Source organism: Diplotaxodon limnothrissa, linkage group LG4 (genome assembly GCF_057381915.1).
Source record: "Diplotaxodon limnothrissa isolate DT_005_m linkage group LG4, D_limnothrissa_male_GT1.1, whole genome shotgun sequence".
Taxonomy (NCBI): Eukaryota; Metazoa; Chordata; class Actinopteri; order Cichliformes; family Cichlidae; genus Diplotaxodon; species Diplotaxodon limnothrissa.
Genome location: NC_140599.1, coordinates 8,735,414 through 8,806,591, shown reverse-complemented (window position 1 = coordinate 8,806,591; position 71,178 = coordinate 8,735,414). Strand labels below are relative to the sequence as shown.

General features: G+C 41.5%; 3 protein-coding genes across 3 annotated transcripts; all 3 read right to left on the bottom strand.

The window, feature by feature from the left end:
• Positions 1-814: 814 nt before the first annotated feature.
• Positions 815-16,089, bottom strand: smarca4a (SWI/SNF related BAF chromatin remodeling complex subunit ATPase 4a). Its single transcript, XM_085351410.1, has 34 exons — positions 15,994-16,089; positions 14,100-14,362; positions 13,715-13,847; positions 12,631-13,080; positions 10,261-10,359; positions 9,914-10,169; positions 9,353-9,479; positions 9,038-9,211; positions 8,737-8,910; positions 8,426-8,599; positions 8,290-8,340; positions 8,051-8,181; positions 7,844-7,907; positions 7,654-7,766; positions 7,402-7,549; positions 7,106-7,269; positions 6,927-6,993; positions 6,695-6,805; positions 6,354-6,596; positions 6,161-6,274; positions 5,940-6,047; positions 5,763-5,849; positions 5,581-5,627; positions 5,331-5,497; positions 5,086-5,249; positions 4,752-4,979; positions 4,063-4,140; positions 3,750-3,968; positions 3,120-3,382; positions 2,916-3,021; positions 2,687-2,788; positions 2,422-2,554; positions 2,187-2,326; positions 815-1,489 (listed from the first exon to the last, which is right to left on the bottom strand). The coding sequence occupies exons 2-34, from the start codon at positions 14,319-14,321 to the stop codon at positions 1,457-1,459; spliced, it is 4,890 nt and encodes a 1,629-aa protein (XP_085207536.1). The 5' UTR covers positions 14,322-14,362; positions 15,994-16,089; the 3' UTR covers positions 815-1,456.
• Positions 16,090-18,214: 2,125 nt separating this feature from the next.
• LOC146633219 (cysteine protease atg4da-like) lies at positions 18,215-25,988 on the bottom strand. Its single transcript, XM_085351397.1, has 11 exons — positions 25,887-25,988; positions 23,906-24,156; positions 23,717-23,800; positions 23,429-23,602; positions 21,729-22,017; positions 21,579-21,646; positions 21,231-21,358; positions 20,974-21,052; positions 20,807-20,880; positions 19,003-19,122; positions 18,215-18,803 (listed from the first exon to the last, which is right to left on the bottom strand). The coding sequence occupies exons 2-11, from the start codon at positions 24,096-24,098 to the stop codon at positions 18,633-18,635; spliced, it is 1,380 nt and encodes a 459-aa protein (XP_085207523.1). The 5' UTR covers positions 24,099-24,156; positions 25,887-25,988; the 3' UTR covers positions 18,215-18,632.
• A 3,119-nt stretch (positions 25,989-29,107) lies between these two features.
• LOC146633218 (microtubule-associated serine/threonine-protein kinase 1-like) lies at positions 29,108-63,585 on the bottom strand. Its single transcript, XM_085352917.1, has 26 exons — positions 63,572-63,585; positions 56,640-56,734; positions 54,612-54,687; positions 51,898-51,970; positions 48,834-48,994; positions 47,682-47,757; positions 46,776-46,985; positions 43,496-43,597; positions 41,514-41,646; positions 40,981-41,048; positions 40,523-40,599; positions 40,193-40,401; positions 37,738-37,876; positions 37,487-37,619; positions 36,542-36,707; positions 36,309-36,410; positions 34,034-34,156; positions 33,736-33,845; positions 33,469-33,629; positions 33,088-33,347; positions 32,759-32,980; positions 32,444-32,673; positions 32,111-32,233; positions 31,877-32,010; positions 31,600-31,787; positions 29,108-30,708 (listed from the first exon to the last, which is right to left on the bottom strand). The coding sequence occupies exons 1-26, from the start codon at positions 63,583-63,585 to the stop codon at positions 29,108-29,110; spliced, it is 4,986 nt and encodes a 1,661-aa protein (XP_085209043.1).
• Positions 63,586-71,178: the final 7,593 nt, after the last annotated feature.

Here is a 71,178-nt window from a genome sequence, read left to right as displayed (position 1 = left end):
TTGCGTTTATATTTTTGTTGAGTGTACATAGAAAGATTCACACCTATGGCTGATTTAGAGTTTGGACAGTGAGATGAAACCACAGTACCAGGCACAAAGAGAACATGCAAAGTCCACACAGAAAAGCCCCCTAGTGGAATCTGAACCAGGAAACCTTTTACTGTGAAGTGACAGAGTGCACGACTTAATACTATTCCACTATTCCTATCCATCCACCCCTTGCTTTAACATCATAATTTAATATTTCTATCTGAATTTCTATAACACCGCCCAAAAGTCTTGAGTCTCCTGTCACTTTCAAATATTTTGCTTCCAAGGAGCCAAATCTGTTGAGAAAAGTTCTCCAGCTTTCTGAAGCTCTTTCAAAGTTCTTTGGACATTGGCTGCTTTTTCACTCGTTTTCAGTCCCGTCCTCGTACCCGATCATTTCAAAGGAACACCTTTGTTGTTTAAACCACTTCAAGCATTAAATATGAACTCAAAAAAACAAAAAACAAACACATTTTAAATGGTATGTCTGGGCACTTTGTTGATAGCAACCTGTTTGTACCAATAGGATGATACCAAAAATCTATTACTGAATAGATTATAAATAGACGCATAGTGAAGCTATTGATGAAAAAATATCTACAACACATGAACTGTATCTGAAAGTCATGCTTTTAAGAAATGGGAACTAATAAATGTGTTTGATTTTGTGGTTAACCGTCCCAGTGTATAAATACACTCAGACAGCCAGGCTTGATAACACTTGGTTGTAGGCTAAGCGTGTATTTGAAACAGTCGACAACAATGAATAATTATGAGATGCCTTTATTGTACTTTTTTTGGAATCCAGTGCCACAGACACGAGAAAAATGGTCCAATCCCTCCCTCCCCCAATACAAACAGCCTGACAGGAAGGGTCTGCAGGGCGGGGGGGGTGTACCGTGATCCCGCTTGTAGTCTTAAATTAAACACAGATAATAATGAAGACACATCCAGGTGCATTTCAACAGACACGCACGACATGCATTCAAAAAGGGCTTTTAAAGAACGCAGCGAGTCCTGGTTCACACGTACGCTCTTGTCCCAAAAAGTAAAAGACGACAAAATTAATACCACTTAAAAAACAGTTTGCTGTCTTTATGGCCGTCAGTCTATAATAATTCAGGCTCTGTCATTTTTCCCACTTACAGAAAAGAGAAAAACAAGGGCAAAGAGACACACTACTATTCATAATGGGAAAATGGTTTAAATATGGAAGTGGAGGGTTCATAGCTTTCATATTTTAGTTTTTTTTATTATGTTTTTTAATTAATGGTATGCTTTAATGAGAATACAAGTTGTCTCACTAAAAATCAGCTCATCTAGGTAAAACTAGGCCTGTCCACTCAATCTGCAGTATCTAAGTAAAATATATAAAGTCCAGTCAAGGGCTCAGTGGGTCGTTGGTCCAATCAGGAGGCGGATCACTTCAGTCTTCCTCGCTGCCACTGGCTGAACGCTCCTGAAGGAAACGGAAACAAAGATTTACTTTCACTATTCAACAAGACCTTGAGACTACACAAGCACAGAGTGCCCATCAAAAGTACCGCAAACACCACAAAACACGAGTGGCGTGGAAATGATCCCAGCTCAGACCTAGAATAGAATGACTGGGTTGTTGTGAACTGTCTGAAGGGAATCTCCATTACCAGCACACCAGACTAAAGATGTGGCAATCATCATGATGATCAATGTATTTGATTTTGGTATTTTAAGTTTGTAAAATGAACAAGAAAACATTATTTACCATCACAAAATGTATGATTATGAGAAGTTGTTAGAGAATAGCTGCTCAATAGTATCAAGAATTTGAATCATGGTCAGTTTGGCTGCGTTTTATAATCCAGATTATATCTTTAAAAACAAATCTTGTGTAACTGAAATTCAAATGTAAAATATATTCATTAAAACAAAGCCCCTGTGTCAAATACTTGTGTGTCACAAAAGGATTTGTTTTAATGATTTAAAACAGGAAAACATCTGAGAGAGTGAATGCAGAACCGTTCTTCTGCTCATTCTTTCCAACAGGTTCTAAAAGGGAACTCAAAGCTCTGTCGTTGTGACGGGAAAATCTGTCATTTAAATACATTAACATGAATGCAGAAGATTCAAGCTTTGGTGTGTGTGTGTGTGTGTTCGTTCTCCTGTTCTGCTCTCACCTCTTCCTGTTCCTCCTCGCTGTCGTCGTCGCTTACCACGGGTTTAGCCCGGGCTCCGCGGCCCCGCCGCCGTTGTCCTTTCCCTCCTCTCTCCCCCTTCTCTTTCCGGCCCAGTTTAATCTTGACCTTCACTGAACGACCTGATGAGGGATCAAAGATTGCAAACAAAATAATGCTGAGTGAGCCTCACCGCCCGCTGATGCTATAAAAGCTACCGTGCCCCTCCGATACTCACATTCAGACTCCGAGCCTTCATCCACCTCCTCCTCTTCCTCCTCGCTTTCTTCTCCCTCGCTTTCATCCTCCTTCTCGATCTTCTGTCTCACGCTGGTGAAGACGGACTGGAGCACAATGGAGTCCTCGTAGATCTAAAAAAAACAAATAAATAAATAAATGGTTAAAGAGAGAAACAAAGTTAGCTTCCAAAATAGGAAAACTTGTAAGTTAAATGAGTTGAATATATCAAACACTGGTGAGCGTGTGCTGCTAGCATCACTCACCAAAGAGCCCTCCAGGTTGAAAGTCTGGGCGTTCTGACACAGCAGCATCACATCCTTCTCCAGGTCGTTCAGGCTGCGGTATTTGTGGCTGCGGATCCGCTCCTGATGCACGGAGAGAGAAACAACAGGCAGCAGTCAGATATGCAGGATTTAATAAGTTGGAATCTAAAAAAGAAATACATATATATATTTAAAAAAAACCATTGATGAGGTAATTTTTGATCCTCACCTTGATCTTTCTGAAGTCCACTGGTTTGCGGATGAGCTCATAATACTCGGGAAGCTCTTTGCGAGATGGGAGCTGGATGAAGACTTCGCTCAGTTGTCGGCCATTTCTGCAAAGACGAGGAGACAAGTTAGTTAAAAACGCAATCAAACTAAATTTTCACCCCTTCTGCTAATCCTGCGCTCTTCAGAAGAGCGGTCTCCTCACCCGTCCTTGTATTTGATGACAGCGTCAACAATCTTCCTCATTTTCTTAGTGAGAGATGGAGGGTTAGGAGAGAGCTTCTCAGCAGGTGGGCGACCCCGTTTCTTTGCTTTCTTTCCATCGTCGTCCTTGTCCCGCCCGCGGCCGCTGCTGGAGCTGGGTGTGGCCGGGCCACCGTCGTGATCACGGTCTCTCTTGCGCTTTCTGGTCGTCTTCTTGTGACGCACTTCCTCTTCAATGTCCTCTAGATTGCCTTCTTCTATGGCCTGTTCAAAGAGGAATACAGTTGAAAACTCATTTAATAGAAACACGTGAGTTGTAGGTCCACGAGATGTAAGAGCGACTCTTTTACGAAAGCCAGAACTGGCATTTTTAAAACCCGGCAACGAGAGAAATGGCTACACAAAAACCAACAATAAGCCATAGACTGTAGCCTCAATGTGCTCTATTGATGTGTACTGTTTGTGTCGCATACAAATGACATCACAGACTTTCAGAGGCATTGCTATAGCAACCCTACGCACATTAGGTGGAACTCTACTGTAATGAAAAATGACCGAAACCGAGTAGAGGCTGAACTAGTGAAAAAGACCTAATATCGATTCAGCTGTCAGTATTTGGGACTCATCCCACCTTGAGCCACTGCTTCTCTGTGAGCGAGTCGCTGTAGTCCACCTCCTTGCGCTGGCGCGACCCTCTGCCAAACATCTTCTCCTCCTCCTCCTCGCAGGTTAGCCTCTCAACCTCAGCGTCGTCTTTCAAAATCCAGCCGGGCAGGTCGTCCTCCTCCATCAGACGGGGTTTCCTCTTAGGGTTACGGGCCTCCTCGCGGCGTCTGTCTAGATCCATACGCTGAAATGAAAAACAAAACAAAAAAACAGTGCGATTAGAGTCAGATTCAAAAAATGTTAAAGTGTCTAATAACTGACATGAAACCAAGACAAACCATGAACTGTTCAAACTCCTCTTCGCTCCTCGCGATCATCTGATTGACGGTCTCATCATCAGGCACTTCGTCTTCCTCCTGCAGATAAATGAGACGGGCTGAATGAGCGATGGCTGACTGCAGATTTGTGGCACCTCAGACCCAAGTCTCTGAACTAATGACTCTCAAGCACAAATGGAAAGCCAAGCAGCAATATGAATTACTAGCAATTCATTGAACATTACTATGCTTTACGTAGACACTCTAAATATCACTTGCAGTTACAGGATGCACTAGATGACTAACGCTGTGCAAATGAAACTGATACTAAAAGTAAAGGTAAACAAATCCTTAACTTTGCATGAAAGAGTTTAAAGCCATAAAGAGGGGAAAAGGAAAGAAAATATAAAACGGGAAAAGCTTTTATGTTAGAGTGAAGGATAAAGTATCATATTAACCATCAAAGGTTTGTGCAGAAGCAGAAATACATAGGGGAGAAAGGGAGAAGTCTGGATTGATGAAAGCTCACAAATCCTGAGAAAAGAGGGGAAAATAAGGAAAAGAGACAGAAAGAGGAGAAGGGGGGAAAGGGAGAGAATGAAGAGGTGGGGCAGCGCACAGGCGGACGTGGGCGGGTGGGCGATGTGGGAACAGGTTTAGATCACACCCACCCACGCCCCCCTAGTGCGGCAGCCTCCTCGAGCCCCGACCTCGTCCTGCTCCTCGTGCTCCAGAATAGCCTGTAAGAAGGCCCGACGTTCATAGCCTGAAGACTTCTGGTCGAACATGCCGGCCTGGATGACCTTCTGGTCCACGTTCAGCTTGTACTTGGCTGCTGCCAGGATCTTTTCCTCCACGCTGTTGACGGTGCAGAGGCGCAGCACGCGCACCTCGTTTTGCTGACCGATACGGTGCGCTCTATCCTGGGCCTGCAAGTCCTGTAGGGAGCGCGCACAGACAGTTTAGGTGGAATCGCTGTGCAGAAAGCAAACATGTTCACAACAAACAGGCCATTTCCTGAACTTCTTTGTGCACATAAAGTACCTGATGCGGGTTCCAGTCACTGTCAAAAATGATGACAGTATCAGCAGATTGCAGGTTCAGGCCCAGACCTCCAGCCCTGGTGCTGAGCAAGAACACAAAGTACTCAGAGGCGGGGTCGTTGAACGTCTTCAGCAGCATGCCACGATCCTCTGCTTTGGTGGTACCTAAGAAAACATCACGCTTTGTTAGTGACTCCCAGTAGTTCAATATGACTCTCTTATAGTTAACAGCCAAAAGGTTCTCACCATCCAGACGCAGGTACTTGAAATTGCGGTACGCAAAATAGTCCTCCATGATGGTCATGAGTGAGGTCATTTGACAGAAGAGCAGCACTTTGTGGTTGGTGGCCCTCAGCTTGGGCAGGATACGATCCAGCAGCTCAAACTTTCCAGAGGCACGATACAGGTCAGGGCTGGACAGGGAAAAGGAGAATATGAGTGACACTGACCGAGCACCTAACATTTATCCACAGACACAGTTTTTAGCTTTACGTACCCTGTGATGATTCCACCAGAATAACCGAGATGCTCCGAGAAGGACTCCTGTAAAAGCAAACAAGTAAAAATGATTAATATCATATGTTGTTTTTGTATTTCAGCTTTAAAACATCTGTTCTACTGTCTTTTAAAAAGATTTACTGGTATCATGATTTAAATGGTGGTGTTTGTGTCTGGTACCTCAATGTGCTGGAACATGAAGGGGTGATTGCATATCTTCCTCAGCTGCATGATAGTGTTCATCAGGGTCTTCGTGCCACCTTTACCCTGTAAAATGAGGAGGATACATTAGGCGTCTATTATTTCAAATTTTCTTTAAATGACCACAAAAGAACCGAGTTTGAGACATCAGCTCACCTTCTTGTCTTTTTCTGAACCGTCTGTGAGCAAGACTCCCTTGGCCTGCATGTGTCTGTACAGAACCCTCTGCAGAGCTGACATGTCGCACTTTATGACATACTCCACCTGTAGAACAACAACAAGGGGAAATCTCAGCAGGGCAACTAAATTTTTTGACCTGTTCTGAGCAGAAATATTTCAGTGTTGAATATGTTTTGGCAGAAGCTGTGCACACTGACCTTCTCTGGCAGCTGCGCCTCGACTTCTTTCTTGAGTCGCCGCAGCAAGAAAGGTCGGAGCACCTTGTGTAAACGTCGAATGATCAGGATGGTCTCTTCTTCATTTAGGTCAACCTTGAAACATGAGAGAAGAACGCTGATAAGAAAGTCTCCACAACTATTTCCAACAATCCCGACCAGACTGTAAACGCACCTTCTCTCCAGTCATGGCGAACGGGGCGTTGAACCACTGTTCGAAGGTGCTGCAGCTCTTGAAGATCGTGGGCAAGAGGAAATTGAGCAGGGCCCAGAGCTCGGGGAGCTTGTTCTGCAGCGGAGTTCCTGTGAGCAGCAAACGTCGTGGCGCCAAGTAGTGTGTGTTCAAGACTTGGGTCAGCTTACAGTGATGGTTCTTCATACGATGGCCTTCATCCACAATCATGTACTTCCAGCGGATCTTTGTGAAGAAGATATGGCATTTATTCAGCGTGCTTTTGACTACCATTTAAAAGGCAAGCTTTAGATCTGGAAGAAGACGTGACAGGACTGTCTTACCTTTGCTAACACCTGCTTATCCTTAATAATGTACTCATATGTGGTCAGCAGCACGTTGAACTTTCCGCTACGTAAAATTGGAACGAATGAACGTCGAGCAGCTGGAGACCCCTGAAAGATAAACAGATATTAAGTAAACCGAATAACTGAATTAAAAATGGTCTTTGGTATAAAGTGTTTTCGTCATGTTGCGAGCAAAGCGTGACTGAAGTACTAATGCAACATCACTGACCTTGTAGGAAACCTTCACAACAGACGGTGCCCACTTATCAAACTCATACACCCAGTTTGATAAAGTTCTGTAAACAAAAGAACAGCTCTGATTGAGGAAAAGCAGCCTTTTCTACGTGCATTTGTCATTTTTAAGCCGATGCTTTCAACAGGGAACCGAGGAGACACGTTCACACTTACGAGAGAGGTACGATGATGAGGAAGGGCCCATTGATGCGCTTGTACTCCATGAGGTAAGTGATGAGGGCGATAGTCTGGATCGTTTTGCCTAGACCCATCTCATCAGCCAGGATGCCATTCAAGTTGTTGTTGTAAAGTGACACCAGCCACTCCAGACCTTTGATCTGAACAGTAAATGGTTCAAATAAGATTCAGTTTACTCAGATTATCCAACATTTATTTATATAATCCACCATTAAAATCTAATCCAACAATGCTAATGTTATGCTGCTCTTTTCTGTGTCCTGATGGGCTACCTGGTATTGCTTGAGCTGCCCATTGACCAGCAGTGAGGACTGTTTATCCACTTTCTCAGTGACAGCGTGAGCCACTGCATAGTAGGACTGCAGGCCGCGGTTGAAACTTGCACTGCCGTACTCGTCGTCTACATCCTGCTTGGCGTGTCTGATGGAAGCAGAAAAGACATGATTCATGTAAATTTCATAATATTATAATTACCCAACCAGTTATAAACAGAGGATAATTATAAAGTACAACAACTGTCTTACTCAATGATGTGCAGGACATCCACTTCTGATACATCTTCACTGTCGGGGTCGGGGATCTTCTTCTTCTCTTCTGTTGGAGCTGAAGACGTCTGAGGCTGGTCGTCCTCTTCCTCCTGACGATACAAAACAAAACGGGATGTCAGAAAGCTGCTCCACCACCACAAACACAATCTGAAGCTGCATTACATACCTCCTCCTCATCTTCCTCTTCTGAACCGCTGCCTTCACTGTCGGAGCGTGGCGCTACTTCGTATCTGAAAAGGAACATAAGGATAGAAAAAGAGATAAGCGAGTGCCTTGTTGTTTTGCTGGAGGATGAAACACGGCTTTTGCACAGATATTCCAGACACTGAATTTAAATCATTTCTACAGAAATCAAGACAGACTTGACGCTTACCCTGGGTTCATTTCAAGCCAGGCTTCCAGCTGCCCGGCCTTGGGTGCTTCCACACCCGTCAGGATCTTTCCACTGTCTACATGGATGACCTTGACTGGCAGGTCACTCATTTGACTAGTCTCATCTAAAGGCTGGGAGAGGAAAGGAGGGAAACCAAAACAACAAAAGATACACATTAAAAATGGGCGTGATCTCTATGGTAGAGTTCCCTTAAAGTGATTTTACTGTTTGACACTCACCTCTCCGTCAGGTCCCAGAGCAGGAGCAGCTCCCTCTGGAGCCTCGGGCTTCTGAAAGCATCAAATAATTTTAGTTTTTTTTTTCTCTTTACGTGGATGAAATTTTACATCACTCTTCTATATTTAATTCATGTACCTTCTTTTTCTTCTTCTTCTTCTTTTTCTTCTCTTTGAGTGCTTGTGCAGCCTTGTGCGCGCGCACCAACTCAGTGAGGTTGGCCACGTACTCGTCTGTCTGCTGTAGCAGGTACGCCAGGCGCTTGTCTTTCTTCTGGTCGATAAGTTTACGATAACCTTCTTCATCTTCAGCCTGGGAGGAGATTCGCACAGAGGTCAGATCAGTTTGTGACACAAATAAACTTCAAATATAATTCCTATCATTCATTTCAGAGACTGTGCTCCTTCTGGCAGATACAGACTCATTTTGACAGACTGAGAAAGTCTCACCATCAGCCTTCGCATCCTCTCTTTTTCAATGCGTTCATTCTCTTTCTTCTGCTCGCGCTCAGTGTTGGCATGATAGGTGGCGACAGCTTTGGTGGCCTTCTGGATCTTTGCTGTGATGGAGCGGTGATACTCCTTAAAGTCCTTGGCATGCTGCAGGATGCTGTTGAGGTATTCCTTTGAAAAACAAATGATTAAATTAGACTCTTTACATTAACTACACCTCATCATATTTGTTTTAACAAATATCACAATATAAAACATCCAATTAGACGCCTTAAGATCTTTTAGAAATCGTCTGTACCTGGTGTTTCTGGCGCCGTTTGCGCTCTTGTTCAATCTTCTGCTGTTTCTCCAGCTTCTCAGTGATACGAGCCTCACGTAGAGACTGCCGTTTGCTGCGTTTATAGGCCTTAGCATTAAGGGCAGTTTCCAAAGCAGTGTCACGACGCATGCAAACAACAACCTCCTGGCGCAACTACAAGCACAGAAAAGGAAGACAATATAAGTTTTTCACTGGGAAAAGTAAAGAAGAGAAGAGAAAGCTGATTAAATATGCAGAGTTCAGTTGTCTGGATTATAAACACATTTGCAGGTAGCAGCAGATACGTTTATCTACCTGTCTCTGGAAGTTAAGCAGCCTAAGGGCCTTAAGCTCGATGGTGGCTTTGGTGCGTAGATCACCAGCTAGAGAGCCAGGCAGGTTCTCAAGCTCCTGTATACGGTGAGAAATACGAGCCTGAAGCCTGAAAATTTTAAAAATAGAAATATTACAAAGATTAAAGTTGAAACCATTATTTTTCTCCCTCCATACAAAAGTAGAAGAACCCTCAAAGTGATGGATGGCTGTGTGTCATCAGTTCAGGGATTTAATTTCCTATTCAAACTGGAAACATCTAGTTTCTCAGATTTTTTTAATCTTACTATAATGCCAATACTTTTATGCTGTCCACTACACCCCGAGCAGTACAGGACTTTTTAAGGCCGACGCCAATATTTAGTGATATTTCGATATCTAGGCCGATATTCTTTTTCCTTCACACTCACCAAACATAAATTGTCATATTAGAGGGAGCAAGAAATGGGCTCCTGACAATTTTCATCATTCGTGTTCAAGGACAAAATATTTGCTGTGTAGCTCAGTATTGTTTGCCATTCCACGTCGTTTCCCTTTCCTCACCTGTACTCTCTCTCCTGGAGGATCTCCACTGGATCAAGCCCACGAGGTTTTTGGATGGGGGTTATGCGATTCTGCTTCTGGTGTAGCATCATGGGAGGGGGCTGTGCAGGCTGTCCTGGCGACTGTGTCTGAGGGGGCATAACAGGGGAGGCTGCTGGAGGCACTGAGGGAGGAGCAGGAGAAGGTCGGCCTGTGGGCTGGGGTGGAATTAACTTCTGGGGAGGGTTGGAAGGGGCAGCAGCGTTCACCATTGGTCCTAAAAAAAGAGAAATTTAGGAAAGATTATTTTTAATTGTAGGTATGAACAAAATACACATGTGTGAAGTTGGTGCTTAACCTGGGTTTACCTTCAGGCCATGATTTGGGAGGTCCATTCGTAGGCTGGCCTTGCATACCTGGAGGAACTCCTGCAGGTCCAGGAGGAGCTATATTGGGACCTACCATACCTAAAACAAAAACAGAATAATATTAATCTGTTTTTTGACATAATTTGTAAATGCTGAACATTGTGCAATCTCTCCTGCCATTTAGATAGATGCATTATTATTATCATGGGATCAAGAGCAGGGTTATTATAGTTTTGTATTTTTTTTTTTTATTAGTTATTATTAGGTTTGATTTTTACTTCGTTTCAACTTTGTTTTTAATCCAGTTTAGTTTCAGTTAGTTTCTAGAGCGAATTTGCTCATTTCAGTTTAGTTTTTATTGTTTGAAAATATTTAGTTTTTATTTACTTTCAGTGCTAATTTTAATGTTTGATAATTATTTATGGCATATGTCAGGAGCAAGATTTGGGAAAATTAGTACAGATAGTAAAATATAACCAGAGCTTTTTGAAAGCAGTTGATTCACAGTAGTGATGGGATTTCTGGCTCTTTTTAGAGAACCGGCTCTTTCGGCTCGGCTCACTAAAAAGAGCTGGCTCTTTCGGCTCCCAACCGGCTGTTCAGGTTGGTTTTTTTGCTTTAATTAATTAATTATCAACAACAATATAAAATTATGCACAAAAGGAATTAGTAATGTAAAAAAAAACGTGGTTTTCTTTATGTATGTTTATATATAAATATTTATGGTGGCCCCTAGAGACGAAACATGTACAAACTCCAAAGCACAGTTCTAGCGTTAACTGAACTTCCAAAACAGAGCTACCTAGATCACTTAAATTACACTGCTTTTTACCAGTTTGAACCTGTGTCTCTTCCCCAGTTGAAGAAAATTGTCACTCAGATCAAACCAGCATCTTGCCCCACTAATGTGCTCTGGGAGACTATTGGTCCAAATGTCCAATCTATCATTAACAGCAGACTCACTTCTGGTGTTGTACCCACTTGTTTTAGACATCTGTGGTTCATCCATTGATTAAAAAAAGCAAACATGGATGCCTCTCTCTAACTTTAGACTGATTTCAAAATTGCCTTTTATGGCTAAACGTTTTAGCAAAAACTGTATTTTTACAGTTGCAGTTTTTCATAGACTCTCAGAGGATTCTGGAAACTTCCTGGTCTCATGTTCACAGCACCGAATCTGCACTTTGAAGATTTCTTAATGATCTTTTACTGCTGCTGCTTTTGATGCACTTAAAAACTAAGAATGATATGGTTATGTAATTTAAAAAAAACAAGCAAGAGAACACCATGTGGGAATCAAAGGTAGAGCTGTAGAGTGGTTCAGGTAGGTTCAGGCCCTTCATCTACCAAACACATAACCTTGGCCAGTCATTTTTTCTCTCTACCTTCTTCCCATGAGCCTGATTTAAAAAAAAAAAAAAAACATGGCCTTGGCTACTGTTTTTATGCAGATGACACCCAATTTTACATGCCTATAAAAAGAAATGTCAGCTCTCCTAAACCACAACTGGAGAGTCTGAAAGATATCAAGGGATGGCTCAATGTTCAGTTTAGGATCCATTTAAAGATTTTATTCTATATTTTGACATACAATACTTGGCTTCTAACTCCATATATTCCCTCAAGTTTGCTAAGGTCCATGGACCAGTTTCCCCTGGCTGTCCCTAAAACCCGGCTGAAAACCAGGGGCGACCGAGCCTTTTACGCCCCAACTCCCGGCCCATGTTAGCATGGCTCCTTCATTACCTGTTTTTAAAACACATCTTACAACTAGGGCTGCCACGACTAGTCGACTAGTCACGATTACATCGACTATCAAAATCGTTGACGACTGATTTAATAGTCGACGCGTCATTTGAAGCTTTGTAAGATCACAAAAGACGCAGGAATAAGTAGTAGGATTTAAGAGTGTAATAACAGACTGAAACAGAAGATGGCAGCACTGCATGTACAAGGATGCCAGCTGCCGTTAAACCCCGAAGAAGAAGAAGTAGCTCTGTCCCAGAATTCATAGCGCAGCCCAGCTCAGTTTCCAAAAATAATCGGTGACTAGTCGACTATCAAAATAATCGTTTGTGGCAGCCCTACTTACAACTCATCTTTATTATTTGGCTCTTATCATAGAACGAGAGTGGCATGTTCTAACCTTCTATTTATTATTATTACTACTACTATTGTTGTTGCTGCTGATTTGTGTGTAATTTTTTGCTGCTTTGTCTTTAAAAAGTGCTTTATAAATAATTTGGATTGGATAGTTTAGTTTTAGTTAACTATAATAACCTTGATCATGATCAAAGGTTCAGATTTTCCTTTAACTTCCCTTAACTTGTGTACAATAAATTAACGTAAAAAAAACCCCCTCTAACTCACCATGTTGTCTATTGTAATTTGCTGGAGCTGGTCCCGGCCCAGCACCCGGGCCACCTCCGGGCCCTGTAGAAGGTGGCATATTAGGCATTGGCTGTTGCTGCATCCCTGGCATGGGCCTCTTTCCCTGCACAGCCATCTGCAGGTGCTCTGGTAGAGGCTGACTGCGTGCCAGCATCTTGTAGGCCATAATCTGTGCCCTGAGTTGGTGTAGCTGGTTCTGGTTGAAGGGAGTGGGTCCACCTGCACCACCTGCTGCAACAGGGGGGCCCCCTGGCCCTTGGGGACCACCACGATTCGGTTGACCCATACCCTGATTTGAGTCTCCACTTCCCTCCATAGGGCCTGCTCCCGGGCCAGATGGGCCTCCAGGCATCATGGGACCAGAAGGAGGGCCGTTGGCTGGGACGGGACTAGGTGCGTGCTCCGAGCCTCCTAATGGAGAGGGGTAACCTGCAAACAGAACAGAGGCACAATGGGTATGGCAAAAAGTTATCTCTGAAGTGTTAAAGAAGGTTTTTTGTAATTAAAAACAAACAAACAAACAAACAAACAAACAAGAAAAATATGTTGAATAAGGATAATAAGAGAACCAGGTGGCTGTATCTCCATGTACTATAGATAAACTCGAACACTGCTGTGGTGTCTTCTATATTCCTCCCTCTGAACAACCTCTGTTGCTTGCTGACTGGTTTTGTAGATGCAGCTGCTTTTGTTGTTGTCTGAAAGGGGAAGCCCCTAAACCCCGCCCCTCCTGTCACCCTGCCCAGCGCTGTCTGCTACTGCTGCTACATGAACAGCAACACAAGAGGAGAAACCGGCTGGATGGGTTTCCACACGCACATTGTATACCAGCACAACTGCATTACTGGTTTCTTTTGCAAAGAGCATTTCAGGGCCAGAACTAAGTTCCGTGAGTTCAAATTTTCTTCACTCAGTGTGCATTAACTCAAGTTAGAAGAGGACTGAAGATGCAGACTTTACCACAAACGTATCAACATGACACTATGGTGTTAGTTTAGGTTTCACCTTTCTCTAGTCCTGACACACATTACCATGAAGCACTTTTCTGTGTGACACAACATACCTTGGGAATGTTGATCCATCGGGCTCGGAGGGGGTCCCATCCCACTGTGTCCCCCTGGTCTCATGCCCATGCCCTTCATCTGGCCATAGCGAGGGTCATCGGGGACTCCCTTCTCATGCATGGCTTCCATTGGCTGCATAAATGAAACCGAATAATCATAAATGAAACAAACACTGAAGTTTGTGCAGTGTGACACTGGAACACACTGCACAAAACAATTAACAGGAAAGACACGTAAAGTATGTAAAGTACAGAAATGATTCCACAACCACTCACTTTATCTAATGATAAATATTACTGTGTTTAAGCTATTCAAAATAATCACATGCATGTTTTAACAACAAGAAGATTGCATTATTTGACAAAATGTCGTTTTTTGTTTTACTTTATGCATCTGGTGCATGTTGTCCTGAGGATATCCTGAGGGTCCCTGTGGAGGATGGGGGTGTCCAGATCCTGGAGGTCCTGGGCTAGGCCCCATCATGCTGTGGGCCGAGCCTGGTGAGGGACCTGGACTTGGCCCCATCATGCCTCCTGGAGATGGCCCTGGGCCTGGGGAGGGACCAGGGCGAGGTGTCCCTCCCATAGGGGGGTCAGGAGTGGACATCTCTAAGGGGGAACTGGGAATGTGTGGCTGCAGGAAGTACCCTTAAAAGAGACATTACAACAAGAATTAAGAAAACACATGTATGCATGTTACTCTAGTTACTTAAAAGGAAAGGTGTTTCAAATAAATTCTAGACACTAGTAAAAAATACAACAAACTTTCTGTGTTTAAAATTAAATGAAATAATAGAAAAATTTAAATGGAAATCTTTCAGTGCTTTTTTGAAAAAAAGAAAAAAGGAAGAAGATGAAGAAACTCTATAACATTTTTAAAAGTTAAAAATTTCCCCTGTTATGGCCTGAAATCAAATGTCAAAATGTTTTACAAATGCTTATTTCATCTGACCAATAATCCAAACTGAATATTTTAAACCAGCACTGGTGAGACAAGAATAAATGAGCACATTATTTCATTGTGCCTGCTGACTTAAATGAATAACTGGTTATCTGAATTGTTACATCTTTACATCTGATCACAGTCTCACATGTTTCACGTTGCTCTGTGTTAAGACAATAGTATATTTATAAAGCCGTTCAATATTGGATGCTTCATTGCAGATGTGAAATGACTTAAAATAAAAGTGATACCGTCACTGTTTCCCCCCCCCCAAATGTGCCACTTGGTGTAATACACAAGTCGTAGTGCTTAGTACCATTAAACATGAACTACAGACAGCTGACTGATGTTTTTATGCCGTTATAGCATTTAAATGTCCACTCCTGGATGTTCTGCTGAAGTGTACAGATGGGCAGCTGCTGACAGGAACTAGATAATTCATATACTTTTTGCTGAATATCTGACTTTTAAAGGTCAAGTGTGTCACACAAGGGATTTAACTTTGTCTGGATTTTTTTTTTTTTTTTTTTAAAGCACAATTAGTTAACTTGAACATCACTTCGTGGAAGAAAACTGTTACGAGACACCTCTAGAAGAGGCCCTATTATGACACAAATTAAACCCTTTGGTTAAAACAAAAAAACAAAAAACAGAGCCTCTCTTAAATCAACGGGAGAACAGCATAATAATAAAAACTTTGCCAAAGTCCAGTTGTCTAATGTTTACATTTATAAGCCAATAACAGTTAGGCTAGCTATTGTTGGCTAACGTTAGCCAGGCCTAGCAGAATTTAAAGTTTACGTTACATTATATATGTTAACTTTAACTCTCTCCAATTCGTAATGCAACACAATTGTAGTGGTATTCACCGGGTTGCTGGTTCCGTCTGAAAATAACACTAAAACAATAGTATTTCTACAAGGAACACAACCCGGATTTAAGACTTGTCGGCTGGCTCGTTAGCGAGCTAGTTCAGTTAGCCTAGCCGGCCATGCTCTCCGAGGCCAATTAGGGCAAAAAAGACGTGTTGTTTTGCGAGATAGTGGCCGAGATGCGGCGACATGTGAAAGGTTAGAGCATCCCTTCATCTACCAAGCTGATTGATCCAACGCGCCTCCCGTACCCCTGGCTCAGCGCTCTGCTCTTAGCACATTTCCAAAAACAATTTTCATTCATTACACACTGTCGCGCCACAGCAGCGGCAAGGTAATGTCGGTCTCCTTTTCTGTAACGAAGAGGGAAAAAAACCCCACGAAAGCTCAACAATCCTCTAACAGCAGCGTGAAACGTACACAAAACTCCCTTACTGCCCAAAGAAAAATTAAAGCGAACTTACACAAGTGGTGGAAGTTGATGTTTGAAGTGTCGCCGGCTGCAAAGTCTCTTCGTTTTCCTCCTAACCAGAAACAAAGAGCGACCTACCCAGTTGGTTTTTTTCCTTCACCCCCCCCTCTCAGCAGATTGTATCGCGGAGACCGGCCTGTGCGGCTCTACAGCGCCGCCTCTGCGCAGGCTCCTCGCTCACTTCCCGCATGCTCAGTGCAGCCTCTGAGATACAAGCAGGCACGAAAGCCCTAGAAGCCGGCATGGGGGATGGGTGAACGAGGCAAACACTGTATTATGGACGAGTATATTGAAATATGATTTAACCCAACACGTATCAACGTGAAAGTACGCAAATGCTCTTAGTACGCTTGAGAAACCACAATTAAATAAAATGTGGCACGAAAACGGTGTCGAGTGCACTTTTCTTTCATGTCATTATTGCTTTGTTTGTATTTAATAATAATATATCTTTCTAACCTTGTGGCCAATGCTTGTTGTTGATCAGCATTTAAGACACATTATTAATGATTGGTTTGCCGTTTACGCTACGAAAGGAAATACTTAAAAAAGATACATGTAAAGACACACTGTAACCCTACTATAATATGAAACAAAGAAAACAAAGGCATGTGAACCTCTAAAATGCTGTAAAGACAATTGTATTGGGTCAAACTATATATTAAGATGAATAAAATAGTTGTACTCTAAATAATTTGAATATACCATACATTATTTAGATAAAGCACGACCATGCTCTTCTGCTTTATGTAGGGACCATCTACTTTTAATTTACCTTAATATTATTTGTTGTCATTATTCTAAATCATACTTATGAGCTTAAAAATATTTCAACTGCTCATCAATCTTTTTAGCATAATCAAGAAGAATATTTACTGTCACATGGTGGAACCTAGCTGACATGTGACTGAGGAACTTAAGGAACATGAGGTCATGACTGTGTCCTTAAGCTGGATTGGACACAATCCCATGCTAAGGTGCTCGGTATGGTAGTAAAAGGGAAACACCCAAAGTAAGAGTCAGGTTGGACTTCTGAGGGATGAGTCTCACTGGTTGGCCAAAAAGACTAGAGCTAACCACGTGGTAGGTTTTACAGGGATCTTGAGGTTACCGCTCTGTTTTAACTCCCCCACTTTGGTGTAGTTTCACTCTTTGCAGCTGTACAAACTATACCCAAATATAACTTGTCTTTTTGTCAAACATCCATGCAGTCACTGTAAAGGAAGAGAAGACTGCATCAGAATCCATAAATATCCATTATTTCAACTATAACATAATCAATACAAAAGTGTTTTATTTTATTTTAAGCCTCATGCACTCATTGGGGTGCAGTTGAAGCTGAACCAAGAAATGGCCTACGTTCACATCAACACATGCTCCTTTTTACTGAAGGACAGAATCAATGTGTTGGCTAGGTTTTTCTCCAAGTTCTTGGAGAAGGCAGCACAGGTATGCTCTGCTCTCCTGAGACCTTCCAGGACAGACTGAAATGGAAATTTGTGGCTAGTAAAGGTGCCACCTGAGGGAACCGGAAGACTGATGACCTGGGTTATCACATACAGGGGAAGCAAACTGAAAAACAGCAAGGATTCTGAGCAACCATTACTACCTGAACTTTAGTACCGTTTGTATTGTATTACATGCAAGGGACTGAGTCAACATTGTCACGATGGCTGCTTAGAAAAGATGAGGGGGACAAAAACGCATTAATCAGATACATCCTGACATGCAGACATTTTTTCCTCCTTTTGACCAAAACACTCTCTTCCCCCTGACCAAACATGGTTGTTTCAGATGGCTGCCCCAAGATGATCCTGGTTCTGTGGGAAGCTTCTTCCTGTTAAAGGGGAGTTTTACCTCCGTACCATCACTAACCAGTTGCTTATCAAGGATGGTCATATCATTGTAGGTCTCTCTTATTGTGGGGTAATATATTACATTTTAAAGCTCCATGAGTTGACCATCGTTGTGAACTGAACTATATAATCATCACTGAGACTGAAAACAATTATTCTTTCATGGCAATCTTTTTTTTTTTGTTCTCGCTCCTCTTCTCAATCAAGCCTGATGTTTTCATAAGGTCAGTACCAACAGGAAATGCAGTAGTTAAAGTAAGAGTGCACTACAGTGAATACTTATTTCTTTTTCATAAATTAATTTTGTCATTCCTAATCTGTTTATTTAGACAGCAAAAAACCAGCCAACCTGTAACATTTTCAGTAAATCGTCATTTTCCAGTGAGAGTAACTTTTTAAAACCCATTCAAGAAAAAATTAATCTATTCACTTGTGCGAAATCAATCACAGTCGACTTGAAGTGTAGCACACAGGGCCATGACCTCATGGATATTTGGCCAATCTCAAGTCAATTAGAATGACGAGAGTTGATGAAATTATTAAAGCATTTACCTCTAAAACATAAAAAAAATAAATACAAACTGCAATAAAATATAAAATTCTCAGTACTGATGCATAAACACTTCCCATGAAACTACTTAGGAGTCCATCTACCTCACTGTGTGTGAATGATGAGGACAATGTTCTTATGCTCAGTAATTTCCAAAAGGTGCAAAATGCTATGTTGAAAATTCAGTGAAGGACCTCCATCAGGGCAGAGATGATCTTTTTATGTTTACAATAGAACAAACTCATCCATGCTGTTGTTTGTATCGACTCTTCCCAGTTGGGTCTTCCTCTGTAGGAAGGTGACGCTGTGCGTGGGCGTGTTTGCTCTCGCTTCCTCCCGTGTTTTTCCTTCTTCAAATATAAACATGGGATATGTCTCTGCAGATGCTGACACAGCCTGTGGGAGACAGAAGGTGAACTAGAACTAATAACAATAAGCAGTGGAGAGTAGAATAATTCCTTCAAATTAACTTGATCATTTTTTTGTTTTGTAAAAAAAAAAAGGACAAAACAAATTTAGATCAGGTCTAACACAAATTATATTTCATGTAATAAAAGGCTCCTGGAACAGAAGCCCAAATGATCCATGCACATACCTCATTAACACTTGCGCACAACGACTCAAACTCCATTTGTCCTTTTGCATAAAATCCGATGGTGCAGCTGGGGTCCATGCGAGAGAAAGGCATTTTCCTGGGATTCTTACAGTGAAACGACTGCAAGCAGTGGGGACAGAAATGGGATCACACAAAAATCTCATTAGGCTCAGAGGAGAAACCTCAAAACGTCTCACACTGACGATTCAACAAACACGTGGATATTTGTACACCATGTGGTGCTACTGCAGCTGCCAGGTTTTAACAGAAGTCATTACTTCATAGACAAAATGGGCATCCAGTCCATATACCGAGAGTGCATGAAAACATGCTAGCAAGGATGTAAGTAGAGACGTTAACTAAAAGGAGAAGATAAACGGTTAAGCGCCAACCCAGCATGGCCCAAGATATGGAAGAAAGTTAAAAGAATTCAACCGATTCTGATTGTGTCAGAATCGAGGCCACTGACTGAAAGATATCCGACTCTAACAAGTTAATAATAAACTTTTTGTCAACAAAGTACAACCCGGGTAAACTGAAAAGCAAATATGATCTATATAGCGAGTGTGATGCAAAAAATACAATAAAATTACATTTTTTTAATTTTTAAAAAGGGTATAGATATATCAGTCTTATCCAGTGTTATGAAGACAGAAATTGTGGAACATGTTTTCTTCTTTCAATGTAAAACATGAATATGAATTTTGGAATGATTTTTAAAACTGGCTTCACTCGGAATAATACGTTTGCTCACTATGAGTATGTGAGTGAAAACTGGGGTAACTGGACTGGTAATTAATCTGATTTATGCAAGCACAATATTTTTTGCATAAATCAAAACACGCAAAGTTCAAGTGGACGGAAGAAAGTTCTCAAAATATTTTCGAGATTTCTTTGAAGGACTCACATGTGCTTCTGTTTTATTATCATTTATTTAGTCGTCCATTTCTTGTCTCAACACCAGGGTATGGCTCTTCTTCTCTTCAAGAGCCCTGAAGTGTTTGTATATTGCATTAATTAAAAGAAAAAGAATATTTAACATCACTGCGTCGTTATAACCCCAAGGTGGCATGCCTTTCAGTCTGCGAACACCGACTTGAACCCAACCTCATCCCTGTTGTCCATCTTCGTGCTTTTATTTTTACTCAGTTTTAGTCCTTGCTCACTAAAAGCTCAGCATCTAAGTGCTATTTTTAAATTCGCCCTTGTCACAATGGGTCGCTACAGCAAGTAGCGCCACATGTTGGGTTTTTACCTGACAAATCCCTGAAGGTATTTGTGTCTCTGACTGGAATTAAAAGTGCAATATTTTGCTTGCCAGGTAAACATATGAACAACTATACTATGGAAAAACCTCTAAAAAGTCATAATTGAATGGTTTTTATTCAAAGACATATAAATTTTAAAAATATTTCATACAGTGTTCCGGGTTAAAATTAATTCAAATGACCTATAAGGAACACGCAGTGATACTGATGAAGGAGTAATTTGAGGGTTCATCTTACACCTGGTGTTCTGCAAAGTTGCTGAGCCAGTTCTACTTGTTACCCTTTTAAAAACCAGCCTAGATTTTGAAAAGTTCCACAGGCAAACAATACATAGCAAAGTAATCTGAAACACAACTTTTATTTATTTTTCAACAGAAATGTTTCGAATCCATTTGACTTTGGCACAAGCAGAGGCCTGAGTCAGTGGAAAAGAGGTACTGTAGAGCTGTGGTGGCATGTCTCACCTTACTTAAAAGTGATCACAAGAGGAAACAAAACAGAAAGCCAGAAAGAAGAAGAGAAATGGTTGCTCATACCTCCAAGGGAAAGTTATTTGTTACATCCACTGTGGGCTGACAGTAGTGAGGGTCCAAGTACAGCAGATGGTCATCTTTTGTACAAACGTGCCAGAGGAAGAAAGAAAATGTAAGGACGGACATGAAATGGCTCAACACAATCATAACACACAATTTACTCGGCTTACCCTGGAAGCCAACAAAGAACAAAGAGTGCTTTGGTTTGCCGCCAATGATCCCGATGCAGCACTCCAACATCAAGAGTTTCTGTTGAAAGACAAAAGGAATGGCTTAATTTTTCCATTCAGAGATCCAGTTTTCCTTAAAAAAAACAAAAAACAAACCCCCCCTCCCTGAAAATATTCACAAACAAAAGCCTTAGAGACATATCTCTAAGTTCAGTAAGGCACCCAGATTACATTACGTAAAAATACTGGTTCTGTACTTTGACACTGGTGATGTAGGACAGATTGAGATCTTGCCCGCCAAGACGCACAGGAACCAGGATGAGGACAGATTTCCAGTGCTGAGGGAGAGGCCGTTCGCACAACTTCCTCACATCCTGCAGGTAGACTGAACAAAGAAGGAAAGAGACATCTAAAGTCCATTTGACTCATTGAATCTTTTCAACACCAATTTAAGCTCTTAAAAAACAAACAACAAAAACCCACATTTTCTTTAAAAAAAAAAAAAAAAAAAAGAATCAACTTTTTTTAAAAGAGTTTATCCACAATCTCCTCTTCTTAAAAAATAAAATATGTTGTGTTGCAAACACTATAAAGATAACACTCACTGGTGCAATCTTGTGCTACATACACAACTAGATTGGGAAGGTCCACTACTGCAGCTTCCACAGCTTTCCTGAAACAGAATGACCTTCACTGTTAGAGACGATAAACTTTTTAGTTCGGCTGCTCTCTTGCATCATCAATTTAAGTCTCACCGGAGGATATGTGCCGCAATGGACGGACCATACCAGTCCCCAGCCTTCTTCCCTGAGCTTTTGCCCAGTTCTACAAGCCGATGTATGCCAAAGGGAGCTGTGGGGTTGTCTGCAAACCAGCGTAAAATCCTTCTGTGTGTACTCTCCACGGGTCTATCCAGGATGGACCCCCAGCTCAAATGTCGACTTCTCTTGCTTTCCCTTTCACTCGAACTAAATCCATCGTTCACAGAGTGCATCAGGTCCATGTCATCTTTGACAACACGTTGGTTCCCAGACCAGGTGCAACCTTAAAAAAAAAAAAAAAAAAAAAGACAGTCGTTATTGAAGAGTTTGTATATTTGTTTCACTGAGAAGTAAAATGCAGTTTTCCACTGTTCTCATCTGTGGCAAAATGATTTTTTTTCAGATGAGTTTTTTTCTTAAGATATTTGTTTTGCCATACTGTAAAATGTTATTGAGCTATATACCATTCTACCTACTGTATGTTCATTATTTGTTGTGTTTAATTTGATGCGATTTAAAATTCTGTAACAACTTCTAAAGATGGGGCAAATGAAAAATAGCTCGTTGTGTACACAGACAACTTTGTTTAATTTCCTATAGCTCACTATAGTAGAACAGAGTTAAACTGTGAAATAAGCGTATAGCATTTATTTCAGAGGAATTGCCGTCACTTTTATGCACCGTTTCCCATTTGCAGGTGCTCAAATGTAACTGGACAATTAAATCTAAGGCTGCGTCATGGTGCTTTACCAGTTTAGTAGATTAATGTCAGCAGGTGATTCCCATCATGGCATGAAAGCTGCTAAAACTGTGAACCCCAACATACTAAACAGTCAAAGGAGATTCCAGTGCAAGTTAAGCAAACAGTCCATCCAAAAACAAATGAACCAGAAAGACCGCACAAATAGTATGAATCAAATCAACATTTACATCGTGACGAAATACATAAGTACAACTTTCCTAGCATTAAAAAAGAAGCAAAAATGATGGAGCATCATTTCAGGACAAAGCAAAACTTCTTTAGGCCACACAGCCAAGTAAAGAACTTTCTGCAGGAGGCAGCATGAATGAACTGATTCTTCATGTTTTGGAGAAATGAGACTAAAATTAGACTCGTAATCCGAATCACACAACATCCTTTTGTAAACCACAGAGCAGTCAGCATGATGTTTTGCATGCTTGGCTTCCACTGATGCTGGATCACTAGTGTTTATGGGTGATCACGGAAGACAGATGCATCTGGATGAAATCTGAAGTGCATAGAGCTAAACTTTCTTCCCAGATTCAGCCAACTGCAGCAAAGCTGACTGGACAGTGTTTCTAAATAGCACAGATGGACAATGACCTAAAACACACTGTTAAAAATACTTTAGAAACGTTTAAAGGCAAAGACATAAAATACTCAACAATGGCTGAGTCGATCATCTGAGCAACTCAAAACAATCGAGCTGAATTTTACCTGCCAAAGACAGAAGTGAAGGCACAAAGACCCCAGATTGAGGAACAACTGAAAACAGCAATAAAAGGCCTAAAAAGGAGGAACCCACTGTTTAGTGTACCTGACTTTAGATTTCAGAGAAATATTGACTGCAAGTAAAGCCAGTCTGTTTGAATGAAAATGAAAATAATCTCTGGATGTCTTTTCACTTGTTGATCAGACTATGTGATACTGTAGCAGGACAGTGTGTAATCACCTGGTGACATCAGATGCAGTAGCAGGCCCTGTGCCAGCAGCATCTGGCTGGAGCGTAGAACACAACCCCAACCACTGTCGGTGGTCAGAGAGGAGCCGGGGAGCGGACGGAAACCTCGTCTGTATGTAAACCACAGGAGCGATGCAAAGCACCAACGGAAATGCTGTTGATCTACTGCAACAATTACAGAGGCGCAATTACAATTTTCTCCTTTGCTTTTACAGTCACATGACAGATCGTTTCAGGGTTTACGCGGGACAAATGCTCTACTCCTACAAAATGCCTCACCTTCATCTTTGAGCTCATAGGATTTCCCCAGCATGAACACAGGAGAGCGCTTGCTAAATTTAGATTTTTGCTTCAAGGTCCAGCCTGAAAGGGAAAAACGGTAACTGTTTACTTTCAAAAAATAAAGAGGACAAGCAGGTCTGCTCACCACATCACTTATTTTCAGTCTCTGACAGAAAAAGAACTGACCATATTTGACGCTGTTCCATGCTGAGACCAACTTGTCTTTGAATCTGCCTTTGTCCTCTGCCTCCTGGTCATCCCTGCTGTCTTCTAGGCCCTGGGAAACAGCTGATTCAGTAGAGAAAAAGACCCAATCATCCATGAGGTCATCAGCAGTAGACTGACCCACAAACTGAGCAGAGGAGGTGCTAGGCTTCATAACATGTAGAGATGACCACGATGGAGCAAGAAGAATTGCTCATTATCATCACAGCAGCCTACACACAAAGAAAAAAAAAAAAATAGCCCAGTTACATACATATGACGCAATCAGCCATGGATGATGCACCCATGTGCAATAATTATAGGATGCATTCTTGCGACACACAAACTCTACTAGCAGATCTCAGAAGCTAATGTTACACTCAGCAAAGCCATTAATGATCCATGTCAGTAAGGAAAAAGAAAGCACGAAGCACGTGACGGCACCCTGTGACTCAAGGAATTTCAGATATGCCTATTTAACTGCAGCAGGAGACTTGCTGGTTTCTTATTTTAACTAACATTTGGCCACTAACTCTGAAATTTTAGAAAACGGATTTTTGGCAAAGTGCTGCATTTACATGTTCATGCAATTTGTGCGGCTAGATGAGTAAACAGTGTAAAAGTCCCAAGACAACAGTGTAAAAATCTGCACAACAAGCAAAATGAAGTAAATTATCAGAAACAAATGTGCTTGTACTGTTCACAAATTGACACAGTGACTGATATATTTTCATGTTCTGAATCATGGGTCAGTTTTCCAGCCTAGCCTTACACTAAAAGCTTATTTTTCCCCCCTCAGTGGAGATCATCCTTGATTTTTCTTTTACTCTGGGAGTAGGCTTAATCTATGTCCGTGGAACTGGCTGTATGAGTTTGTTAATACTAATGTTAATTTGTTAATCAATGAGTTGATGAGACCGAGTTGCTGCTGTTAGCAGAACTTCATAAACAGATCAGTAGCTTAGTTTTGTGCCTCTCCAGTTCAGGCTAAGGGCCTCCTTAGATGGGGAACAAGATAAAACTTGAGATAAAAATGATGTAGGAAAGGAAACAACACAATGCTCAACTGAAAAAAGGGTAATTATTTTGACCTCTTAACCTTCTATATTTCAGTTGAATGTGTGTATTTCACAGTTAGTTTCAAACGGAACCATTTAAAAAAGGGACATCAAACATAAGGCCCAGGGGCCAGAATCAACCCACAAGAGGCTCCAGTCCAGGTAACTGGACACCTTTGAACAATGTGAAAAAGTGCATGGATTTTGGACTTTTAATTGTATTTTCATGAGTTTTACGTTTGATATTACTGACAAAAGACACCCCGCTCCCCCACAATGCCTTTCATGCTATACCAAAGTAGTTAAGCAAACAATTAAATAAGAGAAAATATACCGTTTTTCAGTATCTACTATAGATGTCTTGTTTTTTTGTGTTTTGTATTTTCTGTAAATGAACAAAACAACTGAGACATACATCCTGTTAAATTGCACCTTTTTTTCTTAAATCATGGGCATCTCGGGGATTAAATGTCTAGTTAAATGTCTTTGCACTCAGAGAAAGGGAAGTTTCACTGGTCTGGCCCACTTAAGGTCAAAGTGAGCTGTATTTGGCCCGCATGATGTAAAAGTTTAACCATGATCTACGAGTTTTAGTTAGTAGTCTCTCTCTTCGGTCGTTCAGTTCAAACGTCTCACAATTGAAATATTTCAGAAGTCCGGTAAAGCTTGGGAAACTGGTTTAATACTGAACAGCTTATTATGATGTGCTCACGTGTTTTGTTTTTTAATTTTAAAGAAGCATTAAGTCTTTAAGTTCGAATACTTAAATTGTAACGTTACCTTCCATAGGCGAGTGGCACGGAATCAAACTAGTTTACAGTAAACTACAGCGCTGTGTGAATACACCAGTGACACCTCTGTCAAACAAAATTAAGCGAATTAACATATAAAAAAATAAATTTTACCATCATTTCGGTAGTGTCATTCTACCTCCGGTGATAAGAATGAGTCCGTGAACAAATGTGAATGAAGTGTGCCGGTCTGTTTTCGTTTTGTTGGGCTCAGTTTTGCTCGGTCTTCGAACAGCAGCAGTCAAGTGAAGTTGCGCTCACTTCCTGTTTATACAGGTCACGTGTTGTCACTCCTGTGATTGGCCAACGGAGGACCAATAACAGTGAGACCCGACTCTCAGGGCGGACGTTCATGTTAGACTCAAAAAGTGAGACAAAGGAAGTATTTTTTGCATTTTATTCTGCACTATAGGCTTTTTTATTTTATTTTTAGTTTGTTTGTTTTTGCATTGTTTTTTTTACGACAGTGGCTATTAGGTATGTAACAATGTAATGGACAACAATAGTCTGAGAAAGCAAAGTTCTCATAAACACGCCTAACACTTGGACAAAAATAGATGTGACAGCAACATCACAGCTTCCGACTTAACAGAAAGACTAGTCAAAACTGCACAGGATGGGCTAGCCACATAGATTTGGTAAATTTCTCATTCTAAACGTAATCAGCGTCAGAACATGAACTAATATTAGTAGTAAATCAGAATTTGAAATAAATACAAAGTTACTAAATACAACAAATAGAAAAAAATATAAGAAAAAATAAAAAGTTTGACACAACATAAAGTGCATTTTTTTCCTCACATCACACATAAACCACCACTGTTTAATGTCTAAACATCTAAACGTCATATAAATCTGATTCAAAGATGTTCATCATTAATCAATCAGAACTATAATGTGTGGGTTAGAAAGATCCACAGGCAGAAGATAGACTGCTCATTAAATGTTCACTAGTTTTTTTGTGTACCTCAGGTCCTCTGGTGTCAAGTTAGTTCATCCACAAGGTGGCAGTCTAAACCAGGTCTTGGACCTGGAGTCCAGAATCTATCAAGATCACTTGAACACACAACAATAAACATCACCTTAACACTAAAATCCTCTTGACAGATCTACTCCTGTGTACAACCTACTACGGTTTCACTGACGAGGATGCTCAGTTTTATGGAACTGGGCACTTTTGGATTGCATATTGTTACACATTTAAGTACAAAAACCAACAAAAACATCACATTATCCCTAAATGAAAACACTGGCACTTTCCTTCACACCTATTACACTATAAACTGTACTTCTGCATAAATAACAAAGAGCGAGTGAAACCGCAAAATCTCCTCTAAGTTGTACTTTCATTACGCTTCTGTCTCCACTTTATCTCCATACCACACTCTGAGCACACTTATATATTCACTTAATAGGTTAAAATATGTAATTGCACATTTCACTATGACTAGCAGAGACAGCTATTTAAACCAAATGCTTGACTTATTGCAACCCTTTCCCCTTATTTTTTCTCATCTAGAGCACAATGTAAATGTAATATTGAGGACACACACAGAGAAAAACTCACATCATTAACACATTGCATAGCGTCCCAGTGCAAGATCACCTCACCAGTGTCTCAAAATCCAGCCCTTAAACACATCTGGAACAAACAAGCTGATCCCCATTCCAGTATCTTGGTCCAGAGTTCAGGATTGTTTGACCCCCCAGTGCACGACATATGAAAAACCTTTCTGTGTCTGATCCCTTTTAGTAACTAAAGACTAAAGAAAATACAGTTCGTGTCATACTGAACTAAATGATATAGCCGATGTAATGTAATGCCCATTTAAATGAGGCATGTGTGCCAAAATTATGTTCACATGCTCACTGCTTATGTCTGCTTAACATGTCAAGTTATGTTTGAAACAGTCCAGGGCAGAAATACAAAACGTAGAAACCAGCATACAGTTAGCTCCATAAGCTTTTGGGACATTTTCAAACACAAGTGAAGTGAATGATTGCAGATTTCTTTTCTAGGAACCCTTTTGTGAAGGTTGTCAAAGCCTACAAATATGAAATACAGAAGGATCAGAATAATCAATAAAGGAAAATAAGGAGAAAAAGAGAAACAGCTTCTGATCTGAAGCACACCGCATCATCCGTCAAACATGGTGGAGGCAGTGTTATGGCATGGACATGTTTAGCTGTCAGTGGAACTGAGGCACTAGTGTTTATTGATGATGTGACCGTTGAAAGAAGCAGCAGGATGCATTTAGTGAAGTGTACAGGAACATGCTTTCTGCTCGGTTTCAGACAAACACTGCAAAACTGATCAGACAGCTCTTCACGGTGCAGCTGGATAATGACCTAAAGCAAACTGCAAAATAAACCCAAGAGTTTCTAAAAGCAAAGAAATAGGAGATGTTTAAAAACTGTTTAAATATTAAAAGAAAAGCATAAACGAAAGGCAAAATTAATTTAAAATAAATAAATAAATAACATGAAATGTAAACCCAAGTGTAAAAAATAAATTGATCAAAATTCACAAATAGAAACAAACAGCAACCGAGTAAACAAGCAGTAAGAAATTTTTCACAGGAGACTTGACAAAAACTATGTAACGCCTCAAATTTGACTAAAAGCAAACACAATTTGTTGGGTCTCTAAAAGTTATTTAAAATTATCAGCTGTTTGGAAGGACCTTACACAGATTGTTCCAGAGCCCGAGATCCATAACAGAAAGTAATCTTCAACATATTGTGGAGCTGACTCACAATAAAAATGCTATTACATAAGAGCATTTAAAAAATCAATTCTGTCTTTCACAGTTTTTTCTTTCTGCTACGAGTTAAGTCTTTGAAACGACATAAAAAATATTTAGTCACATGTCAAATCGACACACACGGCAAACACGTGAACATAATTTTGGCACTACTGGACCCCCATACAAGGATAACAGACTCCGACCTGTCTGCGCATGTGGCTGTGTTCAGTTGAAAAGTTGTTCACAGTGTTCTCTACCTTAAGGTCTGCTGTATAATTTTAATTTTTTTAAATATTCTTTCATTTCCCATGTACAGTGTTAGACATGCATTCAGACATATGCATTTGTTTGTACTATATACAACATAATGTGATGAACATACAGTACATACACAGGTCTACATTAGGACACCATGTGCACATGTTTTCCAGCAGGAGTCAGCTGATGCAACTTTGTTCTGTCATCTTTTTTGGTCTTTTTTTCAGCATGTCTCTCCATTTACATTTCGTGTAAATTCATGATATGTTAGTTTGATGCTACAGTTAAAAAGGCATTGCATGGGACAATCGCACTCCCTCTGAAGCTCTTATCACGAGTGATGCTTAGAGCTGCGAATGTTTCCTTTATCAGATTGGATAGTGCTGGCTGCTGTCTGAGCCCCCCGGCGGAGACTGCCAGACGAAGCTTCTCCTTTTCCTGCAGCGCTTCCCCGCTTCTCCTCGCCAGACTTGGATATGTCTTTTACCTTGCCTCCCTCTTGTGATCCCCCCTTCATAGGCCCGAGGACTGTTTTGGCCACGCTTGTGAGCTGGGTAACGAAGCTGGCTTTATCCCCTGGAGACATGGGCCGTGACTTGCTCGAGGCGGGTGAGGCTGCATTCGAGGGAGGCGACATGGGGTTCTCCTCCAGGACCTCCAGGTGTTGCCTCTCCTCCTTGACTCCTCTGTTTGTTGGCTTCTCCTCTTTGCATCTGGCTGCAGCGTGGGCTTGACCCTGGTTTGGAATTACAGGTGTAGGTCCTTTGAGCTTGGTGGTATCACTAGCTTTATAGCTTGCTCCTTTCTCTATCGTGTCTGTACCTTTACGCTGCTTGAGCTGCTCTGTAGGTGCTTTCTGAAAGGTCCCTTTGTGTGCAGCTAAAGGGCCTTTTGCCTTCTCCTCAGTCTTCTCCTGAGCTTTTGTTGCAGGTCCACTATCTGTTTGTGCACTTTGCTGCTTGGAGTCTTGCTTTAGCAGGCCCTTTGATGTGCCTGAAGGAGACATTTTTTCGCTGGGTTTACTCTTAAAAGTTGCTGCCTCAGAACCGGAAAGGCTTGAACTTGGAGCTTTGATCCCAGAACCAGGCTTAACCTCTGAAGATGAAGCACTGGACTTGATTTCAACTGCAGTTCCACATCCATGACTCTTTGCAACCTCAGCAGGAAGTAACGTTTTACATGTGTCAACGACGCTCATCTTAGACTCTGCTTTAGAAGCTGCACTCTCAGTTTGTGACCCAGCAAGCTCAGACTCTGTGGTTTGGACTTCTTTCTCTCTTGCTGTTAAGAGTGTGTCACGGCTGAGTGGCGATTCCTGCCTTCCCAGACGTCTCACAGGCTTTAGGCCTCCAACCTCCCGTCCCATAGGAGGAGAGGGGGAGGATGATGATGAAGGAGATGGGGGAGCGGGTCCGTTCTCTCCTTCCATCTCTAGCAGACTTTGTAGACTGTGCTCACAGTGGAAGGACTCTCTCCTGTAGTCCCCGTGTGTCACCTCCAGGCTATGCTTGCGTAATGACACCCCCCCTGTCAGAGGAGAGGGCGATGATGATGATGAAGAAGGCAAAATCTGTGCTCCTAGCTTCTCTGCAGACTGCACCCGCTGCAGCAAAGGGGACCTGGGTGGCTCCGCACTCTTGGGACGTGGGCGGGCAACAGGAGGTGAGGAGTGCAGCTTGGCAGGAAACATCTGCGTGGTATTGGAGCTCCCTACCGTGTGCCCAGTGAGAGGTGGAGGAGAGGAGGTGGTCGGGGACGGGGTGTGAGCCAGGGGAGACAATGGGATGTTGCCAGCAGATTTGCAGCGAGCCGAGCGGTACTGCCGGTGAAGTTTGGGAGACAGCCCATGTAGGGAGCTGGGTCTCATGTGGTGAGTGGTTGCAGGTGAGTTAGGGGTGCTGGAGGCCGGGGAGCTGCTCTGGGATGATGTACCTGAGGAAAAAGAAGAATATTGGAATATTTTTTTCCCAACACAATAAAATGAATATGTGTGTATTTCTACTCATGTGTCTTGAGTTGTAGGCTAAATTATATAAAGTATAAGTGTGATGAAACACATGAAACATACTTGCAATGTTAAACGCAGCTCTTTCACCTTATTTTTTTCTCAAAACAAAGTTTCTTTTGAACATTATATATGCTTCTCTTAGGCAATATTACTAGAAAACACTCCATACATTTTAATTTCTATACCCAGTTTTATCTATTCATTAAGCCAGATGATATAAATCGTTTAGTTAAAGTACAGGCATGTCTTAAAGACCTGCACAACCTCTAATTTCCTGCTTCTAAATTCAAATAAAATGACATTATTGTACTCAGCCCTAATCTTAGAAACATTATGTCTTACCAGATGCTTTTATGGCATTACCCTGCCCTCCAGTAACACTGTGATTATATATCACAGTGAATATTGGAGTCATTTTTGACCAGATATGTCCTTCAGTGCGTATTTTAAGCCTTTAGTCATTTGTGCGGTATTTCTAAAATTAGAAACATCCTGTTTCAGAATGATGCTTAAAGGCTAGTTAATGAATTCATTACTTCTAACTTGACCACTGTAATTCATTATTATTAGGAAACTGCTTTAGTGAACTAGCACAAAAAATGAATTAAACTAAATATAGTGTCAGTAACAAAAAACACTCAAAGTATTTCCTTCCCCAATAACTAATAGAGAAATGATTAATGTTTAGTCTTCCCCACTGGACTCCACAGGCAAGACATTACACGCATCTTCCTCCATCGCATTACTCCCCAATTGTTTTTTGCTTTTAAACGAGATTATAACAGGCACACGTGCTGGTCGCCTTAAATACTAACCCAGGTGCGGGGATTCAAGAGCGCCACGATAACTCTGAGTGGGCGAGCGGGCAGAGAGGCTGTGGGTGGGGGAGCCCGGGAGACTGTCTCCAGACGACAGGGAGCGATTTAAAGACGAGAGGCTCCGGCTGGTGTGGAGCAGGTTGGACTGCTTGGTAATTTTCCTGAACAGGGAGCTGCGCTTCTTACTGAAAGATGAACAAAAAGCCGAATGACTAGAGTGAAATCATCTAAATGACAGAGGGATACGTTTTCTTGGAATGCTGCAGTGACGCACTCTTGTCCGTCCTTGGCTCCGGTCCTCTTGATGCGTCGTGCCATCTTGCATTTATAGCTGGACTTGCGGGCAGGACCCACTTTGATGGAGGTGTTTTCAAAAGGAGTTGTTGTAATAGTCACCTTGTTCCCACTCTGCAGTTGATGCACAATTATATGATTTATATTAGTACATAAATATATAGATAGATGTTTTTTAAATTGTTTTTATTTTAGATGGATAGATCTCTCCTACCTTCAGGATCAGCTCCACTACCTCTGTATGGACCAAACCGTGGACTGACTCTCCATTTACATGAGTGATGAGGTCACCAGCACTAAGTCCAGCCTCCTGAGCCGGACCTCCATCTTCCACATGCTGTGATTGGAACAAAAAAACATCACAGATTTGACTACTAAGTATATTAGCCCAGTTACCTTCAGATACTGTATGGTACTCTGCATGGGCTGTTCTGCAGAATCACATTAAAGGCGCTATGCGAATAAATAGTAATAATCACATTTGTTTCTGCATTGCTTTAAAGGGAGAAATCAAGATTTCTGCATCCTGTTTGCTTTGCTCTCTCACCCAGACCATGTGATGCACGCTGTAAACATCGCTGTCTCCCATGTAGACTCTGATAGCTCGGAGGGTGAAGCCGTACTTCTTCCCAGAGCGGTGGATGGTAATGGGAGAATGCAGGATGTTGACCATCGGGGAGTAGCCTCGGCTGGGGGATGAGTCACGAGAGGAAGGGTTGGACGAGAGGGAGCGGGGCGACATGGGGCTCGCCAGAGGGGATGCACCGTGTTGTTCCACTGAGGAGAGAAAGCACAAAAGATTCATTTCTAAACACTATTTTTTAAAATGTCTTTGTTAATGCAGTAAAAGAAATGCCTTTACCTGCTGGAATGATGACAGACAGAGCAGTGGCAGAGGCAGATTTGATAACTTTAGTTCCTGGTCTTGAGCTGCGTTTTTCTCCTTCCGAGAGCTGCTGGTGGCGAACTCTTCGCAGCACCAGGTCTGTGGTGGCCCCACAAGTCCCCTGTGGGTCTGGGAGCCCCAGAATGGTAGCACTGCTTGGCAGGGGCAGTGATGCATCAGCAGGTCTCAACAGTTTGTCTGTAATAAGGCAGAGACATGAAAGGTGATAGGAAATATATGTTTTCATGTTTTGGGGTGACAAATGAAATTGTTCAAGTCATGAGATGGTTCCTCATTTTTCTTACCGGCAGCTGCAAAGCCATTACTTTCTTTAAGGAATGCCCTCAGGTCGCCTTGAGAAGAGATGGTACTCATGGCTCCTTCCAGAGACGTTCCCCTGGCCTTCACTGGAGGTTGTCTGCCCGGGACAGGCAGCTCAGAGTCCAACTCCAGAGGGGAGGCCAATCGGTAAGAATCCATAAGAGCAGAGAAGCGCCTCCGTGCCCCAGACGGAGGGCTGGAATCACTCTCAGTGAAGGAGGACTCTGAGCAGGATAAACGCTTCCTGAAAACCAAAGACAATTATATTCTGAAATAAACTTTCAATGCCAATGAACCCAGGTAGAAGATCAAAAACAAACGGAAACACAGATAGCACTTTTTTTATTAACTGTGCTTTTACTCACATCTCCGGTGAGCCAGTCCTCCAGCTCTTATCTCGAAGGGTGACACTTCCCAGGCTTTCTCTCTTGGCTAAGCGATCCTCCCTGGGGACCTTGTGCTCCCGTAGAGTCACGCCATGGGGTTTATGCTCCAGCTGAGACAGATGCTCCATACTGCTGTATACCTTCACATCGGTGCAGCATAACAGTAAATATTTGGGTTCTTTTGATTGATTTGAATGTAGACTGATGAATAAACGCTGACAGAAAAATAAAAGTTTAGGTCCTGACCTTACTGAAGCGAGGGGAACATGACGAGAAGCGATGAATCTCCACGGGCTCGTCGTCATTGGTATCGTCTTCATCGTATGAATGCACGTGGTGATAGCGCTCTGAACGAGCTGGGGGTGAGAAGTAATGTACATTCAGTCAGCCACTGCTGACTGAATGTGCTTTATGCTAACATTTACATGGGAGAGTTAAAGACCTTGACCTGTTTCCAAGAATAAGAAATTCCTAAGGTTTAAAGGATCTGTGCTGGAATTCATTCTCTTCAATACCATTCCTTCATTCCCAAAGGGGAACTTACTGTCGAAATAACTGGTGTCTTCCTCTGACTCTAGATGAGGGATGAACTCTGCCTTCTGTCTCAGCAGGCTGTTCCAGTCCACCTCAGTGAAGAATGAGTGCTGCTTCACTTCAAAAGCACCACCTTCGGGGCAGAGCAAAGGAAAGGAGGTGGATGTAAAAAGAGAGAATGAGGGAGCGCGATGACAGACAGGTAGTAATAGCAGCCCTCAAGCATGTGGAGGCATTTCTACCCTGAATGAAGCTGACTTATTTGGGTAAACTGAACCCGTAAGCCAGCGCGCACGATGACAGTTATTGTTCTAGGTCAGCGAGCCCCAGTCAGGGTTAGGTGTACCCAAGAGGGATGTGCAGTGGTGGAAGAAGTATTCATATGCATTTCTTAGATGAAAGTACTAATACAGCACAGTAAAAAAACCCACAAAAAAACAACTGAACTACAAATAAAAGTCCTGGATAGAGACAAAAGCATATACAGTGTCTTGTTTCACTGCTGAGAAAACAGACCAGTACAGTAAGGTTTATTAGATGGTATAAAGGAAAGCTGTTAACAGGAAGTCAGCCTAGACAATGAAATCATCAGGAAACCACAATGAGACTGTGAAAACACAAAGAAGAAAACACAAAAAATCTCAGTTTGGTGGGCCAACTGGAACTGTGACTAAAAGTTTGAGTGGACCACAGAAGACTGCAAGATTTCACATCAGGCTGCGGCATTTCTATTTTAGGATTCAAATACATCAGGAATCATTCAAATTTGTGCATTTTCTCAGAAAAGTTAATCTTAATCTTTGCAGAATAATGTTGCAGCTAAAAATCAAAGGAGAACGAGATGTAAAACAAAAGTAGCTCAGAAAGTGTGCAGTGGGATAGAAGCAAACTATTCAAGCACACTGCTACAGAATTGTTCAGGGAAGGTTCCCAAGTGTATCTTCAAATGTAAATAAATATACATGCCACTTTATTAGCAACACCTTGCTAGTACTGAATTGGACTCCTTTGGCCTTCTGAACCGCCTTAATTTATTGTGACATAGATTCAACAAGGTGGTGGAAACATCCCTTGGAGATTTTTCTCCATGTTCACATGACAGCATAACACAGTTGCTGCAGATTTTTAGACTTTCTGTTCCACCACATCCAAAAAGGGCTCTGTTGGATTAAGATCTGGTGACTGAGGAAGCCATGTGGTTACACTGAACTCATTGTCAACTTCAAGAAACTAATTTGAGATGATTTGAAGTTTGTGACATGGTCTGTTATCCTGCTCGAAGCAGCCATCAGAAGATGACTGGTGAAGGGTAGACTGTGGTTATAAAGGGATGGACATGGTCAGCAGCAATAGGTAGGCTGAGGATTTTAAACAATGCTCAATTAGCACTGTTTTAAAATAGTGTCTCTAGTGGGCCAAGAAACACCATAACCAGCCTGAATTGTTGGTAAAAGGCAGGATGGGTACATGCTTTCATGCTGTTTATGCCAAATTCTGATCCCACCATCTCATTGTGCAGTAGAAATCGAGACTCATTACATCAGGCAACGTTTTTTCAAATCTTCTATTGTCCGGTTTCCTGTTCCAGTCATCAGTTTCCTGTTATTAAGCTGACATGAGTGACACCCGGTGTGGTCTTGGCTGCTGGTGGTTCGACATGTTGTCCATTCAGATATGCCTTTCTGTATATCTTGATTGTAAAAATTTGAGTTACCTTTTCCTTCCTATCAGCTCAAAACAGTCTGGCCATTCTCCTCTGACATCAGCAAGACATTTTCACCCAGAGAACTGCTGCTCATTGGATATTTTCTCTTTTTAGAGCATTTGCTGTAAACCATAGAGATGTTCAGTTTGCTCAGTTTGAACTTAAGCAGGTTACCTTAACCATGTCTATATGCCTAAATGCACTAAGTTGCTGCCATGTGATTGGCTGATTAGATGTTTTAAGTGGGAGTTGAACAGGTGTACCAAATGAAGTGGCTGGTGAGCCTACATCATTTCCACATGTAAGCATTACACCATACACTGGACTAAAGAGTGAATGAAAACTAGCAGAGAGGTCTGAGCGGAAAAATCAATTATTACCACAGCTGAGAGTAAACAAATATGGTTAGAATAGTGCAAAAATATTGGAACCATAAAATATCTGTGATGCATAAATCTGCGTCAAGTCTGATTCAAATTTAAATGAATGCACATAGAAAATAACTTCAGGTGGTGAGGAATCACTACACGATTTCATCTGAATCCTGGAGAAGCCAGAAGCTCTGCTGTAGGAGACTGACCTGTGCCCAATCGAACCAGCGGATTTGTCTGCAGAAGAGAGGAGATCAGGTGCTGGGCATCAACAGGAAGAGCCTCATCTCCTTCTGGCCACACTATGTCATCTACCAGAAACAAGCCGACAGAGAGAGAGAGAGATTATGGTGGATGGTACATGACTAACAGTTTGTTTTACTTATCAGCTGCGCTCGGTGTCCAATGATGCTATTTCTACTGAGATACTTTGATCTCTCACCTGTAATGACCTGTCCAAACAGCTCCTCTGGAGTGTCTCCAAAAAAAGGCACGCAGCCCACCAGGAACTCATACAGGATGATGCCCATCGCCCACCAGTCCACTGGCTTTCCATAACCCTGACGAAGAATAACCTCTGGGGCGATATACTCTGGAGTTCCGCACACCTTAAAGTAAAGCAGCAATCGGTCGTTTCTTAAATTTTATGACCTCCGATTTTTGTGAATTACTTGGGACCCACTCATCCTTACAGGCGTGTGCATTTTTGCTGCTAATAACATTTCTTTCACATCTAACTGAATCGTGTATTCATCATTTACAACCGTACAGTCGCTCCTACAGTCGTCACAGAGCGAGAAACACACAGCATGTGGGGAGCATGCATATTTATGCTTAGCCAAGCCATCACCTCAAAGATGCCAAGACAAGATGAAAGCCCCGGTGGGTGTTTTTTCATGTGCAGATGGGCATGCACTGAATCCTAACACATATGTGGTCGACGTGATGAATGCACGTGAAATAATGAGGCTTAAATTCAAAGCGAGTGCTGAATAAAAGCCCTGGAAATATAAGCCTTTCCTGAAAGAGAAATTATTATAACCAAGGAAAGGCTGGTCTACTGTTGTACCAACTGTGCCATATTTGTCAGATACACCTGCCACACAATGGAAGTGTAGCATTCAAAGGAAATTTGATGGTGAAACTTTGCTTGGATCATACTGTAGTCTACACTTTAATGCTGATAAAATAAAACACACACACACACACAGTTGTCCTGATGTGTACAGTACAATTAATTTAAATTGACTCACATTCGCTCGATACTTAGTTTTAATATAGCAGAGAGTTTTATTAATTTGTAAAATTCAGATGTTTTGTCAGACTTTATTTAAACAAATTAAGATCTGAGTAAATGGCTGTGTATCTGACTTCGCTTTGGTCATACCTGTTTATCCAAAAATTCTCGAGTATCCTTCTCTATGTGTCCTTCATACAAGTTGGTGGTCAGGCTCATCAGACCCATCTTCGACAGGCCAAAGTCAGTCAGTTTGATGTGGCCCATTGAGGTAATTAGGAGGCTGAGAACAGAAAGACAAAAGTTACATTTGAGCAGTCTAAACCTTATTTATACATCTTAGCAAATAATTGGCGCTTGCTCTCTTTGCCCCTGTGTGACAGAAACTAGCTCCATCTTACTTGTCAGGTTTGAGGTCACGGTGCACAATGCCATAGTTGTGTAAGTACTCCAGCGCTAGGACTGTCTCTGCAAAGTACATGCGTGCCATTTCCACGGGCAGAGCCCCGATGTTCTTTAGCAGGGTGGCACAGTCCCCACCTGCCAACACAATTCAATATTTGATTAGTGTCCCGGGTACTCACCAGTTACAATGATTGGCTCCTGGTGGCTTTTGTGCTAGACTCCTATTTAGGCTGACAAGCACACATAGTAATGCTATATAGTTATTTAAAACTATGCTTCTTATTGTGATTGTTTGTATTGACAACATACAGGCACACAGGGAACCTACACTGGACCTCTGACCTCTTCTTCAAGGTCAAATAAGGTCAAACTTTCATAAGTTTGCTGCTGCCTTTGTATTGTATTGGGAACATTTAGGAAATGTTACAAAATATCATGTCACCTTTGACCTCTGACCTCACCGACCTACATTTCACATCTTCCTTTCTTTCAAGTTGACCCCAAAATGTGCTACATCTTTCTAAGAGCGTCTTGTTAAAGCCTTTTATCACTAATATTTAGTAATAATAATGACATTAGTTAAACAGAAGCATCAAACGAGTCTCCAATAGAGGATTATAAATAAATGAAATCCTTACTTCTTCAAAAAGCTCTCAGTGTCTATAACCCAATGAGACCTCTCAGGTCAGCAGGTGCTGATCCTTCACTTGTTCCCAGAATCAGATCTAAATCTGCTGAGAGCGCTTCAGTTACTCTGGTCCTATTATTTGGAACAAGCTGCCTGCTGACCTCAGATCAATTACTACTGTGTCTCAAAAACAGACTCAAAACCATTTCCACAGGCCTGCACATGATAACTGTGCCACTTTGGGAAGCACACTGAGTTTACATTTAAGGAAATGTGTCATGATATTCAGTTCAGTCAATATACGGTGGGATTTAGGTTATGGTGTATACAAACAGGAACATTTAGCTCACTAACCAGTTAACAGCTTAGAACAGCGGTCCCCAACCCCCAGGCCTCGGACCGGTACCGGTCCGTGAGTCGTTTGGTACCGGGCCGCGAGAGTTAAGGCTCAGGTGTGAAATGTATAGTTTTTATCGGTTTTCAGCGTTATTTTGTTATCGTTTACTCGGTTTTCCTGGGTCTTTTCACGTGTGTTATGAATAAATTTTCTTTTTTTCGGTACCAGTACTAGTTTTATTTTGTTGTATTTATCCGCGACACCTTAAAGGCCGGTCCGTGAAAATATTGTCGGGCATAAACCGGTCCGTGGCACAAAAAAGGTTGGGGACCGCTGGCTTAGAAAACATATGTGCTCCATAGCTGGATTAATGCTGATTAAGCATCCACAGTATTGTTCTTCTACTTTTCATCTTCCGTACGTTTTTTGTACGCTATCTTTTGGTCTACAGCCATCATTTTACCCTCAAAACGTAGCCATTGTTGCCCTCTTTCATTCAATGTTATTATTATTGTAATAGATGGTATGGTTCTTTCATAAATGTCACCAATGCACAGCCTCCTACATCAAACTCTTCCATAGAAGAGTAGAGTTGGCTCCCAAAATTTGTCTAAAAGTCAGAAGTACAGGCTGTCTTTACACTGTCACCACGTCCATATAATAAACTCCACAGGCATGAAAACTGAGAATTGTGTAGACTCGACATTGCTGCCGCTCACGGTGAAGGAATTCTGTCAATACAACTTGTAGTTTTGTCTTTGGAAGCATTTGTTTGAGAGTCACTTTTCTGTTCTGGTGCCACTGGCTGGAGTCACTATAGCAGCCAGGCTCACACCTGCATCCTTAAATGAGCTCTGTCTGTCACTCTGCCAAGATTAATCTTAAAAACTTCTGTTTTAACTGCTGCTGTGTCAACAGCGTTTGCTCTACAGCTATCATTTTACCCTCAAAATGGTCACATTGTTGTTCTCTTTCCAACAGCGTGTCTTCCAAAGCTCAGAGATGTAAACTTTTTAAACTGTGTGGATCCAAATAGAGGGATCGCATTTCAGTCATTCAGTGATTAAAAGAATATGAACTTTTAATATTACTTCAGATGCTTTCTGACTCTAAATTTTCTTTTGTAATTACTTAGCTTTTTCTAATTTATATTTTAAACATGTTCAGCTACTTTTCAACTTCTTCTTCTGTGTGAACGTCAGTTTTCAACCGTTCTACACTTTTGTTTTCACGTGACAAATTCTGCATTTTTCATCTCATTCAACATTTTTAACTTAACATTCAGCAATTATTTCATTTCAGCTCAAAACATTCAGCTAGCAGCATTCACACAGCAGTTTCTTCAGAAAATGCATTTTCTAGTTTTAAATACTATAATGTAAAATGTTGCTAAAATATTAGCTAGACAGACTGTAAACTTGTCTGAGTAAAACGACTGTCACTGATTGGGTTACTTTTTGTTTTGCACATGTAGACCTGTCCTCACCTTCTACGTACTCCATGACCATGCAGAGGTGCCGACGTGTTTCAAAGGAGCAGAACATGGAGACGACAAAGGGATTCTCTGCAAAGGTGAGAATGTCTCTTTCTACGAAGGCCTGCTGGATTTGGTTCCTCAGTATCAGGTTCTGCTTGTTAATCTTCTTCATGGCAAATCGCTGCCGTGTCTCCAGATGCCGCACCAGGTAAACAGCGCTGGTTCACATGCAGACACAGCCAGAGAGGCATGCAGTTTGACCATTTTATTTTCACTGGCTATAGAGATGCTTGTAAAGGGAAAAAAAGCACATATGTGAGGGAGAAAAGCTCTGCTCACCCATATGCTCCGTTACTTATCAGCTTGATGGTCTGGAAGTCTGCTTCTCCTGGTGGTTTCATTGCTCTCATCTTACCCTGTGGATCAAAGATCACAATGCAAAGATTAAATATCATCCAGTGGGAGGATAGAAAGCACGTTCTATATTATTTTTGTCACCTGTTAAATTAGTCTTTGCATTTATATTGTCTGCACAGATAAGCAGAACCTGCTCCAGGCATTTCCTATGTCCTCCTTCCTGTTTTTTATTATAGTTTTTTGTCTGCTTATCCTAATTTGGAGGCCATGTGATTCAAGGAAGGGGTGGATCTGGGTTCAACAGCCTCAGTGCAAATGAGCTAATTGAATGGACACAAGCCTGTTTGCCAAGTCATCAGCAGATGAAAACATTTTCAACAACCTTTCAGCCACGTTCAGCCAGCAGAAACGACCAGACTGGGGAACATTTTGGATCTCACCTCTGTGGAGTCATCTGTTTCAGGTGTCACTGGTCCCTCGCTGTCATAACTTTCCAAGTAAACCATATCTGATGACAAACACATGTTTGATCAAAAAAATCTGGTAGTCATTTTATTTTCTAATAAGGAGACTGTTTTGCTTTCCTTTATTTATGTCATATAAAAGGGCTCTTATTGAGCTTATAATAAACATGCCAGTAGTTATGCAAGCTCAGATTACACACTGGTATATGTGAGACTCCAGAAGTGCCACACATCTGTTATTTAAACCTTCTGTTTATGAGAAAGAGCCAATACCAAGAAAGCTGGCTTAATGCAGTGGTTCCCAAACTGTGGGACAGGCCTCACTGGAGACAAGCTAAAATGTCTTGTATCAGGCATCATATGATATGAGTGGCTACAGCAAGGCCCAGCATGATATAAATAAGAATAATTTGGAATTGTGATAAAACTAAGGATAAAACTATAAATTCATAAATGTCCATAATAGGCCCTGTTTAAACCTGTTAATTGTTTAAAGTTCCTCTACCCACCTTCAATCGGGTCTCGAGTAAGCCCCAGCTGGCCAATGATGTAACGAGGGATATCTGTTTTCATCAGATGACCCTCTTTGGCGTGGTCCTCAGCTGCCTCCAGCAGATGGTAAAACTCCTCGGGGTTAAACTCCTGCAGAGAACAACAATAAAACCTGAGTAGCTGATGTCATCAGGTATAAAGTTTTGGAGCTCATCCAATAATTATTCAATCAGCTACATTAAATTAGAGTGATTTGTGGTGATTTAATTTTCCTTTGAGTTATCCTGGCATTTGGTTGTGAATTTAATAAAATATCCAAGTCATTTCATGAATGACTGCCTCTGGATCAGCCCAGGATTTGTTTTTGTAGTCTGTGCTGCTACTGAGGAACTGATGGTGGTGGTCAGAACGGGGCAGGGAAAAGAAGCATCAGCTCGTCTTCCTTGCAAAAGTTAATACCACGTGTCACATTTGAGAATCTGCTGTGCATAAACAGAGAAGATCAATATGATGCCAATTCACAACAAACAGTAGTTTCAAAGTGCTTTAGGTTGTGTAGTGGCCATTAGGTGTGACTTGTAGGTGGTGGGGGTAGGGGAGGGGGTGTGAAGGAAAAGAAAAGCAGGGGCGCCTCCAGAATTTTTTATTATAGAGGGCGCCATATGGGGGCCGGTAAAAATATTTTTGTGGCACACTAAAAACAGAATTTCCACTTTTATTAAGCTGTTGTCAAATATAGGTTACTTGAAAAATCTGGCCAATAAGAGTGAAAGAAAAAAATTCGAAGCCTAGTTAATTTCATAGCATTGAAGCCGATGTCACTGAAAATAGGTTCATATGAAAACCAGATACGATTTTGAAATTCACATTAATCTGTTTTAATTAATTCATTGACTGGAAGTTCTAATCATCGCTTTAATGATTCTCAGCTGAGAATCTTTAAAGAAAAGACAAAAAAGAAGAGCTGACAAACAAGAAATGCGGCAAAACTATGGGAGAAAAAAGAGAAAGAAAAAGTTCATGACAAGCTGTAGTGGCATAGAAATGCATTGTGAGTAAAAAAGAGGGAGTTTAGTGCTCTGTAGCGTAAGCCTGTAGCAAAACCACTAATATCACCTAATCTTGCTTTAACTACAAGTCTTATCAAAAAGTTATGAGTCTTAAAAGCAGAGAGGATGTGTTTGTCTCCTGAACTTAAACTGGGAGCTGGTTCCTGAGGAGAGGTGCCTTACAGCGGAAGAATCTGCCTCCCATTCCACAAAGCACACACGCTCTAAAATATGATCACTCGGGACTTTGCATGTGAAGAGAAGGATTTTAAATTCGGCTTATTTTTACAGTTATGATTTCAGATAAACTAGTTTGACGTAAAGAATAATTTAATTTTCAATTAGGCGTGCTCGCCAGGAGAGACTGGAACAAGCCCAATGAATCAATTCTCCACGTCACCGTCTGAGCTGTCTCTCACAATCAAGAACCACGTCAGCTTGGCATGACTCATGCAGGGATGCACAACTGATATCCTGTTACGAAACACCAAGTCACAGCAGGCTCCATAGACAAAAACCATATCACACACACACACACACAGACATCCTTCAACTTTAAACGACAACGTGGTCACGGTATGTTTGAGGCAGGCTGGAAGGCAGCCGAGCAGCAGGGGGCTACTGCCTGGTATTAGCCGTACTCTGGGAAGGCAAATTTAATCTAAATGCAAATGTCTCCGCCATCCAGACAGACTGGACCAAGTCTTAGACTGGTTTGCTTGTTTTCATTTCACATTCCTGCTGTGTATAAAATCAGACTGTTAAAATGCTCATAAGGGGCTACAAATATGTTTTTGCGCTGATGATTGCTTTTTAAAAATAAAGCAATTTGCCTCGAGTCACAGGAGCTGTGAGAAGTTCTGTGATGAATCATGGGGCTGGAGGAGGATTGTGATCATCGCAGCAGTCGATGGGTGGGTAAATACTGATAAGTGTGAGTGTGATCCTACCAGACACTCCAAAAGCCTTGCAGGTCTGGCGATGATGATCAGAAGCTTTTTCACCAACTCCGTGACAAAGATTACCTCGGAGCTCTCCGAGCGCTCAAATGCCTGACGTACAGACACACAGAGAGGCAGAAAGACAGATATGCATCAGCATTTTTAACATTTGCAAAAAGTGACATCTGACAACAATAAAACATGCACACAAGACAGAGAAAATCTGTCAGTCAAAAGACAGACGGAGGCACGAAGGTACATAATCAAAAAGCTGATCCAATCAAACCTAATCCAGGCAACCCAGGGTAATCACAGCAATCTAATCAAGCTGTAAAGATGGGCTCTATGAAATTCGCAGATACCTGTTATCTTCTCTGGCAAATCACATGCACAATTAGCCTCCAATTTGGCTCTCGCCAAAGGCTTTGTGTGTTTGAATGTAATTAAAAAGACCTGAGGTGAATCACTTAATCACAAATCTTGCAAAGCTTCGCATATCCCCATCACCTGTACCTGATCTGCTCATGATCTGTTTTATTGATGTTTACTCACAAAGCGTATCTACAAATTAATCTTTATGCAGTTCATCTGCTTCACCTTTCTCTCCTGCTCACTATTTGAATACTTTTGTTGAAAAAAAGGCATTCTATGGAAAAAGAAACTGTTTAATACAAATATAAATGAAAAAAGTCTAATTTTTATATTTTTATTTAATTTCATAGAAATGGCTGTTTTCAGGCTTGCATTCTTTCTAATGAACAGCAGGGGGCGACTAATCTGGCTGCAGAAAGGAAGTCCACTAGCATAGAAATATACGAGGAAAGGAACTTGCAGCTCATTTGATTTAATGACCTCAGTAAACATCATCCTGTAGAGTTCGTGGTTTTGGTCCCTAGTTTCGAGTCATATTAAGCACAGCATGTAGTTTCTTTTTAAATTTGAGACCTCTTTAATGTCTAGAAGAACAATAAAGCAGGCTTTGCTTTAGTGCAGATGTACCTTATGTCTTATGTCCCATATCAGAGCGCATTCTCTTGATTTACAGTCATATATGACCTGCATACTTTCCATATGGCAACAGTGAAACTGCTCTGCTTGAGGATTTAAAATACAGACTGTTCAAACACTTGGGTGACATCACAGTGCCTCTTTTATGAGGAGTCTCCACTATGTTCAGCACTCAGTCTGTTACTTGGTGTGGCATGTTATTTGGTACATCACACTGGGTTTGGCAACCATTTTAGCTGGAAACAGCTGCCTGTTGTGGCTAAGAATCAGGTTGATGAAGGCCAAATAAGAGAAACTTAAAGGAGCTCAGTTGTGAGCCACACAATTCATGGATATATTCGAAGAAGTGGATACGGCACCACCGCTCAGCCTTTCTCCAAAATGTTCCCATTGGTCACTCTTTGATATTGCTCTTTACAAAAGCTCACCCAGGTGTTTGATGATTGCGACAGGAATGATGGATCCGACCACACAGTTCACATGTTTTACACTTTACATTCGTAAATCTTACTGGGGTGTGATGCTAATCAGTAATCTTGCTAATCTGTTTCCTCTAGGAAAAAAACACATGGAAGCTGCATGTTTGCTTGTAATTGATAGGGTGATACCCGTATATGCAGTGATGGGAATAACGGCGTTTTTTCAGTATCGAGTAATCCAACTGATTACTATTCCTATCGTTACAACGCCGTTACAGTTACTATTTTTCAACAAACAGACGGTTGAAGCTGTGTTCAGCTTACTGCATCTTATATCAGTTGCATGGAAGTAACTGTGAGTAATCTGGACGCTACAGCTTTAAGCAGCTGCGCGCGCTCCCGCGGACGGTAATCACGATCACTGTCTAGCACAACACCTGGAGCTAAGGGGGCAAAACAATCGCATGAGCGCTGCTGTTTGACCGAGGAAGAATAAAGTAGTCGTGGTAAGCCAATCACATGACCACTTCAAGATGACAAAGTAACAAGGAGTGATACACCTGCTGCTGTCAGACCTGCAGGTATCAGGCTGTGATTTTCTCCTTTATAGTGGACAGGAATTATTTTTTTGGAGTGGCACAAATAAATTGTGTGGCATCTTATTGAATGCAGAACAGCTGATTGTTCTGTAAATAGTTTGAAATGGTTATTTAAAAAATCAAGGTAAAAGGTAAATGGCTGCAAATAACTTGTTGTTTGCAAAACTTGTGCATATGATTTTAAAATTGACAATTTATATTTGCATTTAAAGTTGTGAAATGTGATTCATTAAACATGTTTGTGGTTGTTACAGTAAAAATATACTTTTTCTACTGATTTTATGTTTTTTGTCTGATTTTAGATCAGTTGTGTTAATACAGTATGTCAAAATGAAAACATAACTGTAAATTCAGACACGTGAGGTTGTGCTGAAAAGAATGATACCAAACAAGGCAAAGTAAATAGTTTTTAAAGGTAAAATGTGGAGGGAAAATCAAAAGTAGTTAAAAATGGGCAATTATACCCTGGACCCCAGAGGTTTTTTTAAGTAATGCAATAGTTACTTTTCAAGTAATTAATTACTTTTAGAATATTGTAACTCAGTTACTAACTCAATTACTTTTTTGATGAAGTAACTAGTAACTATAATTAATTACTTTTTCAAAGTAACTTGCCCAATACTGCATATATGCAAGCATCATCTTCAGTTCTAAGCAGTCTAGATTCAGTTTACCATACAGTACATCTCTAAGTCTCTGTCCCCCCCTTGATTTCTCTATGATGTTCACCATTACTGACCACTCTCAGAGAACAGCACTGGTATTTTTTTCCTCTATAAAGTCATTTTAAATGTACCGTCATCCACACGATCCCAAAAAAGCTACTGGCTGTCACCTTTGAATCTGTTCCTATTTATGACAAAGCCACTGTACTAAGAATACAACACATGCTTTATATAATAGATAAAAGATGCTAAAATTCAGTGGAGCTGGGGTAAACTGTGCCTTAAACCTTTTCCAGTGAAGAGGAGCAGTTAAGTTGTCTGGTTGCAAAAAGAAGTCCCATTGAGTAAAGAAAATGGGCCTTAGTAAATACTTTCTTGATGAATTTGTGGTCTTAATCTCTAACTTCAAGTCTTATTAAATCCAGCATGATGTTCATTTTGTAAATTATGGTCCTATTTAGTAGGAAATGATTTAGTGTGTGGCTACAATGTGACTGGCAAGTTGCTACTTATGAGTGCGCAGCGTTCCTCGGTTTCTCGGTCAAACCCAGGGACGTCCAGTTTCAAAAAAACAAGATGGCGATTGCCAAAAACTCACATCATGAAGCAGCTTTTCCAGATTCTCCTGTAGCTCGAAGAAGTACACAGAGGTGATGAGGCCTTCGCGAGCTTTGGCCAGGCAGTCTCTGGCCAGCTCTGCTATCTGATGGTGGATGAAGCTGAGGACTCCATCGGCCAGCGGAAGAACACTTTCAGGCAAGTAAGCCTGGATGAACTCAGCCAGCCTCCCCTCCATCTGAGCCGTGGCCTGGTGGGGGACAAGGTGGCGTAAGAAGACAGCAGAGGAGATTAGGTTTAGGAAAAGATTTATTTTCTTAGCTTGGCCGGATTTATGCGAGAGAAAGTTCAGGAAGCCGTTTCATTTGCGATTCAGACAGCGTGGCTCTGCTGATTTAGTCAGACTTCAGCACAATGTCTTTTTCTTTTTTTCATTTCACTTGTGTGAGAACAAGCCCAAAGAGCTTTTACCGCAGATGAACTCTAAACTATAATGCTCAATTTCCTATGGTTTGATTTTTATCACTGTCAAAGCTTTCAGCTTCTTTCCTTCTGATACCGACCTCACCGACCGGCTTTATTTCAGTGTTCATAACTGGAGCAGTATTTTTACATGCACTGAATAAACGTAATATTCACACTGACGGGGTGAATGGAGCTTGGCACGTTCTCATAATCTTGTTTGCTATGGTTTAGCAGCCCACATGGTTACGGTTCTTTCCCAGTTTCTTGGATGCAGGATATAAAACATTTGCATACACAGATCTCTGATAATGTTTAATCACAAACTGCAGAGCTTTGACTGTTTTTAATTAGTAACTGAGCACCGAAAAGGCTCCAAAAGTTTACTATTGTGTGCATTTAAACAGAATATGATGTTATCGTGAAGGCTCTTTGCAAGTCTCTGTGTGTATGTTGTGTTAGTGTGTGTGTGTGCGTGTCTAACCTTTGGAAAACGCTCTTTGTACACGTGGTTCATCATGACTATCTCGTTATCGTAGCAGGAGGAGGAGCGTCCTGGGCTGCAGAGGGACACAGGGGAAAAAATTCAGCTTTTCCAAAGCAAGGGCTGAAAACTGTTATATAATGAGATCAATGCTATAATCGACATATCTGAAATACATTTAAAATAGGCTTCAAGACGCACTGTAAAATGAAAAAAACAGTAGATAGTTTTCAATAAAAGGGAGTGATTGGAACTAAAGTAATTATTCACACCAAAAGACAAAATTCAATCATAGTTTTCAAAATTATTTGTGTTGACTATACATGAAAAGTTAACTAAGACATTACTGACATTTTGTTTTTTTATAGAGGTGTTTTGCCCATAAACTGTTGGCATTTCAATACTCTAATACCTAATCAATACTAAAAGACAGTACTGGTTTATATACGTATTTACTTGATGACTTTACTGAGGTTTAATGTACTCGTACTTCCGTGTCATGCTGCTTTCTTTTTATGTATTTTGGATGCAAGTATTGTACTCTGAACTCCGTACTATTTATCTTAAAGTTTTGGATTATCAGGATTATTGGATTATTATAAAACCATTTAAAAGTACTTAAATCCCCAGCTGCAACAATAATGAGATCTACACGTTAATAAATCATAATTATCATCCGTTACTGTCATGTATCAAATTCTGAAAAGTGTAATTTGACACAGAAGTACTTTTACTTACTTTATTTACTTTGAGTATATTGTGATTATATAACCTATGCATTATTAATCTACTCCAGTAGGATTATCATTTGTATACTTCATCCAAAAAGCTTAATTTTTTTAAACTATCCAACAAAAGATCACTTTTTACATAAAAATTATAACAGGTCATGAGCCTAAAACTGATGTTTTCTGCATGGATTTTATGTCCAATTAAAAATATTCTGACTTGTGATCCTATATAAGCTAAAATATTTTTTTATTGGTTAAAGGCCTCTTTAACGATAAAAACAAAGATGTTACATAAAAGCAGTAAGATCAACCACTGGTGACCCGGCAAATCTGCTTTTAAGTAGTGCCTCTGAAAAGAGGACAGTGCGCTGGGCAGCAGACACTGCTGTTTAATTTCATGAGCGCCGCTGCTGTGTCTAACCTGAGGCTGCGGGAGCGAGGGCGCATGTGGGGAGAGCAGCGGCCCCCATCGTCATCCATGATGCTCTCTGTGCTGCCAAAGTGCTTGGATAAGAAGTGGAGCTCATCCATGGTGGGCTGGAAGGGCAGCTGGTGCAGTCGCTCCTGAGAAGAGCTGGAGGACTGGAAGAGGGAGAAGAGGAAGGGAGCCAAGAGGGTGGAGGAGGAAGAGGAAGCAGACGGTGAAGGGGAGAGAATTAAGATGATGGAGGAGGGGGGTGGGATGGCAGATGAGAAAGGGAAGTAGGCGTTGGAAGGATCAAACAGAGAAAGTGCCAGAAAATTAACGACAAAACTCCACCAAATGACGTCCAGCAACTGCAGAAGATAACGATCTGAAAGCTAAATTATTAAAGTGTTTGACAGTCTACAGCTGTTATTCCTCATGGATCCAGACAGTGTGACGACAAACCAGGAACTGAAAGATAATGACGCCTCAGGGCCAGACCTTAAATCCATCTGTCAGTAAAACTTTGTCTCCTATTTCCTTTGCCTCAAACAGGGACAATGAGACCTAGACCGCCTCCTCTTACATTTCTAAGTGAAAAGAGTGAAGTAAGGATGCAGATTCCTCCCTTTGTTTATTTTATGTGTGGATGTCAAGATTTTTTCCTCTATCTTGGTAGAGTTGCATATTATTTTCCCAGAGAGCATCTGCTGAACTGATCCAGCTGTTACTTATATTTCTGTTCAAGTGTGTGTCTTTTTGGCTACAGTCTGATGAGCACAAACTGGGTCTTCTTCTCTCCTTGTTCACTGGTTTTTCCAAGTATACGGGGAATTCTTGGAAAATGGTTAGGAATACACCTTTGGGGCCCAAAATTTTAAATTCTTGCAAACAAGATGAAATAGAGCATCATGATCAGCGTGATCTTTCCACAAAGCTATAATCTGGTAACGCTGTCGGCAAGAAAATGACTCCATTCAGTATTTATGAATTTGTGGTATGATGTGAGAGAATTACTTTAAATAGAGCAGAGACTGAGGGGCCAGCTCAGTGTGATTCATAACATTCACAGCCTTTTGTTTAATGTACTATTGTTGTGTTTCTATTCATAGTATCTGGCTTATTTTGGTCTCTGATTAAATTAGCATGGAACCGCATGTGCTCTATCTCGTGTAGACGTCTCTTCACTACACCACGTGTCTCATCGCTCTCGTCCCAACCGGCTTGGCGATCGTCACTTTCCCCTCTTGCTCTCTTCCCTTTATCCATCTAAGCCTCTATCCACAGCCAGATGGAGAGAACAACCAGGCCCCTGATATCACTGTTATGCAACACGTCATGCTGAAGGACAGGCAGGGGAAGAAGTAGAAGTGACGAGCTGGAGATGGATACATTTTAATTGTTATCTTAAAGTGAAAATGTATATTCAGCTAATACAAACTGGCTTTCATAGATATATCTAACATGCTACATGGGGAAAGTTCTGGTATGCTGAAAGGGTCGATAATCATTATAATTATGGTTAATCATCATATAGCTGTGGGGACAGGTCTGATCAATAAGCCCACCCCTCAAGTAATTTAGAAGGAATACAAATTTTGCATTGCTATAATAAGGAACCATAAGGATCTTTCCAAAATAATCATCAGTAAATGTCATCATAAAGAGTGCATCTAAAAGTATCCCCTATAATAACTAGTATTGGTTCTATAATTCCCTGCACTGCTGTTCTGCTAGCTGTCTGTCCAGATGGTGTTGCGCTATCCTAACAAGACTTATTACTTGATTTTTTTCAGACACGTGACCACTAACTGTGTGACGATAACTTGTCTTTTTGACGTGTGACAATCACGGTGACAGTGTAGTAGTAAATAGGCCTGGAGACCGGTCCATCTCATCTGGCAATCACCGGTCATGAGAGAGAAGCGCACGTTCCCTAGACTTGGCAAAGGTTGGCAAAACCGAATCCTTGTGATTGCTTTGGTGTTTGGCATATTTACATAGTTTAAATGGAAGTGACGCCGGCCAGCTACTTTTCATAAAAATTGCAACTCAAACCCTTCAAATTAAAAGCGCAACTTTTAAATTGAAGATAGGAAACACTTCCAACTAACTGAGAAGGACACATTTTTCACAAGCAATCGATTGCTGAATCACCTCCAGTACGGTGAACAACTCAATATGCACATGACGTGAGAAACCTCAGTAGACTAATTATATCAAAGACTGTATTGCTTTCTATTTGACTTGAATAAAATGTATCAAAATGTAAAATCCAAAGCAGGAACATATACCAATGTCTTGCTTTGCCTAAAATAAGGACCTGTCACAGTGCCCATAAGCTTTTCAAGGACAGGACAGCATTGTTGGTACTTGAAGTCTGAATTGCCAGAAAAAGACGTCCATGTATCATTTCACACCAGAACTAATTTCATAGAGGGAAAACAAACAGATTTGGTATAAACAGACTAATCAGTGCTAATCAACCCATTAATTATTAGCTACTTATAAGTTATATCAAAAGTTTATTAGCTACACAGTAACCCAGCAGCCAACAATTTACATTTAAGCTAATGCTTTTGGGGTTACAACCAAATTGTGATGTAAAAGGAGCCTTCAAAGATAATGTTGGTACTCTTCATGTTCCAAATACTTAGAAATAAGTTATCAAATGAATTTTATTTAACGCTATATAATGGGGCATATTTACAGAGTTTTTCATACAGTAGACTAGGAGTGCAAATTGCTTCAGCGATGTTTTACTTGGAGTTTCGTGACCTTAGTTTTATAGTGAAGCTATATGACTTCTTATGGATATCCAATACTTTTGACTGTTTTACATTCTAAATTATCGTGACTCGTGCTGAGAGGCAACGTCCTGCAAATATTGCTCCTCGTCTACGCTTTAACTTCGACTATGTTGGTTTTAACTAGTGTATTTTTTGACTGGCAACTGAAAGGATTGCTTAAATTGAGTTGTTCGCATACGCATAACTGCAAAAATACGCTCTAGCATAGCTGCTCCCCTACACACACGTTTATGATCAATACAGTGAAAAAGTGGTGATGTATATTTTACCGTGGAGCTGGGAGTGTTGGTACCATATCCAGAAGAGGGCAACGACGCTAAAGACCATCGTCGTCCATCGGCCCTGCAGAATGGCAAACACAAATTGCACTTCATTTAATACCCACTGCACTGTAGTGCTATAAAATCAATATCACATAAGCTTCTCTGTTGTTTATTATTGATTTGACAAAAATCAAGATAATGAACCTGAAAGCCCAGCTAACCTAATTTCATTAACTACAAAGAGAAGTTTTAATTCAGCTGAAGAAAATCATGTTCTAGTGAGTTGCATTGTGACTCTGTAACTCAGATTCACAGTGAGAGGCAGGCAGACAGATCTGATAAATAAGGACAGAGGCTTTATAGGAGCCTCGACTTCCAACATGAGAGAGAGACGGAAGTAAATAACAGCCTAATTGGCCGCCTACATACATCTCTGCTGTTTGAACACGAGAGTGTGGATGGAGCCTCGTTGTTTTTAATACAGTGGATGACGTGAGGCGTTGTATTTAGTGTAAGGTAAATAAGGATTGTTTTGACCTATGAATAATAAAAAGCTATTCAAGTAGGGTGTAAGAAGGAAAATATGCAACTGGAAATGAGCGTGACAGCTCCCCTTTATGAAAAGATAAAAGTGGCTGATTGTCTATGGTATGAGCACCTGCTGTTTAAAGTTGTGGAAACGAAGCAAACCCTGAGAGCAAGCTCAAGCACTTAACTCGTGTCTGCCTGTAGCATAAATGCAGCCATAAAAAGTGCATCTTGTAAATGCTGCACCTAAATCCCAGCTACACCCCCTGTCTGCATCGATCCCCGAGTTATTATAGTTTCATATTTTCTACTTTTATTTCATTTCTTTTTGTTCTGTATTCAGTTAAGTTTGAGTTAGCGTCCAGAGTGGGTTAGCTCGCTTCGGTTTAGGTTTTTTGAAAATGTCCAAGATCTAGGAACGTTAGTGCAGACGTCCAAAGTTGGAATAAATACATCCATCAAAGCCTCATCAGGCAAGCTGTATTTACATATTTTTAGCAAATTAACAAATACTAAAACTAAGGATACTTTTTAATATTTTAGTTATTATTTTAGTTTAGTTAGTTCTCCAAGTCTTCGGCTTCCTCCCACAGTCCAAATACATGCAGTTAGTGGGGACAGATTAATTGATCAATCTAAATTGCCCATTGCCCATAGTGAATTTGAGTGCAAATGGTTGTCTGGTGAACCAGTCCAGGGTGTACCCCGCCTCTCGCCCTATCACTGCTGGGATAGGCTCCAGCTCCCCCCGCGACCCTGGATGGATGGATAGTTCTCCAAGTTCATAAAATAGTTAGCTAGTTTATATTTTTTCAAAAGTCACATTTTTATTTTAATTTCAGCTAACTACATTTTCCCCCATAACTAGTGTTAGTTTTTAGTGAAGTTTTAGTTAGCTATAATAACCTGGACTGTCCACCATGGGGCCTGACAGCCTGTAGCTGCTCTACTCCAAGACTTTGAAATACCTGATCTCAGGACCATAAACTCTCCTTCTATTTTTAAATCACATTTCAAAACCCATCTTCACATTCAGACTTCACACCCTTCATTATAACATAATTAAACAGCATTGTAGCCCATTGTTATCCTGATCAGTTTTAATCTGTGTTTTTGTTTGTTTCTTGTGTATGCAAGTTTAAATTACTGCACCAATATGAGGCGACATTGAGGGACTCGAAAGGGGCCTATAAATAAAATGTAGTATTATTACTATTGTCACTTCCCACTCTGGGACAACTCACAGCTCACAGGTTTAATAGTTCACTCAGTGCACTACAATACATAGTTAGCATTTTGATATTAAATATTTATACATATTACCAGATAATACTTACAACCATAGAATACATCTAACGCTTTTCACACAATGCAGATTAGAGAGCTACAGTTGAAGACATATTTTCAAAATTAACAACTATTTTTGAAGCTTATGGCAAAAACAAATTACCACAAAAAGCAGTATCAAATTACAGACTGTAGTGAACATGATCCACTTAAAGTATTTTTCTGTAGGACGATGTGATTCGTGACTAAAAGCATGCAGACATTTGAGCATTAAAATGAAACGTGATGCCATGAATCTGCTTCTAATCCTCTTATAACCTGCCATAAGATTTCTGAATGTGACTACATGGATGCAGCCGTTGTTTCATGGCTCAAGGCCAAACAACTTATTTTCTGGACCTGCGCCTCCCGAGAAAAAAAGGGCCTTCTTCTCTAAACTGTTGTGTTTGAAGTGAACTAGTGTTTATAATATTGTTACACGCTGTCTTTAGCCTAAAGACAAAAGCAACCACGTGAAGGCCTAAATCTAAAATCTATTAACATGAACAGATGTAGATGTGTGACACAGGCAACAAGCGTGACTAAACAGAGAGGAGCTGTGAATGTAATGGCCTGGCCCTGTCATACATGAGTCACCCTGTTACGCTGTGAGAACCTGCGAGTGCAGCGAGAGGCTCTCCAGAATGTGTGAGATCTCTCTCAACAACACATCTGCACCTCTTGTTCCACTGGAGCTCACACCTGCTCGCTGTCTCTCCCCTCTGTGACCTTTGCCTCACACCGACTCTTCTTATCTGTCTCTATCTCACTTTCTATCCCTCTCACACCTCTTGTGCAAATATGGCCGAGAGTAAACAGGTGCAATCACAGTCAGTGTGTAGTCTGCAGTGCCGGGAAGCAGTCACCTTCTGGAGGAGGCGAATGAGAAGTGGGCTGGGTTGCTGGGAGAGAAGTTTCGTGGGCTGTCCAGTGGGCTGCTTCCTGGTGGGACAACAAGACATGCATTGAGAATGAGACACAAAAGAACGGCACGAGTGTAGGAGAAGGTCAAAGTGGTAGTATGTCATGCCACTGTGCCTTTTATCCTGTGGCCAAGTCCCAACAGGAAATCCAGTGACGTGCTGTGAGGTGCAGACGCAGAGCTGTCTCCCACTGCTCCTTTAGTTCAATATCACAGCATAACTACTCATAATAAGTAGGCAACGCTTTTAGGAGTAAACCGATTTAAAACTTAATGTAAACTAAGATTTTTTTCTTAAACCTAAGGGCCTATCTTTGATCTTTAGTGAAACTCGACAGGGAACAAATGCGAGTTACATATATATCCAAATTTCAAAAATATTTCAGACAAAAACATAATCAACCTCATATGGGAGCTGTGTTTTCACATTCAGCTCAGTAAACTTTGAGATCATTGTTGGAATGGATGGGGATGGAGCTGGACTCCCTCAAGGTGGTGTCGGAGAGGCGGATGCTGTCCAAGATAAAGACAATGTTGGATAACACCTCCCACCCACTCCATGACATGCTGGTCAGTCACAGGAGCACGTTCAGTGAGAGACTGAGATTACCGAAAAGCACCACTGAACGACACAGGAAATCATTCCTGCCTGTGGCCATCTCCCTGTACAACGCATCCACTTAACACACTGTTTGCTGCTACAACTACACATGTTTCTTTTCCAACTATTTATTTATGAGTGACTTATGTATGTATGTATGTATATATATGTATATATTGTACTATTCTTAGTTAGTGTATTGTCTGTCTTGTCTTAATGTTGGTTTAAAATGGAGCACTGTAACAAAAAATAATTTCCCCCAGGGATCAATAAAGTATTCTGATTCTGATTCCACCAAGTGGAAGTTAATTGATCTGAGACACTGAAGATCAAAATGGTACGTTGGCCCTGAGAGGCCAAACGGACTGCAACTTAAGAAAACACCAGCAATAAGAAAAACGCTGCAAAAGCACACAAAACACAACAGAAATAGGAAAAAAGAAAACACAGGATGTGTTAGCCTAACTATTAGCCTAAAAAATCCGTCATCAGTATTATATGAATCATGATAAAACACATCTAGCTTGTTTTGGGTTCCTGCAACTGGTCTGTCGGGTTATTGTCTCCCCAGAAACACTTCCCTAGTGCCTTTGGAAATCAGTTTTTTCCTATTTCCGTTGTGTTTTATGTGCTTTTGAAGCGTTTTTCTTATTGTTGGTGTTTTCTTAAGTTGCAGTCCGTTTGGCCTCTCAGGGCCACCGTAAAATGGGCTTGATTTCACCCTCCATGTAAAATTACCATGACAACTTCAAAGGCTAATCATTTCACCTATTGACTGTATATAAAAAGTAGACATAAGCTCAGTGACATCAACATTAATTTATAAAATCGAGTTTTGATGTCTGAACATTACCAGTTTTGGCCTTCATATCTGTCTGTTTGTTTTTTTAAAGTAAATTTAGATGACACGGATGAGTGATAAAATTATGAGCTAATGCTAGCAAGCTTAGTTAGCAAGATGCATAAATTAAATGGGAGTAGCATGCAGACACAAAAACAATAATTATTTCTTCGTTTTAAACCACAAACAGTAGCAGGAATTATTCATTCTTATTTCTTCTGTAAAGCTGGACATGTTAACACAGAAGACTTTGACAACTGACTTGCTTTTGGCGCTGGCCTTAAGTGGACTTTATATTAAGCTAAGCTATCCTGTTACTAGCTCTAACTTAATTTTAACCATACAGACATGAGAGAGGGATCGATCTTCTAACTCTCTGCAGTGAAGTGAAAAAGAATAAAACTAAGAAACTGTAAACACATGATGAACCAGTAGAATAACCCTTTTTTGAGAGGTCGGAATATCTTCACCTATATTTTTGATTAAAATCAAGCTCACAGGGGAGGCGTTAGGGCTTTTGTTGTACATACCGAGGTGTCCAGGGAGGGGCAGAGGGGAGTGAGGCCGAGGGAGCGTGGGGGACGTGGTCGTCAGGATCAGACTTTTTCTGTTGCTTGTACGACAGCTGTTGAGAAAAAGAAGATGTAAATGTACTCACATCCACATTACCACAACAGAGTTGTGACTAAGCACTGTGTCTGTGCATAAATATATGCATGCACAGCTGTAAGTGTGGATGGAAGAGAGGCGGACACGTGAAGCAGCTCACTGCAGGGGCGCGACGGCGATACAGAGAATTCAATTTCCTCAGCCATCCATCCCTGTCTGCCTCCCCTCAGCTAAGATAAGAAAGGAGGAGAGAGAGAGAGGGAGGGATTGCCAAAGTTGGAAGAGAGAGAGAGAGAGAGAGAGAGAGAGGCAACAAGCAGGATAAGAAGAGAGGATTTAGGTGATATTTCTAAAAAAAAAATTTTTAAAAACTGGAGAGAGAAATACTGCAAAAATGTCCACTTTTATGACCTCAGTTTACTACGGGTCTCTTAATAGCAGTCACTACCACACTGACTCATTTCAAACCTGCCTGTGGGTTCCTCATGTCACACATGATATCATTATCTCTAACTCTGCCATTAGGCAGTAAACAGAGCAAGTTGTTTGCTTTCACTAGATCCACTTACTTTGTCACAATCACACCGGAGCAGAGTAATTTAATTTTGACAAACACAAACCAAACAAACAAAAAAAAAAGCAATGTGCTTTTCAAGGTGGCATGAGCATGGGGCATGAATAAATGCAAATAAATACAACTGGGAACAAAACGCAAGCAGCACCATCTCATCTCTGCTGCTGCCAGATAAAGAGGAGAGCTGGTCTCCCCTCTCTTCCCTTTCAGCCCGCTGTCACATGGGGTCACATGTGAGGAGGAGAGGTGTCGCCTCTTCTCCCCCTCTCTCTCTCTCTCTCTCACACACACACACACATATATATGCAGATATAAGTGTGATATAAATATATAAAGCAAAAACAGCACCTTAATAAAGCAGCATTAGCAGGGTCACAGACTCAGAATGACTTTAGAATTTTTCCAGTTTTCATTATTGATGAAATCATTCATTGCAGTTTATTTATAAACATAAATGATGTCATATCTGATAACTGGTGATGTCAGAATGAGGTCACACATGACTGTGACAGTATCTTTTCTGGTCACAACACTTAGTGATCGATTTCCATCCATGCATCCATCCAACTTCCATCTTTTCTGATTTGCTGGGTTATATGAATAGTACACTCAAGATGGAGAACCAGAGGGCCTTAATTCAGCCCTAATCACCCCAAAATAAATGTAAAGTTGAACCACTATATTTGTACAAAAATCAGACCCATGATTCGTTTCAGTTGCATTAATGTCACTGACAATAAAGTGATACTGTAGTGTGGCACTATAGTTATTATTATCCTTGCTGTATAGGTTGGTCCAAACCTATTACTTACTGTAATAGATAACCATAGGTATACAATAGGTAACAGGAAGGTTCCAGCACTTTCTGTGAGTCTATGCAAGAGGAAGCTTTAACATCTGCACAACCAACCCAAAAAACACACTATGTGAAAGCCCTCCAAACCCTAGGAATATTATCACCCAACCATACTGAATGATTAAATAAAATAGAAGCTTTATCTTTGCTAATGTGTTTATGAATACAAATTACAATCGTATTTATTTTGGTACACAACTTTATGGAGGCAGTGCATGCAGTGGGAGGAGGTCTGGGCTAATTTTATAGAAAATCCAATCTCACTTATGTTATATGGCCAATGAACGACCATTCATTTCATCCACAATAAACTTGGTGTGTGTACTGCTGGGAAACCTGAGTGATTGGAGTGTCGGGTTTAAGGTCATTTGGATGAAGGGCAGGCTCATTTTGCTAGCAGATAGCAGACTGATATAAATCTAAAAAGCTGCCTTGATTTGAACTCATAAATTTCCATCTACTGTCAAGCTGTCAAGTGACAGTTTTCAGTGTTGGACTTTTATGTAAAGCCAAGCCTAACCTGCGCAGAATTAACGATAAGGAGCTGTGACTGCATGTTTGTCCATTCCTGGTGACACTCTCCACATTCCTAAGTGGATCTGCTGACATCAGGCATCCTTCCACTGCTACAGTGACTTTGCAGAATACATTATTTGCTCATCTTGAATAAACATATTTATATTCATTCAGTTTAGTTAAGTCTGATGGTGACTCTGCGATATGTCTCTGTAGAGTAATGTAAAAGGCTCACATTTCTGAGCAAGCTCCATCTTATCTCACCTATCTGTTTTCATTACCTGAATGCTGATCGATCAGCTGTGTAAGTAGCTTCTCGGATATTGATCACATATGCCAATAGACTGAATTGATAACCGCTATTTTGCCATTTCACACTTTCTAACCTGGACTGATTGTATCTCGATAATCACATTAAAGCTCTCGCTGTGACACACACCGTGACCTTGAGCTGATCCCAGCAAGGGACCATCTCAGCGAGTGCATGCATGTATTTTAAGTCAAACCCAGTGTATGATTATAGTTTCAGGCTTTCATTAAGATGATTGCTACAAGATTAATATAAAGACAAACTCGGCAGCAGGACTGCACATGGTTAATGAATTCTCAGTGCTGCAGGAAATCAATGGAGGCTGGGTGTAAACACACAGCACTTGGCCTTGAGCTTCTTCTGGTAGAGTTCATGAAATAAATGCTTTAAGCATGCAGAACCTTATTTAATACACATCCAGCGATTCTGTTTTGTGGCATTGCTTATGCAGAAAACAGAGGCTTTTTTTCCCATTCCTGGATGGTCAATCAGGATCAAAGAGGGGTGGGAGGAAAGGGTGAGGTGCACTCCAATACACTTAGCAAATATGGGCTGCACTAGCCAGTGGCTCAAGAGAGGGTGGAGGGGAGGGGGTGGTTAAGGAATGGATGCTGCAGCAAGAAAGGAGATGCACAGAGCGAGAGAGAGAGAGATGGAGGGGCTAGCTGGAACAAGCATGACATTAAAGTAAAATAAGGGAAAGGGAACGCCTCGGGAAACGAGTTGACTGCAAATTCAATAGAAGAAAAACAAGAGTTAGATGCAGGGAGGGTTGAAAGGGCTCACAGGGGTGCTCATTACCCACACACATGGTAGATATGACCCAGTTTTTTTAAACCATTTTACACACACACATACACAGTCTACATATATTCGTAGCATGAACAGAGCACGTGAGGAACATTGTGAGCAGATCATACAGAATAGAGTGTGACAAAACCAAACAAACAAACACTCGCCATCCACCGCTGCTTCATATTGATGAAACCACACCATTCGCAAGAGATTCTACAAATGTTAAATAGAAGCAGATCTGAGGCGCTGGTGAAGAAGAAGACAGTCCAGAAAAGTCAGGATTTAAGTGGTAGAGGAATGTATTGCTGATGAAGCGCTAGGGAGAGCTAACCTTTAGAGCATTAGGAGGTAAATAATGAAGGGATGATTCAGAGAAAAGGAGGAAATGGGATGATGACATTTTATTTTTCTTTATGAACCATTTAATGGCTTAAGACAAATGAAGATTCAGATTTCTGTTACTAAGTTACTGATGTTGTAGCTTTATAACTCTAGAGGGAATGTGGTGGAGAGGAGGGAGTCATGGTCACATGATGGGTTGTTGCTACGCAGCCTGCAGCAGAGAGATATAAGATAAGACCAAGTCGGGACCACAGAGAGGAAGAAGAAAAGGGGGGGAAAAGCCACTGAAGTTCACTGCTTTATGGTGAAGGGAGGGAGAGTGAAATAAGAGTCTGGGCAAACAAAGAAGTAAGCTGTAAAAGGAAATTAAGCAATAGGGACTTAGTAATAAAAGTGGCCTTCCTACAATGGTTGGAATGAAAATGATGAAACAGAAAGAGCTCTGTAACTTTTTCCGCAGCACTATGAGGTGGGGGATAACTCAGGGAAGAGAACCACAACCTCACCACAAAAATATAAAGTAAATGTAAAAAATGAATAAAAATGTCATACATACAACCAAACCATATGTAACCGGTGTGTTTCTGCATTGTGTCTGACAAAGAAAGGTAAAAGAAAGAAAGACCTCCAAGTAAATAACTAGCTCACTCCAGCTCCTCTCCCACAGGGGAATTGTAGAAAAGGGCTGCATTTATTTTTACATTAAACATGAAGTACGAACTTACATGGAAGATATTTGACATAAGATTAAAAAAAACTCAGACATACCTGACAAAGAAAGGTAAAAGAAAGAAAGACCTCCAAGTAAATAATTTGCTCGCTCCAGCTCCTCTGACCAAATACAAACAGTGGGGGAGAGGATTAGCTCAACCCACCACAACTCCCAAGCTAGCCAGAATTATATATTCATGCTAGCATTAATGGCGCCTACACATTTCTAACATCTAACAAAAACAGGCACAATGATGACAATAATTGAACTAAAGACACACAATCAGAAATATCATGGTGGCTAAATATACATTATATGTGTGTTGTACAGTGTCTGGAAAGAAATGACACCAACCTCTTCCACAGGGGAATTGTAGAAAAGGGTAGAGACCAAAAGGGTACACTGTATTTATAGGGTTGCACCAAAGAAGAAGAAGAACAATGATGAGGGGCTCCAACTGATAAAGAACATAACTACAGGCTTGAAGGTCCTAAAAATCAGGTATAAACTGGAAAATAAAATTTGTGTAATTATAACAATATGTAATTTATGGCCGGGTTACACATACAAGCAAATATAAAATGATTACAACATCTGGGAGGTGATCTCTCTATCGAAATACAAAATCTCACTGAGTAACTCTTAAAGCTTCTTCGTCTGGCTGCTGCTAACAAATGATTCGTGATAAATGACTCGGCTGAATCTGTGCCAAAGGAGGGTGAAACAGCAGGTTTTTGGTCTTCAAAGCTAATCTACAGAGAGCCGCTTCACTCCCTATTAATGCTGCTTTACAGCTACAGTGCACTTCTCTCATCACTAAACAGCTAATATTTCATATATCATGTATAATATATCATCTGCTTCCAGACAAGAGAAGCCAAAAGTAGACACAAAAAGCACAAAATTCATACCAGTGCTCTGAACGAATTTTAACCAGATAAACATAGTTTTGTGACAGGGTAATCTATTTTCCCCATAAAACTAGCCTTCTGCTGATGCATGTCAGCCTATAAAACAAGCAGCTTGTTATGGTGACTCAAAGCGATTGTTCTCATATCACTTATGTCAATCCTGACTGGTCCGTCTTTATAGAAAGGCATTTTTCTACATTTAAAGCAGCATAAAAAACCTTAAAATCAAACTATATCTACTATTTCAATCCAACATGTCCCTCATATGTTTATGGCCTGAGTAAATAATAAAGTCTTAGACAGAAAAATCAAACACTGTAGAGGAGGGCATGCTTTAAACTGGAGCTCCCTTGTGTCTGACTTACTGCTACTATGTGAGCGTGCATTTACAGCCACCCTTGCATGTAATGTCTGTTTAAAGAAAATGAATAATGGAAACAGTCAAAACACTTAACTCAAGGCTTCAAACTTCACTAACCAAGCTACGAAACAGGAAACTGAGATTGTGAATCCTCCCCTATTTAGACAGTGACTGAGATCCTGCCTGTGTTAGAGCAGATACACATACAGTTAAATCCAGTCCTTATAATTTATGTTCTTTTGTTAATTGCTATGGAAAAGTTGTAAGACATTCTATGACTTTATATAGTTACTAAATTATGACTGGAAAACCACCATTGGGTCCAAGGGGACTCGTGAAAATCAGACAGAAGAAGGAAAATTCCCACAACAAGGAGCTAGGAAATTGGTATTAAGTTACCATTAATCGTGATTCATTTAGCTGAGTAAGCAATTAATCCTATTATCTCTGCAGTAAGATTAGGGTATGACATCAGGCTTTATTAAATACAGTAGATAGAGTGGGTTTTGTGCAGGATATGGACAGAGTGTATTGATCGTTTTCCTCCATCTAAACTGTAAGTAGGTAGGTCTGGCAGTATTGTCAATTTGGCCACATGACCAGCAGTAAAAAGGCAAGGACAGACAGTAAAATGGTCATGGAGACAGCCTGGGGCAAAACACTATCCTCACGCGGCTCCATCAAATCTCCACTCAGCTACACCAAGCATTGTGCTAAATGTCAAAAGCACTGCCTCATTGAATGCACCATGGCCAAGAGAAAAGTCAAACAGACACCATCATTCTTATTTTTCCTTTTTTTTTCCATTTCCGGTTTTCCTCGGCTCTCCGGGGTCCCAAAGTTCCCTGAGAGGAATTCAAAGCCCATCAGCAAGGATGAAACACTCTTATATATATATTTTTTGTTTTGTTTACTCTAACAGGTTCAAATCTTTTCTTGTCAGTCTGCAGTAGTACAGAGCAGCAGACAGGAGCAGGATCTATCAAGCAAGATTTCTGTAAGAGGAGCCCTGAGAGGGAGACAGTGGAGGAGGAAGAGGATCAAAGGCTGTAAGAGTCCCATTACTCTAACACTAAAGGAAAGAGTGCCCTTCACTGAAAGCAGGGCTTAATAGGAGATATACTTGTATGAGCTTGTAGGTATTGAACTTTAGGTTCCTCTTGGGGGTAAACTGCATCACTTAGTAGGACGCACGCTACAGTCAGACCCAGGTGCCTCAGCCTCCCACGGACCTCCTTTGGTTTGCACATAATTGGTTAAGTGACGCGTAATGGTTTATTTAGTTACAGAGGAGACGTGTTTATGAGGAAAAGATGGGGGTATAGCTGGCAGCATGGTGGTGTGTGGAGAGGACACAATATGTGTGTGTCTCAAAGCTGTGTAATGTGGACGCACATGCACCGGGTGTGATTATGTCTTTCTGTTTGTGAGAGCACCTGAGCCACAGCACCCGAGGTAAACATGCACAACACTCACCAATTACTGCACATCGTCTCCACTCACTTCTCTCTGACCTCTAGCGCCTGATGCCTGTAACACTGGGTCTTGCTACACTACATATGTCAGGACAGTAATAAAAGTAATGGAGACCTTTTATATGAGAATACTTCAAACCGTAGATTCTTCATCTTTGGGGGCAGGAAAAGAAATTTTACAGAAACCTTGAGAGATCTGCTATGTCTGCATATGGCAGTTATATTATGGTTGGACATTTCCCATGTGGGGAAGGGGTTTAGCTGTAGAGAAAGCATCCTGACTCCTGACATCCTAAAAATCACCCACTTAACCTATGTTCCCAAAACGCTGTGTCTAGCAGTCAAATGTTACGGGCACTATTACCATCACTGAGTAGAGAGAACAATACATTGTTACAATTCATGCACTGCACAAGTAAGTATACATAAGTGTACTACATAAAAAGAATATAAATCGACTATCACACCACACCGCTTTACATTACAGGGCCTTTATCGTCACACAAAGAAGTCAGGTCCCCTAATGCAACCAACACATATTCTCACGTCCCCATGACATGAGAACAACACATGCACATAAACTTTGTTTATTATTATTTAAGATGTGTCAGAAAGTAAGCACGGGCCAAAATGTCCTCACTTTCCAAAAATGTCCCCACTTCCAAGGTCTAAAATGCAGGTCCCCACAAATTCAGCCATTCAAGTACACTTATACACACGTGAATAAAGAAAAACCAAAATTTCAATCTGAAGAAACTGTTTTTTCCTTACTTAACATGCCCTATGTACGACCAGAATAAGTGCATGACAGGGAGATGAAAAAGAAATAAAGAGCGAGTGAGAGAGGACAGTCAAAGCTAGTATGAATCTCTAACGCGCTCACGTAACCTTAGTGAGCTGGTCCCTAATGGACGAGCAGACACAGATATCACCCCAGGGCCCTGCATGCTATCTCAGTCTCTCCCCCTTTCACCTCTTGCACAACCTCTTTCTTTTTCAACTTCCATCACTTTCCTTGTCTTAATCACCCAATGCCTTTCTTCCGTCTTTGCTGACTGGGATTTTCTTTCCGTATCTCGTTGCTTTAGTCCCTCAGAAATATGTTTTTAAGGGAAGTGTTTAAAAGTGTCGTGTTCCGATCATTCTTCACTAACTAAATCCACGCGCTAGGCTTCAGTATCACTGCAGGAGTGTGGCAGATACTAAAATGGCGAGACTTTGGCATATTCCCATCTGTCTGCCTGTGCGTCTGGGCTCAGGTGGGCCATAGCAAGAGTCTATTCTCTTCTGTAATAGAAGCTATTTTAATCCCTGATCAGGAATGGAGAATAAAATCACTAAGCGAGTCAGTATGACCTCCACTGCTGCTGTTACTAAAGAGAAAACCCCCAGTGCCCAAATGTCACCTCACTTTGTCAGGTTGTTGACAATGGAGTGATTAAAAGTATCTATTAAGCACGAGTTGTATTATGGGCTCGGACTATTAATTCAGAAAATGTGATAATGACATTATTCTTTATAGTTGCACTTTTCAGCTGCTGTGTTTCACAATATAATTGCAGCTGAAATGAAAGTAAAAACGCCTGACAGGAAGTCAATATCTTACAAAGAACACTTTCCCCAAATAACCAACCCAGTCATCCAAGTCCAGAGAAATACCTCAGCATCGGTGAATCACAGTCTATAAAAATCCATTTTAAACGTAGGGTTCTGCTTGACTCATTTTTGGCTCATATAATTATTGACTGATTACTTCAAATGTGAATCGGTCTACTTGCTGTGCTTCTAGAAATGTCACTGTGATGAGTCACTGATGCAACTTTTCAACTTATCTTTTGCCAGGGTCTAAATCTTTAGTGAGGGCCTTATATACAATATATATGTCAAGATGTCAAGAGTCAGGATTCTTACTAACTTTTCATTTTCAGTAGATCCGTGATGCTTTGGCCATCCCCAACAAGAAGACAGATGCATTATTATTTTTTAATAATAATATTTCACTACTAGCTTTTCCTCAAAAGGCACAGATAAAAAAGTGAACGCATGTGTCAGGTCTCCGCTGAAGCAGCTGGATCGTTTTAGATGGTTCAGCATTAAATTAATTGGACTGATTATCACTTTAACAGCAAACCATAAAAGCATCTCATGCAACTTTTAATTTTTACATTGCCTCTAATGGCAACATTTTATAAACTGAACTCCATGCAGGCTACCTTCAGTAAGAGCAGTTTTTAAATCAGAGTAGAGGTTATCTGTATACTGCAGAAACTGTAGGAAAGAGGAAAAAGGACAGAGGATCAGGAGATTAAACAGATAGCCGGTCCTACCACACCCTACATCACAGAAACTGAATCGTCTCTGCTCTGTCTCGAGCCTCTCGGTGTACCTTTTAGTGCGTCGGAACATATTGCTTGTATTTCGGTGTAGTTGAAAGCTGGGCGATGAGAAGTCAGAAAGCAGCAGGTCTCTGGCAAAATGCTATCGCAATGCAACGCATACTGTGGCTCCCACCACCTTTAGAGGTGCGCTGGTGTCTGTGTGTCTGGGCAAGTGTGCAAGAGAACCAAAGGAGAGAGAGAGGGAGAGAGAGAGGGAGCACAGCACAGAGGGAGGGATGCAGGGAGGAAGGGTGGGTCTCTCTTTTAGAAAGGAACAACAAAAGGCGGCAGGGGATTATGGGTCATTTTCTCAAGGCTGAGGTGCCATAGTACACAATGTGGTTTTATGAGTTACTTGTGCTTCTGTTTTGTGTTTTCCTCTGAAGTCGATGCGAAATTAAAAGCTTTAACTGCAGGCTGTTTATTCCATGAAGGAAGGAAGGAGAGTACAGGCAGGTTAATTTATCTCAGCAGCGACTAAAGAAATGACCAAAGGACAAGGACATGTGGACAGTTACATAAGTAAAAAAACAATTTGAATGGGATCAAAAAGCGGAGCTAATGTTGATGTAGTATGCCAGACGTGCATACACACACACAAACTATCAATGGCTGTGTTTACCCATGAATGGTTGCAGTAGGCAGATTGAATTTGAAGCCAACTCCAGTGAGCTCATCTATAATACATAGTGGGTTGGTGGTGTCCTGCAGAGGCAAATGGGATGTGATGCAGAGGAGACAGTGACAGACTGAATTCAGATGGTAAAATAAGGGAGAGGAGGTGGAAAAGATGAGATGGTTGAAGAAAATGGTCTGGAAACAAACAGATCCCTGCCATCATTTCATGTGTGATTACCCATGGTGACTTGGGATGGCTTGAGTGTAGATGGGAGTGGGCACAAGAGACTGTTGACAGGTCAGTGCGACAATACATAAAAGATGATGTAACCACGGTGATAGCACCCACTGGTTTGTGGTTTCTCATTTTAAAGATTTATAGTTTTCTATTTCTCTTTGTTTTGGTTTTTAGTTAAAGCTAGCCTGCTAACTCATCAGCTAGTACAAACTTCAGTAAGACACACATAAAAATGCACAGGTGTGCTATACAGACACGAACACCTTCTAATTATTTATGTAATACAAAAAAATTACAAACCAGAATTTTATTCAGCAAAACCGAAACACAGACTTCTTGGACAGACTCTTGGCAAAAATGTGACCCACATCTGCAGTTTTCTATGAGCCACATATGGCCTTGACTGATGGTGTTGACTCAGCTTGAGTCTGGCTGCCGCAACTCAGCTGCCAGCTTACAATACGAGGGACAGATGTCAAGTATGTTGTGACATTTGGGCCAAATCTGCCCCACCCAGAACCTGCCTTGCTGTGTGTCAAGCATGACTCATGACTTTCTGGCTTGCCCACGTAAACATTCACCACAGGCCCAAATATGTCTGCTACTGGGAAAGCAAGCTATGTTATCTATCAGACACTTAAATTAATCAAAAATACACTAAAAAGCACCAACAACACAAATACAGTTGGATGGTCCAGTGACTGATTGTGTTGTGTTTTGTGCTCTTGGTGTTTCTCTGTCTAAGTATGCTTTTACTGTATTGGCAGTGTGTGTTTGGGATCACTGTCATACTGAAAGATGAAGCTGTTGCCAATCAGACACTAATGGTGCTGCATGTTGGATCATTTTTCATCACTTTTCTCCATTCAAAATTTCATCAGTTTTGAGAAGATCTTCCAACACAACTTACTGAAATGCAGCCCCAATGATAGAGAGCCTCTATCATCCTGACTTCCTCTGTATATACTGACAATGATTTTAACCAAATGTGGATTCATCAGACCAGCTGTCACTGATTTTCCATCCAGTTGTTGTGTAATTTGCCAAATCTAAGCCCTTTCTTCCTATTTTCCTTTCTTAAAAATGGCTTTTGACAGCCATTCTACCTTTATACTAGGATCATTTCTGATGATGCTTCATTGAACAGAAGATGGATCAACTGAAGTATCTCTCCAGTCCTGTGCTAGATTTGTTCCTATTTCTTAAGGACATGACTTCCAGACACTATTCATTTAGTTTTTTTGGCCTGTCACTTCTTTTCCACTCTATTTGTCCAGTTTCCTCAGATTTTTTTAAGGACACACTGCATCCCATGCTTGGATATGGAAAGTTCTTGGCTATTAGCATTTTGGGAACCAGCTTGCTGGTGCAGAAATACTATTTTATGCCTGCAGAGCTGTGTTATCTTCAGCATATTTTATATATTCAACTAAGAAAGAAATAGAAACAAATTATGTGCTTTTATGACAAGTTGTGACAAAATGGCTTTAAAATAGATTATCTGCTAAATTGTCTGTGATGTTTATTAGTGACTTAACAAACTTCTTCTAAAATCTCCTAAAAATGGTCAGATACAAGAACTGGACTGACAGTGTGTGAAAAAGAAGCCAATGAATCAAGAAAAACTTTGAACCTTCAAAAAGTGTGGAGACTACTCCACACTTCTCACAAGGAAAGGGTAGTCTGGACCTGTCACAGGCTGGGTCTCCGACCCAGCACTCTGAGTTTTCTTTGTATTTTTTGATATGTTATTAGTTTGTGTTATTTCCTATTTGCCTTTAGTTTAGGCAGTTATTGTTCCTGGGTTTTCTATGTTTTGGGGTTTTCTATTTATTTCATCACGTATTAGGTCTGTTAAGTTGTGTTGTCATTTCCTGTTTTATTCTGACAATGTCATGTGTTCTTTGTTCATTGTATTTAGCTTTCCTCTCCTGGTCCTGTCATTAGGTTTATGTCTGTCAGCTGTTTTCCCCCATGTGTCGCCACTTCCCCTGATCACCTCATGTCTGTATTTAAGCCTTTTGTTTTCTTCATGCCATTGTCAGTTCGTCTGTTTATTCTCACCAGAGTTACAGTCATAGTCATAGTCTTAGCCTGTTTATTTTCCACCTCGGTCATAGTTATAGTTTTTGGTCTTAGTACCTTTAGTGTTTTGTTTCTTAGTGTTTTGCCAGCTCAGTGTTTTGTTTCTTAGTGTTTTGCCTGTTTGCTTTGGTCTCTTGGTTCATTTCCTGCCGTCATCGCAATAAAGGTTCACTTTTCTGTTAATCATTACTATTCCTCGTCATCATCTGCTTTTGGGTCCTGTTTCCGCACACATCGGCGCACCCCGCCGTGACAGAACGAACTGACCAGTCATGGACCCAGCGGATTCTGCTCTCACCGAGTGTCTGGAGGAGACTGCTCGGATCCAAGCGATCCTCGACCGCTTCTTTACAGCGCCCGATTTGAAGAGCAAGCTGGTAATGATTAACGCTGCTGAAGCTATTATGGAGAGGGATCCCCGCCTTCTCCAGCTCCCGGACTCACCTGCCATAGTTGATGCCTTTACGAGGATAAAGGAGATGCTGCAGGCCCAGGGACTGTTGAGTCAGGAAATGGCTTCCAGCACCCACCAGTCACAACAACCCCACAATCAGTCATCTCCATTGCTGCCTCCGGAACCTGAGTGTGTTCGTGTCGGTTCGCTGAGATTCGCCGCAGCGTCACCACCTCTCAGCTCACCAGTTTCCACGCCCTCATCACAGTCTCGCCATACTCCTGTCACAGTTCAGCGCGAGGAAGCGCCGCACACCATAGACTTGGACGACGACGAGCGCCAGTCTATATTCTGCGCTCTCTTGGAGGAGGAGCTCCGGTGGAAGCCGTGGCTCATTCCGGAGCACGAGCACTCTTTCCGGGGAACTCGACTGGCTCTCGGGGGACCTCGGAGTTACCAGGGACTTCCACCCATCGCTCCGCCGTCTTCCACTCCTAAGAAAAAGCGGCGTGCGCGCCACCGACGCTCCGTATCACAAACGCAAGTGAGTGATTACATTTTGGCTCCTCATGTTTTCTCTCAGGAAGTTGTTGAAATTGACACTACTTTTCCGGTTAATGAGCCCGGCTATACAGAGACTGTTTGCCCTGGAAAAGCTAGCCATCAGGCTCAGCTAAGCTGCTGTGGTACTGCTATCCAGGCCGGTTTGGAGCCGGAGACGGAGGTACAGCTGGTGCAGCCAATTTCAGTGTCAGCCGGAGGGCCCGGGGAGCCCGTCCGGCCTCATGTTTCGTCTGCTGGAGGTTCAGGAGAACCCAGCCAGCTTCATGCTTCATTTGCTGGAGGTTCAGGAGAACCCAGCCAGCCTCATGTTTCGTCTGCTGGAGGTTCAGGAGAACCCAGCCAGCCTCATGTTTCGTTTGCTGGAGGTTCAGGAGAACCCAGCCAGCTTCATGCTTCGTCTGCTGGAGGTTCAGAAGAATCCAGCCAGCTTCAGGCTTCGTTTGCTGGAGGTTCAGGAGAATCCAGCCAGCTTCATGCTTCGTCTGCTGGAGGTTCAGGAGAATCCAGCCAGCTTCATGCTTCGTCTGCTGAAGGTTCAGGAGAACCACACCAGCCTCATGCCTCGTCAGCTGGAGGGCCCGGGGAGCCCATCCAGCCTCATGCCTTGTCAGCTGGAGGGCCCGAGGAGCCCATCCAGTCTCATGCCACGTCTGCTGGGGGGCCCGAGGAGCCCTTCCGGCCTCATGCCACGTCTGCTGGGGGGCCCGAGGAGCCCGTCCAGCACCACGCCACGTCAGCTGGCGGGCCCGAGGAGCCCGTCCAGCCTCACGCCACGTCAGCTGGCGGGCCCGAGGAGCCCGTCCAGCCTCACGCCACGTCAGCTGGCGGGCCCGAGGAGCCCGTTCAGCCTCATGCTTCGTCAGCTGGAGGGCCTGAGGAGCCCGTCTGGCCACCTTCTGCTTCACCACCTGTGGCTGCCTCACTGTCACCTGGTTCTGCCTCTGCTACGCCAGGACCAGCTCCGGTCTGTGCTTCGCCCGGTCCAGCTTCAGCCTCTGCTTCGTCAGCCGCAGCTCCAGCCTGTGCTTCGTCAGCCGCAGCTCCAGCCTGTGCTTCGTCAGCTGCAGCCTCAGAGCCTTCATCCTCGCCCGGTCCGGCCTCTGCATCAGCTGCTCCTGCTCCACCTGGTCCGGCTCCGGCTTCAGCCTCAGAGTCTTCGTCCTCGTCCTCGTCTGGCCCAGCCTCAGAGTCTTCGTCCTCGTCTGGCCCAGCCTCAGAGTCTTCGTCCTCGTCTGGCCCAGCCTCGTCAGAGTCTTCAGCCTCGTCTGGTCCGGCTTCGTCAGAGTCTTCAGCCTCGTCTGGTCCGGCCTCGTCAGAGTCTTCAGCCACGC

Excerpts from the sequence above, each read along its gene's own strand:
- smarca4a (XM_085351410.1), bottom strand. The coding sequence starts at position 14,321 with ATGTCCACTCCTGACCCCCCTATGGGAGGGACACCTCGCCCTGGTCCC. Across the intron at positions 7,908-8,050 it reads TGGCTTGAAATGAACCCAGG|ATACGAAGTAGCGCCACGCT; the intron begins GTAAGCGTCAAG and ends GTTCCTTTTCAG. Across the intron at positions 5,850-5,939 it reads GTTCAGAAAAAGACAAGAAG|GGTAAAGGTGGCACGAAGAC; the intron begins GTGAGCTGATGT and ends CTCATTTTACAG.
- LOC146633218 (XM_085352917.1), bottom strand. Across the intron at positions 40,600-40,980 it reads AAACAGATGACTCCACAGAG|GGTAAGATGAGAGCAATGAA; the intron begins GTGAGATCCAAA and ends TTTGATCCACAG. Across the intron at positions 33,630-33,735 it reads GTTCCCCTCGCTTCAGTAAG|GTATACAGCAGTATGGAGCA; the intron begins GTCAGGACCTAA and ends ACCGATGTGAAG.
- LOC146633219 (XM_085351397.1), bottom strand. The coding sequence starts at position 24,098 with ATGAAGCCTAGCACCTCCTCTGCTCAGTTTGTGGGTCAGTCTACTGCT. Across the intron at positions 22,018-23,428 it reads ACTGCATCTGATGTCACCAG|GTTGCACCTGGTCTGGGAAC; the intron begins GTGATTACACAC and ends TTTTTTTTTAAG. Across the intron at positions 18,804-19,002 it reads TGTGCGCAAGTGTTAATGAG|GCTGTGTCAGCATCTGCAGA; the intron begins GTATGTGCATGG and ends TGTCTCCCACAG.